At 28.8% G+C, this 72089-nt stretch overlaps 1 protein-coding gene and 1 non-coding gene across 2 annotated transcripts; both read right to left on the reverse strand.

The window, feature by feature from the left end:
- Positions 1 to 6610: 6610 nt before the first annotated feature.
- Positions 6611 to 6763, reverse strand: LOC142330778 (U12 minor spliceosomal RNA). The gene has a single exon (XR_012757835.1). It is a non-coding gene; the product is annotated as a U12 minor spliceosomal RNA (small nuclear RNA).
- A 15113-nt stretch (positions 6764 to 21876) lies between these two features.
- Positions 21877 to 54271, reverse strand: LOC142330073 (uncharacterized). The gene is made up of 12 exons (XM_075375122.1): positions 53853 to 54271; positions 52554 to 52667; positions 48179 to 48802; positions 41069 to 41177; positions 37869 to 37982; positions 35960 to 36106; positions 35112 to 35335; positions 33973 to 34181; positions 31674 to 31857; positions 27333 to 27538; positions 24986 to 25390; positions 21877 to 21999 (listed from the first exon to the last, which is right to left on the reverse strand). Exons 1-12 carry the CDS (start codon positions 53916 to 53918, stop codon positions 21975 to 21977), a joined length of 2427 nt encoding a protein of 808 aa, XP_075231237.1. The 5' UTR covers positions 53919 to 54271; the 3' UTR covers positions 21877 to 21974.
- Positions 54272 to 72089: the final 17818 nt, after the last annotated feature.

A 72089-nucleotide genomic window follows, 5' to 3' on the forward strand; every position in this document is an offset into this window, starting at 1 on the left:
TTTTTTTAATATTTCATAACTGAGTTAAAAATAAAAAAATAAATAAAAAATAATTATTCTTTAAAATTAACTTTTATTACGTCGAGTTTATAATTCTATCAGTTTTATAGCAGTCTGTACAAAGAGCTGCTCTAGTATAGTATATATGATTTTATGCTACATTTACTTTTTGTTTTTCACAATATTTTATACGATAACGACCCAAAAACAACACACAGCAAAATAATATAAGAAGTATGAGCATGATTTAAATATAATTTAAATTTTGTTCAAATATTATAACTGTTTGACGATTATTTTTGGTTTTAAATAAATAAAGAGTAATTGGTGTTAAAAATTAGAATTTATTTCTTTTGTTCTGTAAAAAGTTAAAATTAAAAATAAGTGCACTCTGATAAAAAAATATAAAGTAAATAAAGGCCAAAATGGAAAAATAAAATACGTGTGTTGAATTATGTAGATTTTAATTAAAGTGATGAATGCTGCTAATTATATATTTAAACCATTTGATTGTTGATTTAAAAAAATATGATGTAGACACCAGATGAATTCCTTGTTCGCCTATTAAATACATATATACATTATTTTTAAATGAAAAGTACAAAAAATTTTATTTTATTAATAACTCCTGATATTTTTCGTATTTTTTAAATTATTATTATTGAATTATTATTTATTGTTTTTGTTTTGCAATCGGAGGTTAATAATTATTAATAAATCAATTTATCTAAATTAAAAAAAAGTTAAAAAAAAGGAGATGTCTGATTCGAACCGATGTGCCCTTGTAAGAACCAAATATTTCATTAATTAAAATTTAATTTGGCTATAACTCTGTAACCGATGAAAATAAGTACCACTTATGATATATCTTGAAAATCTCTCAATGAGGACTTATTACTGTAGTTAAGAAAAAGTCCAAGATATAATTTTTTTGAATTTTGGGCTTTTTTGGACCCTTTTAGTCCAGTCGATTGCAATCAAAAGGGGAGATCCACAACTAGATGTTACAACAGTCCTAAATCCAAAATTTCAACATCCTATGTCTAATGGTTTTTGAGATATGCGAGCGAGATACATACGTACAGACGTCACGCCCAAAGTAGTCAAAATGGATTCAGGAATGGTTAAAATGGATATTTCCGCTGAAATCTGAAAACCGAAATTTTTCGCGATCACAATACTTCCATTACTTCGTACAAGGAAATAATACGATATTTTTCTCATCTCCGCTAAGGGTAATATTCTCTTAAACACATAGTAGATGGATTAATGTCACTACAGTTTTATGGCTCGGACGTCAAACAATGCGTAATTACTACATTCAATAGTACAAATATCAAACTTTTTTATTGAGTTTTGTTTTAAGTGCTATCATATTTTAATGTGTAATGTATCGCACAAGTAATTTGTTCTTGGATAATAATAAATTATTATTTTACTTTTTTTATTATACTATTCATCTCTTCATAAACTTTATATCCTACTGATAAACAGTTATAACAACTGTTATGATAAAAATGTTTATTACTCATTATTTAGGATGTATTTATAAATTTATTTTTGCTGCAATTTTATTGATCACAATAAACAACATTTATACTACAAATATAAACAATAAATTAGCTTAAGAATTAATATAGTATTTTATATATATATAATATTTTCCATCAGTTACCATTCGTTAACTCGGAATTGGTTAAGATGCCACATATTATCTCGGCTTTTGCGAGATAATTGATATACAGTGATTTACGAAAAGTGTAAAAAATAAACTTTCAGGACCTGTTCTAATGGTGTAAAAAAAGACGTTCATACAATTTAGCTACAAAAAAGAAAAGCTTCGCTAGTGAGCGTCGACTGGCGAAAGATTTATTCCTGATTTCTGAGCCTTCGGTAAAATTAAGCCAACCTGTAATACTTGGGACACAAACTAAGAGGTAAATTTAGTGGTTTTGTATGAAATCTGACCTGAAAAATTAAAACTGCTATATTTTTATTAAACAGAACTGTATTTTTAGTAGTTTTTGGGAAATTTATGTTAAATAACAAAAGATTGGAGTCGAAAGCTCACAATATTATGTTTAACGTTCATTCATTCATTCATTCATAGTGTTGTGCAATTAGGACAGATCCTGTCACGGCGGCAGTTACTTTTATTCGGATTTGAATACTAGATCGTGGATACCGGTGTTCTTTGGTGGTTGGGTTTCAATTAACCACACATCTCAAAAATGGTCTACTTGAGACTGTACAAGACTACATTTCCATTACATTCACATATCATCCTCTGAAGTAATACCCTGACGGTGATTCCCGGAGGCTAAACAGAAAAAAAAGTTCCTATCACGGCTGCTGCTCTCTACCTTGTTCTGTCCTTTACTAATCTCTATGTTTCAGCATATTTTCCTTTTTCCATAATCCCATCCATCATTTGAAATCTCTTCCTTCCTTTTCTTTTTTTCCATTCACTAAGCCTTTTATCGCAATAATTCTGTGTTATGTTTGGTGTAAAATAACTTTATTAACGGGTAATAAACACGTTAAAAGTTTTAACAATACTTGTAGACAATTAGATTCTGAGTAAAATGGTATGGTATGAATAAAGTTCATAGAAACGGTAGATTTTATTCAAATATATAAACGTAATAATTCTGAAATTTATTAAAAAAAAACATCAAAATGTGGTAGATTTTAAATAGGTATTAAATGGAAAAAATTTCAATGTTGTAAAATAAAAAAATTAAATATTTTAGAAAAATAACAAATATATACAAACAATTAAATAAGTTGCTGAAAATGTCCCCGCCGTAGTGGATCGACGAACTTATCAAAATCTGCCACATTTCTATAAGTTTTACGTTTAATAAACTTAGAAATTCTTACCTTTGTATTTTTATTTATCCTTTTTTTTAACCACACCAGGTCAACCGGTAACCGCCTAAACGATGTTGCCTCGGTTGACCTAATGTGATGCGGCGATGAGTATAAAAATCCATTGTTTTTTTTCCCTTTTTTTTTTATATATCATTTTTTTTTACGGTACATTATTTTGTTTATTTGGTTTTTTCCAATTTTCTAACCACTACCCGTCAGCATTATCCATCATTGGACACTCTCCCATCGGGGTCCCTTCTGGTTCATTGAAGCATTAGACCTCAGCTTCTGGATGCCGTAATACCCCTCCCCGGGAGGTTACCTTTCCATTCCTTATCACTAGTCAGGGTCCGAGTATGTCCTCATGCATTCCCCCTCCCGACCCTCGCGCGACCACCCCCCATACTTCGAGGGTCCTTCATACCTCATCAGAGTGCCCCGACCTAGCCACTCTTGCGTGTGACCAGGCCATCCTCCGTAAAAAGGCTACCTCCCTGGCCCTTCACGATTCCGCGCTTCGTCCCCACTGGCTACATTATTACGTTTGTATTAAGTTTCTGTGAACTTTACTCATACCATTTTACACAGAATCAAATTCTCTATAAGTTTAATTTAAAAATTTTATTTGTTTATTATCCATTCAACAAACTTATTTTACGGAAAACATAAAATAGTTTGTTTTTCGCCCCAATATTTTGGTTTTTTATCCCACATATCTCAAAAACTATAAAAAATAAAAAGTTCTGGGACTTTTTTTTTTTCGATTTTTCAAGTCAGATTTTTCAAAACCTCTAAATTTACCCCTTCATTTGGATCCCAAGAATTACAGGTTGGCTTAATTTTACTGAAGGCGGAGAAATCAGGACAAAATCTTTCACCAGCCGACACTCAAAGCGTTTCACCTATGTTTATACCGCTTATGAAATCCAGGTGAAATTTTTCGCTGGACGAGACTCGATAACAAAACTTTTCAGACATATGTTTTTATATGAACGTTTTTCCTTATTTCAAGCTCTAGAATTAATTCCCAAATTATTTCCCTTTCCTCCAATATCAATCTGTGTATATAAATATAATTTTTTTTATAACTATGATACATATTTATTATTGTATTTGTTTCGAAAAAAATTATACTGCCGTGAAAAATTAATTTGGGGGTCGATAAAAACTGTTAAAATCCTATCCCGTTAAATTATTTTATTATTTGAAAATAATTAATTTAAGAACTTATTTGTTAAACACTTTGAAATTAAGTGGAATATATAGTGATCAGTAAATGTACAGTGGAAAATTCAGCGAAATATATTAACAGAATTATACTAACAAATTTTTTTCTGATTAACAAGATAAGAAGTTTCGAGTATTTTTGTAATTATAAAAAAAAAATATTGAGTATGACTAATTGAAGTATTGAATTATTAATTGTTATGAATTATTAGAATATTAATGTAGTTATGCAATGAAGATTTTTTAACAATTCTGGAACCTTTCACAAATTCTTAAAAGCCGATATTTGTTGAATATAAAATGATAATTCTCATTATTGATTACTGCCAAGATTGTAGAATCCTAGGCAATAGTTATTTTCCACCACTAGAATTTTATTTTTTAAATTAGCTACTAGTCTTGGGTTCAAAAAAATTCTCGTAAAGTTTTTTTTTGAAATTTTGTCCCATGCACTTCATTTTACCGGCTTAATTACATGCAAAAATGATGCTTCAGGTTGCATTTATCTACATTACTTAGTTTTTATAATTAAAAAGGTTTTATTAAGTTAAATTGCAATATTATACAACAAAATAATCTTTTATCATTATGCGTTATTATATTTTATATACATTTATAATGGACTTTATTTACGTAACCTTCACGCAGCGTTAATAATTCTCGACAATAGTTACAAAACACAATAAACTATAGATCATGTATTGTGTTGTACAATTCCATTGTTTTATTATTATACTTTTTCTAGCAATGGCTGACCTACCAGCATCTGCTGTTTTAATTCATAACCGAATTAACATTTTGGAAATGGAATTAGCACGCAAAAAAAAACAATTAGATTATCAATTCTTTTTCTATCTCGCTCACAAATGCCCTCTATCTAGTTACCATGCCATGATAAAACAATGATTAAACAATCCCGTAGAGATACATATAATGCTGAATAAATATAACTGAATGAATATCTGAACACCTGTTTGTAGATTAATATTATAGCCTAGAAATACCTCTGGAATACTGTAATACAAATAAATCTCGTATTTAATATATGAATATCCCAGCCAATGATAACCTAACAGTTCTAATTTTTAATCGTGCTTATACAACGTTTCATAATTTTATTTTATTTCAATCCCTGATTTTAATGTAATAATTTAAATAAATTGAATTTGCACAACCATCAACGTAACAGTTGAAGGAAACCGACAGGAGTCTCAAATAACCCTTGAAAACTACGTAGATATTCATAAGAATAAAAAAAAAAAATCGTTTCAGGCTTATAAAGGAAAATGAGAAAAACGTGTAACGGGTAGTGTATCTGTTGCCTTCTTCAATGACCCGAACTCATTTGCATTTAAACATTCTAATCTTATCGAAATGCATAATTATCTTAATTCTATTCAATACAGGTTCATATTGCACATTGGACACCATTACTCTCACAGAAAACAAATGATGAGTGGTGCTTCCTCTCCTCAGATCGTTTGCATGTCTCATTTACATAAAGAAATAAAATTAATGAATCCCTTTATTGCATAAAAATTGATACATATCAGAATGGTGTACCAAATGAATGACCCATTAAAAAGAATGCTAAAACCGTTTATAAATAGAAAACTGAAAATGGGGATACATATTTATTTCGATTCGATTAATCAAAATTCTCTAAAAATATACTATGCAATAAAGAAATAATTTCTTTAATTATATACTGTACTATTTATTAAAAATGTACCTCAATTGTAATGACACTGGTCACTTGCAAAAACAAATTGTGCATCCTTCAAGAATACAGGTCTCAAGACACGCAAAAGTGAGTGAAAGGTATGTATGTATTTTGATTTTTTAACGGTCTTCTAAAAAAAGCCGGTGCCTTTTTCTTTTAAAATCGTTTATATAAAGAAGTGTAATTTACAAAACTGAGATCACTGATACTTATATGAAAATAATTCTTTCCATCGTTTGTTGAAGATTGATAAGTATTTGGAAGAAAATAAACAATTGTAAAATATATTATCAATCGTTAAAATTAAACAAGTTCATGGAAAAAACCCCCTACAGAAATCCTTTATTGGCCAGTTCCAGCCTTCTTTTTTATGGAATAATTAATGAGAGTTTTACATTGCCTCCCTTCACCGAGATTAATGTTATGTTGCATATCGTCATAACCACCATCCCAGCGATGTGGATTTTTTTACACAAGTCATGTTCAACTTAATACAGGAATGTTAAGCACAACGATCATAATTTTGTCAAGAACGCAAACTGAATCATCTCGGCGTAATATTATTTTAAGCTGTGGCTTAAATATAACGTTGAGTGGAATACATGTGAAACCAACAAGTTTATGGTTTTGTTTTCGCATATACAAAAATCAAGACAATAAGCATCCAATGTTACTTATTTAACCTACACAACTCAAATTATCACGTAGTAAGACAATTAAAAGTTACAAAAAAAGTTCAGATTATTTATCAAATAGTCTAACCTAACATTCGCACAGACAATTACCGAGGCAGATCGCTACACCAGGACTGTCCGTAAAAGTAGACGGGCTGTCCACGGGACGACCTATACCTCTTCAAAAAATTTTAGTGCTAAATTAGCTTCATGAGCCAAGCGTCACCAAAGCTCTATATTTTCCTTACTCATTAGTTTAAGGCACGAATTGTAGGAGACTACAGTAAAAAGTATGTTTTAAATACATATTAACATATTTAACGAGAAGAATATAAGAAAAACGTTTATAAAAGTCATATTACAAAATAAAAATAAATAAAATTAGGCATTAAAGTTACATAAATATTTAGTAAATATATCTAATTCTAATCTACAAAAAATTAAAAACAAACAAGTTTCAAATAGAAAAAACAAATTAATAATATGGGTACATACAATTAACACAATCTGTCGGATTTATACTAAATTACCCATCCTCCATACTCACAGCGCTAACTGAAGTATGTTGCCTAAGCATTCTTTTGATAGAATCGTTTTAAAAACATTTTCGTTTTTTACCTCCTTGTACGAAGTACTGTGATCGTGAAATTAATCCGATGTAAATAATCCAGTGCTGCAACATCGTTTTAATATGTACCCATACCCATGTACTCTCCCTCAAACTGCTATGAAACAAATTTTATACAAATGCTCTTGTAATAATAAATAAAATCATAAAAAAATGAATACAACTTCAATTTCCTAAAAGTTACCCGTATAAAAAATGAACATAAATATTGTTTAGAAACTTCACAGCCAAATAATTATACAGGCGTATCAAAAAAAGGTTAATCATTTTCTGTAGTTTTATTTTTATATAATGACACTGTAGAGGATGATTTTTTTTTTTAACAAAAATAAATAATAAAATCCATAACTTACTTGATAAATATATTGTAAATTTCAGAATAATGTTAATAGCAGGTTACACAAAATACCAAATACGACACCAGTGATCCGCAAAGTTCAAAGATAATATAATATATCGTGAAAAAAACAATCCTAAAGGATTGGTCCCTATTGTTACGTTCTAAAAAGTAACAAAAAAATAAATAAACCTGGTTATAAACAATTAAGCAACAGGTAACATAAAATTTTTATTAAATTACTAAATTTAAACAACTTCATCTTTAGAACTACTATTTCCTTACAGTTTCTTTTACAAATATGTTGTGGATTTTCTTTTTTGATTTTATTCACTATTCATCTGACTCACTATTCCTTGTTACTATTAGACACTTGTCCTTTTCACTATTCATTATTTTCATCCAACTTGGATTTGATTGACCTAATCCGTTAGGTGCATTGTTGCAAGGTGAGTTGTCGCAATTCTGCTTGTTTAAGTAGTGGTTCATGGATGCAATTCAGTTAACTGAGATTGGAAGATATTTATTTCCTGCCCGCATGAAGCAGGGAATATACTAGTTTTAAGTTTTTTATGTCTTAAGTCATTTGACTGGTTTGATGCAGCTCTCCAAGATTCCTTATCTAGTGCTAGTCGTTTCATTTCGGTATATCCCCTACATCCTACATCCCTAACAATTTGTTTTACATATTCCAAACGTTGCCTGCCTGCACAATTTTTCCCATCTACCTGTCCCTTCAATATCAAAGCAACTATTCCAGGATGCCTTAAGATGTGGCTTATGTATGTCTTCTATTTAGCTATAATTTTCTAAATGCTCCATTCTTCATCAATTTACTGCAATACATCTTTATTTGTCACTTTATTCACCCACCTGTTTTTTAACATTCTCCTATAACACCACATACCAAAAGTTTCTAATTTTTTCTTCTCAGGTACTCTGATCATCCAAGTTTCCCTTCCATATAAACTACACTCCAAACACATACTTTCAAAAATGTTTTCTGATGTTTAAATTAATTTTTGATGTAAGGAAATTTTATTTCTGACTGAAAGCTTGTTTTGCTTGTACTATTCAGTATTTTATATCGCTCCTGCTTCTTCCTTCTTTAGTAATTCTACTTTCCAAATAACAAAATTCTTCTATCTCCATAGTCTTTTCTAGTCCTATTTTATATTCAATGGTCTATCTACTTTATTTCTACTACATGAAATGTAGTAACTTTTTTTTAGTTTATATAGAACTTTGGTTTTGTTCTTGTTTATTATCATTTAGTAATTCTTGCGAAGGACTTCATCCATGCCATTCATTGATTCTTCTAAATCATCTTTACTCCCGGCTAGAATTACTATACATCAGCAAATCGTAACATCTTTATTTTTTCACCTTGCACTGTTATTCTGGATCTAAATTGTCTAATCATTAACAGATAGTTCTATGTAAAAATTTAAAAGTAACTGGGATAGGGAACATCCTTGTTGGATTCCCTTTTTTATTACTACTTCTTTCTTATGCTCTTTGATTATTACTATTGCAGTTTGGTTCCTGTAAATGTTAGCAGTTGTTCTTCTATCTCTGTACTTGAACCCTAAACTTTTTAAATGTTGAACATTTTATTCCAGTTTACGTTATGAAATGCCTTTTCTAAATCTATAAATGCCATGTATGTATGTTTTTTTTTTAATCTTCCTTCTACTATTAATCTGAGCACTAAAATTGCTTCCATTGTCCCAATACTTTTCCTGAAACCAAATTGGTCTTCTCCTAACACTTCTTCCAGTCCTCTCAATTCTTGTGAACAGAATTCTAGTTAAAATTTTTTATGCATGAGTAGTTAAGCTAATTGTATTCTTCACATTTTTCTGCTCCTGCTTTCTTTGGTATCATGACAATAACATTCTTTCTGAAGTTTGACAAGACTTTCCCTTTTTCGTAAATATTACACACCAGTTTGTATAATCTATCGTTTCCTCACCTGCACTGTGCAGTAATTATGCAGGTATCCCGTCTATCCCAGGAGCCTTTCTGCCATTCAAATTCTTTAATGCTCTATTAAATTCAGATCTCAATATTGTATCCTTTTTATCCTCTTCGACTTCCTCTATAACACCAGTTTCTAATTAATTTCCTCCGTGTAACTGTTCAATATATTCAACCCACCTTTTCTTTTGTATTATAAATCGATTCACCATCTTTATTTAATACATTATTAGATTTTAACTTATGTACCACAAAATTCTTAATTTTCCTGTATGCTTCGTTTATTTTACTAATGATCATTTCTCTTTCCACTTCTGAACATTTTTCTTCAATCCACTTTGCTTTCAGTAATTTTCACTTCCTGTTTATAGTATTTATTGATTGTCAATAGTTCCTTTTACTATCTTCATCACTAGCATTCTTATAATTTCAACTTTCATCCATCAGCTGCAATATATCCTTTGATATCCAAGGTTTTCTAATAGTTTTTTTTGTTCCACCTAAGTTTGCTTCTGCTGATTTAAGAATTTCCTTTTTAACAATCCCCAATACCTCTAGAATGTTTTCTACCTTATCTTTTTTACTTAGACCTCATGTAATGTCCTCCTCAAAGATCCTTTTTATCTTCTCTTCCTCAAGCTTCTCTAAATATCACTACACTAATTCATCTGAAACTTTATCTTTAGGTTTTTAAACCCCAATCTATATTTCATTATCACTAAATTATGGTTGCGATCAGTGTCTGCTCCTGGATATGCTTTGCAGTCGATGAGTTGATTTCTAAATCTTTGATTAACCATGATATAATCTATCTGATATTGATTATATATATGATATCTATATCATCTATCATGATATAATCTATCTTGTAGATCACCCGACTTATGAAGAAATTGGTACAAGTAGTACCAATACTGCTGGAAAAATTTTATAAGGACAGTATGTGCGGACACACTTACCTGCTATTATTACTGTGTTACTCTATAACCCATTAATAGTAGGTAAGAATGGTATGAATATAGAAATAAATTAATCTATTTTTTCAAAGTGAAAATACAATATGGAGACAGTTGCTGAATTAGCAGAGAAGAGAAAGAATGTTTTGTACATACAATCCCCGATTGAACAAAAGATGCATTACCAGGTATTGTAAAGGAATGTATTACACCTGGGGCAACATAATTTCAGATTTTAGTGGAGTTTTAATGACATACTTAATCTGTAAGGTTACAGTTTTACACATCAAACTGTTTCTCACTTTGTTAACTTTCAAGATCCAATTACCAGGGTGCATACAACCACAATAAAGAGCTTATGGACAGCTGTGAAAAGACAGAATCACAAGGACGACATCTACACTAGATGAATTCTAATGTTTATACGAATTCATGTGTTGCCAATGTAACATCAAGGATCAGTTTCATAAAATTTTGCAGGATATCACCTTGTTTTGATCCCCACAATAGTGAACATAAGAAAGACTGATATTTTACTAATATAGTGGCAATTAATAAATGTGTCCTCTTTTGCAAAAAGACCCAATTTATTTTTTGTATATTTGTTTGTTGTATATTTTGCACTTAGTATACTAATTGTACATTATAAGATTTGTAATTTTCATGTTTGTAGTAAGTATTTTTATTAATTATGTTTTTGTATTAGTATGAATTTGGGAAAAAATAAATTAGTGTTTTTTACTTCCTTGTATGAAGTAAAGGAACTATTGTGATCGTGAAAAATTTCAGATTTCTATGGAAATATACATTTTGACCATCCCTGAACCCATTTTGACTAGTTTTGGCATGACATTTATATGTACATATGTATATATGTACATACGTCTCTCGCATAACTCAAAAACAATTAGCCAAATTAAGTTCAAATTTAGGATTTAGGACTGTTGTAACATCTAGTTGTGCACGTCCCCTTTTGATTGCAATCAATTGAACCAAAAGTGTCCAAAAAAGCCTTGGACTTTTTCTTAACTGCAATAAGCCCTCATTGAGAGCTTTTCAATGATAAATCATAATTTATACTTATTTTCTCTGGTTCCAGAGTTATAGCCAAATAAAATTTTAATTAATGAAGTATTTGGATCTATAAGGCACATTGGTTCAAATCAGACTTCATCTACTTTTTTATTTTCTTAACTTTTATTTTAATTTATTTTTTAACATTTTTTTTTTTTTTTTTTAATTAATATACTGATTTATTAATAATTATTAACCCGTGATTGTAAAAAGAATTTTACAATAAATAATTATTTTCAATAATAATAAAAAAATATGAAAAAAAATCAAAAGTTATTAGTGAAATAAAATTTTATATACGTTTAAAAATGTGTATATGTAATTTAATAAAAATTATTGCATATCTGTACATATAATAGAGTTGGTGAAACATCTGATTATTTAATATTAATCATATTATATTAGAATACAATTATTATTATTATTTTAGAAGCGTATTGATTTTGGATTTTCTGGTTTAATTTTTCTGGAATTTATGTCTAATTTTATCTACATTTAAGTTAACTACAGCGTGACTGAAAAATAGACCCTCACAAGAACAACATATACATTGAGGCATCCATGCTCGATCTTTAATAAATTATTGCAAAAAATTCTTATTATATTCTTACACCTTTTAGCTCATTACTACTCTGATATTGTTGGGCAATATTCTTCCTAAGTCAGAGTTGATTATCTTTCATTTATTTGTATTTTGATGTCAATTATTTAATCGTTCTTTGGCTTGATATAATTCTTCTGATCTTAATTTGTATACATGTTCTCTAGTTTTCAAATTTCTTTCTCTTTATATTCATCATCCTCTCTTAATCTTTTTATTCTTTCCTTAGTCTTCTTCTCTCTTTGAGTAAGTTCTATTGCAGTACTCGTTCGATGCACTTCATCATCCTATTTAATTCTTCATTAATATATACGCAAAATTATGTTAAAAGTTAATTATTTACAATTAATATATATCAATTGTAATAATGTTCATTTTATAAATAAAGTTCATGTTTGATTTATTAATAATTATTAACCTCTGATTGTAAAACAAAGTTATGATAAATTAGAATTCAATAAGTTACTAATTAAATAAGATTTTTTGTGCATTTCATTTTTAAAAAAATGTGTATATGTAATATAATATATGCAAGGAAGTCATGCGGTGTCCATATCAGATTTTTTTTTACAAAAATTATACAAATATCTTTTATAATATTATAGTTTTGATATCAAAATACTATTGTGATGTCATAAATTGTCAATGTATAAGTCTACCCCAAAATTTTAACCCATACTTCAATTCAAAATGACTGCCATAAAGTTTAGGAGGGCAAATTTCAGGTGATAAAACATCTTTTTGCGGAGAACTGTTTTTAACTTACTTTATATGTGGTTTCCAGGATATGTTTCCATTAATAACTATACACAAGTATTTTATTTTATGGAAGTACACTTAAAAATAATATACAACCATAATGATTTGACACAAATACACTCTGCTCCCATATGCTAGTATTAAATTCACAAAGCTATAGTGGATTATTATTGTAGAATAACAGTGCGGAACTGTTAAAAACCAGTCATACATGAATTAACGTTATTCATGTGTACAGTATGTATGTTTTTAGGGAATATGCTGATTACTCCTACTTTTGTCAACTGAATAAACAGTAGTATGCGCTACTTTTTTATTCTAACTCAGGAATGGGAAATTCAATTTCGATTGGATTTCCTCCTCAATTCATTTTCATCATATGCATATGTCTATTTAACCAAATAAATGTACCAAAAATAATTTTAACAAACTGTATTTTACCTGTTGTTTCTAAGAAACATCTTATAAAAAACCGTTAATCTACTGCTAAATTGTTTAAGAATTTAGGATGGTATTTGGATAAATTCTTTTCTTGTAAACTACAGGCCTATGCCCAGTTATCTATAATACTTTTATTTACACTGAGAAATGAACTTTGTAACATGAAAAAAAATTCCAAATATGACCAGGACTCAAATCCAGACAATTTGAATGAAATGGTCTAATAACATTAATGTATCTCTGCCACTGATGTTATTATATTAAAATAAAACTGTAAATTAACTAAGTTCTCATTTATCTTGTTAAATAATAAATTTATGTAAAAACTCTACAACGCGTATCATCCGTTTCATCAATAAGATGTAACACCATTTTCAGTAAAAATAAGTCATTTTTAATTTTAGTATGTTAATAGAAACCAAAATTTTTTGCCAGTTTTGAAAGTTTTTGTACAACCAAATTAATATTTTTTTTTTTGTCTAGTGTGAATGTAAATATTTGAAAATGGACAATGAGAAAAGCCAAAGTAAGAGTGAAATTATTATTTTTTTCTTCTCTTTATTTGGGTTTGTTTTCAGAAAATAAAAAATATTTTGTATATTATAATAATGATAATTACAACAAAATAAAAAAAAAATACATAGCAGCCATAAATTGAAAAATAGATATAAAATGAATATTTCAGCTATATTGGTAGCAGCCAGTTTCTTGATAACAAATAATTTTCAATTTGCTAATTAACAATTTTTCTTCTATATGTTTTTTAAAGTTAAAATGCTATTTTATGATCGACTCCTCATCTTTTAATTTTTATAAAAATAATGCTTTTAAATAGTTTAAAAAATTAAACTTTGAATGTTCACATATTTAATTTAATTTGGCAGCTAAGTTATTTACCAAATTGTATATGCATAAATATTTCGAACTATGAATCAACTTATATTGAACTACAATGATTTTCTTACATTGTATACATTACAAAATTTCTTTTTAATAGCATGTGCTACTTTTGTTTAGTATATGTCTGTATATGACAATTTGATTTTAATAAATAAATTTTACAGGCAGATAAGACGACAGCTACTGTTTAAAAAAAGTATTAAAACCTGTTATTTTGGTTTAGCCTATAAAGCAAGATTCATTTTTCTGTTTTGTTTTGTCTATTGTGAACATTCATATACTATCCTATCTTTTGTCTGTTCCAGCTACTGTATTACAAATGGGTTAAAGTAACAGAAAGAAGAAATCATTCTTACACAAAAAACTGTTGTGCTACACGGTTTCATAAATTTCTGGTAGGTAATATTGAAAAAATGAAAATAATTATAGGAAAACTAAAGTAATTACAGTAAAGAGCAAAGAGAATTTAGAGGTAAGAACAGAAAAAGTAAAAAAATAATAGATATTTAGCAACTATGGTGACAGAGGAGAAGAGTGAAATGGAAATAAAATGAAAGGATAGCTATGACAAAAGAAATTTTCTAAGCAAGAAAAGGAAATTGCTAGTAGTAAAACCCAAAGTTACAGAAAAGGTTAATTCAGTCACAGTGGTCTAATTTTTCCAACTAGAAAAAATAATAATAAAATCTCTACAGTCATAAATGTCAACTGGCAATTAACTTTATGAAAAATGTAATGTTAATTATCATGTATCACCACTACTAGAAAAAAAATCATGCTGTTGTTTTTTGGAGGTTTTGGTATTGGTGAAATAACAGAAAAATTTATTTTTAAAGGTTTTCACAGGTGATGAGATGTATTTATAATATGACATGGAAACCAAAGTACAATCATTACAAAGGTAGGAAATTATCCCTCATCCAAGAAACAGTACAGAAGCCAATCTGGCATCAAGAATATGTTTACTGCCTTTGCATTCCTGCTGTTGATTACAATGAAGAATTATTTAACAGTAAAATAATTAAGAGGCATGGAACACAACAGTTCATGGATGTTCACCTGTTAACAATGCAATTTCTTACAATCAGTTTTGGCAAAATAGGCTAAAACTGACATTCCATAATCCTCTTATCTCAGAAACTTGCCTCTGAAGATTTTTAGTTTTTACAAAATTAAAATCAGTTTTGAAACTGCTATTTTAAAACAATCTGAGATTAAAGAAAGTTTGTCATAGTGCCCACATTCTATAATACAGAATACCAGCAAGTATATCACAGTGAAAACAATGTAGGTGAATTACTTTGATGAAAATATGCTAGCATAAGGTGTAAATTACCAATTTTTTTTTTTAAAGGCTTTGTTTGTTTGTAAAAAGCTCTATTAGAGGGTAAAAACTATACATAAATTTAAAGTTCAGAATATTTTTAAAACAACTGGTTGCTTTTATATTTAATTTAAATGTTTGTACTGGATAAGAGAATAATTAACTACAGTAAATAATAATACATTACCTAAAAATTATATATCATACAGCTTAAAAATGTTATAAAATGTAGTTATGAAACAAAATTAGTATATGACTTTTCATATACTGTACAGTAGTGCATATATTGCTTGCTTATTTAAGGAGCTGTCATGATTTTTTAAAATCATTATTGCTAAAGTTTCTTGTTGGAGCAGATTTTTAAAAATTTTGCTGAAAAACTAAAATTTACAAAGGTTCAATCTAACAAACCTTACAAGTTTGATCTGGTGATTTTATTTTTCTAATTTTCTTTTGGTTTTTCTTGATCCTTCCTGATAAATATTGAAATAGTTTTTTTTTCTTGTAGGGTCAATTTGTCTGACATGTTCAGTATATGATCAAAAACATTTTATGTGATCAGTAAAAATATATAAAATATTGTATATAATCAGAACACTGAGAGCAAAAACATCCCTGTCTTCCTCATTCAACATGAGAACTGTGTAATCTGGTGTGACCTATCACAGTAATGTTAACTCCATTCAAGTCAGAACCAGTACCACAATAACATTACATATGTTTAAGATTGCTTATTTTTATCAATTATTATTTATGGCACGAGTTAAAAAGTCTGATATGTAAATAAGTTTTTTCTTAATATTATTTTTTATATTTAATTTTTTTTGCTCTTTTTAAATTTATTTTTAGTTACACTTGCACCAGAGGTTGGTAAGAGTACTAGAAGAGAATGCAGGAAAGGAACAGTCAAAAGAGATTCTTAGGAGATTCTTAAAGAAAAAAAAATAAAATGGAAGACAGAAGATTAATTATAGAACTATACACGAGTAAATTAGCAGAAATAAAAATAAAAATATGACTGTGGTGGATTTAAATACATTAAAAGAAAGAGAACAAATAAATACAGGAGGATGAAAAATAACATGCATAAGGTTTTGGTGATTATAAAGTAATTCTAGCATACAAGCATTTCAGAGATTTTTAACAACACTGGATGAAAGAATATAGGAAAACTTAAGTAATTACAGTAAAGAGCAAAGAGGATTTAGAGGTAAGAACAAGTGCAGGAAGAATAGAAAAAGTAAAAAAATGACAAATATTTAACGACTATGGTGACAGAGAAGAGTGAAATGGAAATAAAACGAAAGGATAGCAATGACAAAGGAAGTTTTCAAGCAAGAAAAGGAAATTGCTCGGTAGTAAAACCCAAAGTTACAGAAAAGGTTAACCAAATGCTATGTATGTACTGTTTTGTTGTATGGAAATGAAGCATCATTGATGACGATGAGGGATGACTGGTTGAAGATTTTTGAAACATGCATCTGGAGAAGGATGGAGAAAGTAAGATGGACAGATAAAATGAAGCAATAAACATGATTAAAGAAGAAAGAGCACTTATGCAAGTACACTAAAGAATTGGAAACTGGTTAGGGGAATGGAATCTTGACAATTGGATTGAAAGGTTGAGAAGAATAAGAAAGAAAGTTGAATTTAATAGATGAAGTGAAAATTGGAACTACAAGTAATGAAGTAGAAGGCTTGGGTCAGAATGGATAGAGGCAGCAATCATGGTATTTGTTAATATAAGGAGAAGGGATGATGGTGTGCCATAGTTATTAAACGGTTCATAAATACAGATATAAATCATATTTCATAGTTCACAGTTCATATTATCATAACATTCACAATATTAAGCTAGTTCCTACTGTAAACAGAATGAACATGTCACTTGTAATGTTTAATTGGCCAAAATATGCTGCTGAGCAGTAGTATATTTGACTCAGGGATAAATGTAATGGAAACCACTTCATTTTTTCTAATCTGAACAGTTTTCCTCATGTGCTTGGTTGTGCCTTTTTTAGACGAGACTTATTTCTAATGTTAGATTGCCTAAGACAGCAAGTTACGGCAATAATGAATCGGTAAAACTGGGTCATTGGCAAGAAATAATAGGAGGCCTAATTTTACCTGATAAGACACTTCAGCCATTAGGATGTCATGCAGTGATCACAATGCCTGAGTCAGCCCATAGGCTGAAAACCTACTGACACAAGATTGCACTGGTTTTCTAAGTCTTAGGATCCTCAACATGGAAAATGCAGTAGGGTCACACCTGCAATCACAGAACCAATACTGGGGGTAAGAATCAAGGAAAATGTAAGAGGGTTGGTAAGGAGGAAAAATGATCTATTCATATGACAAAAGAAGACAGTAATTACAGGTGACTATTATGTAGTAATGCTACATTCTTCAATTGTATCAAGTTTGTTTTTTGTTTAAATTATGGCTAGTAAATGTAAAAATTCTTTCAATAAAGAAAATTATTTAATGATTAGAAGAGATAAATTAACCAAGTTTATTTTTACTGTAATTTTAATCTGGCATCTACAGTAAGAACAATATGGAGGAACGGAGAAAAATTACTGAAAACACACCACGAGAGAAACAGTAATTGCAAAAAAGATACAAGATACAATTGCAAAAAAGTAATAGCAAGTACAAGAATACAGTAGTTTGGGCAGCAGGTTGTAATTTCTAGTGAAACCACTGAAGTAGTTTTTCAGAGGTTTCAGCAACAACAAATTCACATTTTCTGATAGTGGCTCAATTTTGAAAACTTAGTGGAATTCTTTGCTAAAATCTGGGTACAGAAACTTTTAAAGGTTTCGATAGCTAGCTGCACAGATTTAAACCAGTTCATGGTTGGGAAAATTAATAATAAATCAAAACATGCTGAAATTAATGATACTAGTCTTGACTTGAAGACGTGTGGCCTAGAATACATAAAATTTATAAGAAGAAAATACATTTTTTATGCTGATTTTGTTAGGATATTTTTTTTTAAATGTTGCTAGTATAAGACACTATTGTTTGAAGGTATATGCAGTAAGTGGAAAAATGCCAAAAGTAAGAGAACTGCTCTAGCTTTTACCCATATTACTGGAACAGATATGGTAGTTAGTAATGATACAGACATATAAAATACCTGCAAGTTTTAAAAACGTTAAATTGCTATGTGTAAAACTGAAACAATAAATCTACGTGGAATATTAGTTTTTTGAAGAAAAAGTACGAGAACGGGATACTGAACCAAAAAGAAAAGTTCTTTTACTGGTAGATAAGTGTGGCTTACATACAGATATTAAAGAACACAAATTAAACTCTATAAATGTACTGCAACTGATGGAACAAAATGTTAAAAATCTTACAAGCCATTAGATATTTCTTTGTCTCATTGAAGAAACAGAAAACAGTAACATTAACACTTTACCATGCTACCAATATTCTTCAAAAGGCTTGGGGCTTGATTACAGTTTCTGAAGCTGATGGAAGTGACGACTTACCACTCGGTGAATAGATTAAACATTTTAATGTGCTGAGTACTTCCTAGTACATTTACCTGATATTGATAAATGTCAGACCTATGGCAGGATAGTTACAACTGAATTTAATGTAATGTCGTTGAAAGCATCCTTATCTTCAGTAACAAATGTAGCCAAGAAGATAAAGAAATTACAAACTTCCAAACAAGCTTTGGATACTATTAGGTTTATTTTGATGTATTTTAGATGCCACTATATTGATTTCTGTTTGCAACAGCAGGTACTGAGTATAGAAAATATGATAAGTCGAGGATTATTACAGATTGAAATGTAAACAGTAAAAAATTACAAAGCGACTTCATCTCATTAAAAAAAAATATTGTTTTTTAGAAGTACATTAAATAAGTAAGGAAACTTAAAATAAAGCTGTGATTTTTTAAAAAAAATTACTTTTCTCATAAAAAATATTATAAATCTTAATTAAAATTAATTATAAAATAAAAATTAACCTTACCAACAATTTATATTATATAACTAGTGCTATTGATCATTTGATCAACCTTACAAAAAATTTTTAATTTTTTTGTAATTTATAACATAAAGCTATTTTAAAATATTAAAAGCATATTAAAACAACTGAGACACTCTTACTCAACTAATGTAATTATTTTTATACATGACGACCAGTTATGCTTTTAATATTTTTAATTTATGTTTTAAATTATGAAAAAAATTTTCTCCTTGGGATGGTTGAATGACCAAAAGTGGTAGGGATAAAATACAAATTGTTGGTAAGGTTGATTTTTATAACTAATTTTATATTCCAACGGTGCCTCATTTGAAAATTTAACTGAGTAAAATGTTTTTTTTTAACCAAGAGCCATCCAGAAAGTAACATAGATTTTGCTACTGTCTGCGGTGAAGGAATGTGGGTAGCAGTTCCATCTTTGAAGTCATGCCAGCCTGATTCACTATGAATCGAGCTGTGCTACGTTAAGGACTGTTGATTTTGTACATATTATCTTGTTAATTGTTTAAAATGTGTGCTGCTATAGAAACTCCTGCCAGTTGTAAAAAAGAAATCATTTATTATATCTCTTTTGGAAAAAATTTACTTAAGATTTCATGTAGTCTTTTGCATGAAGTTGTGACAAAAAGTTGGGTTAAGTTATGTTACAGGTTGGGTTGGCATAACTTTTGCACTAGATGAATATCAAAATTTCTTTCAAAACACAAATTACAGTGTATGCCATCTGCTTTGACTTTTCTTGAGGTATTTGTCATGAAAGTTAAACCCTGTTTGATTAGATAATAACAGATGAAACCAGAGTCTTGTACATGAATGTTGAAACAAAATAATGTATGAAATGGGGTCACACACTCTAAAAAAAATTGCAAAAATGATGGAATAGTGTACCAGCTAGAAAACTGATGGCTACTGTTTTCTGTGACAGAAATGTATTTTGAGACCTTAAAAAAGATACAGAATGCAATATAAAACAAAGCAGCATGTTGACTTCTGAGATTTTCTTCATACATGCATGTTCACATATGGCTCACTGTACTTTTGGGAGGGTTTGGATGGGAGAGTTTTTGAACATCCTGCATAGAACCCAGATCTGGCACTGAGCAATTACCATTTGTTCCATCACATGTAAAACTGGCTGGTAATTAAGCGCTTTGATGGTGATGAGGAACTCCAGAAAGGTATCACAAAATGGCTGAAAAACTAGGAGGCAGGATATTTTAATGAAGGAATACAAAAAATCATCCACAGATATGATGTGTTAATTTATTTGGCAACTACAAAGAAAAGTAGTTTAAGGATCTATTTTCAAATTGTATGTAGATCTTTACAGCAGCTATTATTTTTTTATACCAAAACCTGAGTTACTTTCTAAAGTATTTTTAAATTATACAGGATCTAGTATTCAATATATGTTTGAAAAATGGTTCTCTGCAAATACCCTGGAGTAGTTCACAGTCCTACATTCTTTGACATATACTTATTTTAATTAAGTCTAATTGTATTTATTTTTGACATAGTATTTTAGCAGTAAGCAACAGCATGTAATTTGTAAAAAAGACATTTTATTTTTAAACTGCAACATATTGTAACTACTCTAATTAAATTTGTCTATAAAAGAGAAATATTGTGGTCTAATTGGGTTTGTTACCGAGAATTTACAATATAAACATCAATGGAGAAGTTCAGAAAGTAGTTAAAGAATCAATATACGACCTTTTGGTAATTACCTAGCATTTAAACTCTGTTTCCTGTGCATGATTGCAAGCTGACAACATTTAGGAGCCACACATTAAAACAATTAATTCAATAAAATTGTAAGACAAAGAAAAAGATTAATGTATGGGACAATTGTTTCTTTTTAAATTAAATATAAAAAAACACCTTACAATTAGTAGAAGTTTGTACTTTCTACAAAGATTGCCCCATGAGCAAATTTTATCTTAAGTTATTATACATGAATTATTAAAAAGTGAAGCAAATCTACCTTATCAGCAAATTAATTTTGACTTCTTGAGATCTTTCAGTCCTTAGGCCATAGTCAGTATGAGTATACTGATAACTAGCAATCAGCTCATGACTGCTTAATCTTTTAATTCTTTAACTTTATTTTATAATAATATTTTAATCCCGTGATGATGGTCTAAGGACTAAAAGATCTCGAGAAGTCAAAATTAATTTGCTGATAAGGTGGATTTACAATTTTTAATAATTTATTAATATATCAGTGGTAACCTTGAGAAAATGATTATTAAAATGAATTAATCATATATCAAATCAGCAAAACCTCCCCAAATGGAAAACTAACAGAGAGAGGGTAAATTAAAGAATTCAAGTGTAAAAATACAGTGCAAAGTAAAATAAATAACATTAAAATAAAGAAATGTTTTATTACAAATAACAGTTCTTTTAGAATATTGCATAATCACTTACACTGCTTTCAGGAACATGCATTATTTGATAATGAATTATTTAAATAGTAAATTTATCAATCTGTAAATAACAAATTAACATAATATAAGTAATATTTAGATTTAATCTTATGTTTCATATACATTTATTTTGTACTGATTAAGTGTGATAAAAAATATAATGAATGTTCAAACAAAAAAATGGATAATGGTAAAAAACTTATTAACATTAGTCCTGCTCGAAGTATTCTCCACTTGAACAAACTTATCCCATCCTTTTTGCAGTAGAAGACTTGTTTTAGAAGTTGTCTTTAGTCACACTGCAATGACTGCTTCAATCTCCTCAATCAATTCAAAATGTATCCCTTTGTTGATAATCTTGATTTTGGGAAAGGGCCAAAAGTGCACAGCACCAGGTAGGTAAATAAGGTAGATGAAAGTGCATTATAATGTTTTCATTTGACAGAAATTGCAATGTTATAAGTGATGTGTAACACAGATCATTGTCATGGTGGGTGGATGAAACCTTTAACATTTACACATTTCTCAGATTGTTTTTAATGCTAATTTTATTTTAAGTATTCTAATAAACCCTTATAATATTTATATTTAAACATAGTACTCCTGGGTACAAACTTGCATCATACAATTTGATTAAGATTAGAAAAGGCAATCAACATGACCTTGATGTTAGATCCTAATAGGTTTTACATGATCATAGTTGTTTTCATGATATCTGACACATGTGAAGTGGCACAATCTTGCAACTCCATGAGACCAACAATAATGTTATTTTAAAAAGCACTGAACACATTTTGGACTTGCCAAATTATTTTGGACTTTTGGACATTTTGGACTTGATTGTTCAAATTATTGAAATGTTTTTAATGGAAACATAAGGTTTAGATCCACAGAAATTTCTCTAACAGTCAATTGCCTGTTTGATTAAATTATTTTGTTAACTATTTCAATATTTTCTTGGGTTTTTGATGTTGAAGTACATCCTTCCTCGTCTGTAACCAGAGTTTAAGTAATCCTTCCTCGTCTGCAACCAGTTCACAATCACTATGAAATCGCTTGAATCACTTGTAAATAGGCTTCATCATCACAATAAACTAATTTTATTATTTTATGCATTTCTTTATCACTGGGTTTTAGGAGTTTGAGAAAAGTTTCTTGTTAATGTTTTTTTCGCGATTCATGATTTGATATACTTTTAAAGCATACCTTCTTTCAACTCTCATTCAAACAATCTGACAGTACCAAAAAGTTGAAAACTTGTCACGCATTGTTACTAAGGTCTGATGTCTTACTTGTCATATTGAAGCTTTATAATCTTTACTGTTGGGTGGTGCTCAGCAGCAATAGTCATGGTATTTTGATTATAACTCATATTTATATAACAACATTAAACCTGTTCACTGCCTTGTATGTATAATGGATATTGAATAATATTTCTGAAATGCCATTAACAAATAGGTAAACCACTGTAACTCAAAATTTAGTTGCTTTGTGCCGCAACAATGGTTTGTATAATCCCTTCTATAAAATTATTTGGAATAAAAATATAATTTTTTTTCACTCCATTTAAATACATGATTCAGAAAAATATACTTCTATTCCAATCCAAAAAATAAATATTAATTTAATTTAAAATTGAAGTTACTTTACTTTTGTGATTGAAATTCATGACATGAATTAAATATTGTAAACCCTACAGGAAAAATTAAATGTACAAAAAAATAATTATTATTCAATGTTAAAAAATTTCAGTTCGCACAATCAAAAATATAAATTATATTAACATTTTATAATTATAATTATTATTATTATACCTTCATATATTTTTAAATTCTTCTTTTTTTTAATAAGATATATACTGAAAAGTAGTACTAGAAATTAACAATTACTTTACTAACAATTTTTTTTTTGGCAACCATATAGTGAGAAGTCAATCTTACTTTTCATAATAAAAGAGTTGGTAAAAACTGAACTTTAATTAGAATAATGAAGGAGTATCTTTCATATCAACTATAATGAGTTCCGTTCAAATAATCTACATGAAGTTTTCATAATTATTACTATAATCATGATTTCAATTAATTACTTATATAAATAAAAATAAATGATTACTATAATTAAAAATAACAAAAGATCTCTAGCAAACAAAACAAGAAATTATTTCAAATAAATTTAATCCAGAGGGGTTTTTTTGAGGGGGGGTAAAACACACTTTTGCATTATCATCGTCCTGGTCAAAATAACAAAAAGGCTCCTTCTTGGATACTAAAATATAGTTAAAAATATGATGAAAACTAAGACAATAGGAATAAAATTGAAATAGTAAAAGAAATGTAACAATTAGGATTATATATGTAACACGAATAACTAAATAATATCAAAATTTATGGCGGGTTAAATCTTACGAAGTATTTTGATTCTTCTTAAAAGTAACAATACCTGCTCCAGTACATTCTTATCATTTCCTAGGATGCAATGAATGTTTCTCGGTAATTTGAATTTGCGATGTAAGGTTGCATAACATATGCAGTCCACAAGGATGTGGTCCACAGTCAAGTGGCAGTCACATCATATGCACACTGGTGTGTTTTCTGCTGATATCAGGTATCCATGAGTAACACTGGTAGGTCCTAATTGCTATCAGCACATGACCACTTCCTCTCGGCAAACTTTCCTGCATGAAGAGTCTCCCGGTAACACCATATCTCTGAAGTGCCAGAGTTTATTATCCACTCTAGCAGTCCAGTCATCTTGCCACCTTCTTTGAAGTGTATGTTTAATGGAATTAGAGATCAGCAGAAACTCACTTGTGTTCTAATTATTTAACTAAGCGATCGTATTATGAATTTTGGTGACGAAAGAATGTCTAGAATACAAATCTTCTAACACTTGGAGTGCTCTACATGAATCACACTACAGATAAGGATCCAAAGATAAGGTTTAAGAAATTTATAATATGTAAGAAGTTAAAAGTGAGGTTCTTAGGTAAAACAAATGCAAAATTTTATATGCGAGTGTAAAAAAACAATACTTGAAAAATACATCACTGAATGGTACTTGAAGACTGGAACTGTTCAAAAGTGTTTGAACCTAATGCAAAAGAAGTTGATGCAACAACATCTGATAAACAGGTATTAGTTTGCGGAAGTGGTGGTTGTGGCTGTAATGCCACAGATTGCTGATCTTGCGGTTGATGTTGAGGTACAAAATGTAATACATGATATGTATGAGGTGTAGTTAATGTATCTTCATTGGTAATTGAATCAAACAATGACTGCATTGCAACATCATTAGTATGAACTCTTCTCATATGTTCTCGCCAATATTTTTTATTTTTAAAATTACGACCACATGTTGTACACTTAAAAGGACGATCAGTGGAATGCGTTCGTAAATGATCTTCATAATGACATTTTCTAACAAACCTTTTTCCACAAGTAGAACAGTCATATCTAGAAAAAAAATAAAAGAAGCAAATGGCCATTAATATTATGTAATTAATAATTTTTCATACTAAAGCAAACAAAATCTCTGTCTATCTCTCTCTCTCTCTGGAATAATATACTACTGTCAAACAAAAGAATAGAGGAATACTATTATACAAAATTTTATTGCTAAAATGAACTTCATGTTATTTTCTATATTTTATGCATATTAGTTCCATAAATTTAGAAATATAAAATACTTTTGAATAGAAATTTATTTTAAAATTTACTTTAAAAATAATTTTATATTTAGATAAATTTATATTAACAGTACATTCTTGTGCCAAATACCATAGCACATAAAAATACTAGAATAATCCAGTACTAAAGAAAAAAACAATTCCTTTAAAATTACTCCACTCTAAATGTTTGCAGCTGTACAGTTCTTAGTATATACAACACTCATGCTAAAACCTTTTTCTGTTTTCCAATATGGATAACTCTGTTATATATGCATACAATCATTTTTTTGTGAAAAAAATGAAATAAGTCACATTTGCATTAGGCTTGCAAATGAATTTGCATCATACTTGATTTGCGTGAATTTTCTAGTTTAACATATAACGTATAAAATTATGTTCTTCAGTTTGCACTGTAACAGTATCTCCCATGTAGAATGTGTTCTGCCTCCCACAGTTCAGTGTTTTAAAAAGTTGAAACATGCATAAATGTTACTTACACTTGGAGTAATGTTTGATATAATAATTTTTTTTCTTGGTAAGTACAAATAGGTTCAACTAACAATTTAGAAAAGTTGAATATTTAATACATTTAAATTTTGAAAAAAATATCTGTTAATTATGAATTATTGTACTATAATAAAAATGCATCTAATTTACTGTAACCACGAATAAAAGTTATTTTACTAGTTCTATGAGTATCTTTATCTCTGAAAAAGTAAATATCAGTAAATCAAGGTGTTATCTGAATATACAATCACAATTCACACATTGACTGAAATTTATAACTTTCTTCTTCAAATTGTAATGCAAGTAGTCAAATTTCAAATTTCACATCACATCCTAAGTGAAAAAAACTTGTTTGTTGAACTTTTTATCAATCTTTGAAAGCAAAGATTTCCTACATAATTAAAGAATTAGTAATTAAAACTCAAGTTTTACAGTTTGTACAATTTTTATTTTATTTATTTATTTTTTTGGTTTGATGAATTAACTCACTACATAAGTATGAAGCTTGTGCATGGGAAAATGAAAATGGTAATTTTCCAGCGTGTGAAAAATGCCATGACTTACCAAAATTCAAACCCAGAACCTCCGGGTGATAGACTGAGACAAGTGTGGTAGCGTCTCAGACTTTCTTATATTTTTGTCCACATAAGTATTAAAAGAAAGAGCTAAAAATAAAGAATACCACTATACCCTTGTTCAGCTCCTTGATTAATTAAAATTTCTCATGATTAGTTCATGACATTTGCATTTTTAATCTTTAAAAAAATTGATGGGATGGAAAGGACAGCCCGCCACCTGTACACACACACAACAGACAGAGAGAGAGAGAGAGAGGGAGAGAGACTCTATATATATATATATATATATACACATAAAATTTGCCAAACCATGTTAAGGTCAACTCTATTACATTAAATGTCTTTTCCAAATATACAAAGTTCATACAAACTGAACATTAGATTATAATCCTACCTCTTCTTAACAGGAAGTAGAAATAAATACATTACCACTTTAATATAAATACAATTTTTTTCAATGATAGTGCTTCCATTACCAGTTTATTATCTAAACATAACTGTTTTATTACTTAAATGAGCTCTAAAAAATTAAGACCACTGAAAAAGTAACCATGAATTATATAATATACACTGTAATACATACTAATAATAATAATTACTATTTTTTATATTTATAAAATATAAAAAAAAATTAATATTTACTGATAGTTTCCATCGTGTAGTTGAAGATGGTACATTAAACCATTCCTACTCTTGAACCCTTTCGTACATTTAGAACAAGATGCATTGGCAACAGCAGGTGCAGTTGATCGATCATTACTTATAGAAGAATGTAATAATGTATGTTTTTTGAATGAATCCTTTCGATGAAAGCTCTTGCTACAAATATTACAAGTAAATCGAGGTTCCTGTTTTGATAAAAATAAAAACAACAATAAAATCATCAATATATATCAACATAAATTTAAAAGATACCACCTCTTCCTATTAAAATTAAACATATGTTCTAATTATGCAAGCAGCCGATGCACACTAAATCGTTAACGCTTATGTTTCTAAACTTTCCAAATACATTAATAACTGATTTTTTAAAGTTTTATTGATAATTTAAAAGTATTCTTTGACATTGTTACCTTTACTTTTCTTTTACTTTACCTATTTATTATTCTGAATTGTGGTACTTTAGTTAACTTCTATATGATGATAGGTATTGACACCAAATTTAATTTAATTTTTAGTCAATAAGTAAAAACATGCCTAACTACTCGTAGGTCAAGTGTATGAATGAACATGAAAGAAATCATAAAAGTGATCAATTCAAAATTTAAATTTTGGGTCTAAATTTTAAGTCTTTAAATTTTTTTAAATAAAAAAAAAACACCAAAAAAGCACTTAAAAAACTGAAAAAAAGAATTTTTAATATTTCTTTAAATTTTGACTTTAAGAAGTCAAAATTAAAAACAAATAAACGACTTGATAACCCTTAATTTGGTACCAGTTCTTTCAGTAGAAATCAAATGAAGACTTGAAAATGTATAATTTTTATTATTATTATTATTTAAAAAAGGTTTGGTTAAGCTTTAAAAAAACTTTTTTCCATCTGAAAAAATAGCTGCTTGCAAGAACATAAAGGTGAGAATACCTTTATCTTTATTTTTCATGTGAAAATTTTCTTCTAAAGTTAGCAAGAATTGACTTCCTCCTAATAATATAAAATTGAAATCAGTTTAATTAGGATGGAATGTAGGAAAAAAACATTTGCATGGATTCATGTTGCAAATTGATTTAATTTAGAATCTCATTTTAATTTACTGAAGTTAAGAATATTGAAAACCTAAGTTAGATTTCTTCATGATTAGCAAGTCAATTCTAAGCAAAATGGTAAATCCCCCCCCCCCCCCAATGATGAATGTGGTTTAATTAAAAAAGGACATTTTTTCATCCGCATTATTATATTAACTAATTCAAAATTATTGAACAACTACTAGTTTTGTAAAACAGTGTAATTAAGTAAAAAATGCACAATATTATAAGCTACTTCCTATAAAAGGCCAAGGCAACCATTGGACTGGAGTGCCGAAGAAGAGGATGAGGAATCAGGAATTTTTATTAAGGGTGATGCAGGGAACAAATCTGATGAAGATGATAAAAAAGAGAGAAAAATTTTAGTAAGTGAACACTGTATAGGATTTGCATTACAATGAATGCTAACATACACAGAATTAGAAGAAAAAAGAACGAAGATTTGAAATGCTAACGCATCAAGAAAGGTTGACTTAATCAAAAGCTGAAAGTACCTTTTATACTAAAGAAAGAGAAATGAAGAATAATCTTCAATGATACCTGTCGCCAATGTAAATATGAAGATTTGACATGGAAAAGACAATTTATTTGATGTGTAAAATATTTAAAAAGTATGCAAATATATAGTTCTGTGTAAACTGGGACATGCAGGCAACTGCAGCCCTTGATTCTTGAGTAACAAGCACAGGCTTGTTACAACTCTGGATTGCTAGGCCTGAACTGTTAATTGAACTCAACAACGGAATAGTAGATAGACAGACAGTATCAAAATATAACCAAGAGTATAATAAAGTGACTTGTGGGTGACCCATATGTCATGTCACCCTGTCAGGGAGAATAAGATTAATGGTGTTAAGACAGCTTTTTTTTAAGTTCTAGGATCTGATTCTTATGTAGTGTGTAAAATTTAATTAAAAAGTATTTATCTTATATTTACAATGAAATATAATAATTCAAATTTTCAATTATTCAAAATCTAATTTCAACCAAGAATTTAAGGATAGTCTGCATATTGTGTTAAAGAATAGCATTTTGGAAAAGGAATTACTGTAAGGTTATTGTTTATGGTATATGACTACTACCTTAGTCAAATGCAATCAAACATGAGAAATCCATACAACTTACCATTATTATTATTATTATGCCTGTACACTGCAGGAAGATTTTAGTCTTGGTAGAAATTACAGATTTTTAATTAAGAGCTCTGTAATCAGTTGGTGTTATTTTATCACACCAACAGATAAAATAACATTTCCTAACTTGATAAAATACCTAGAATGATTTGATAAAATAACTAATATATGGGGGTGGTGAAAAGTTCCAAGCCTGATGGCATTAGTATGTCTAATTTCTTGATGGCATCATCACATGATTCCATTCTTCATAAATTACTGTAGGCATTTCAAGTCACTGCATCACTTAGCATAGTATTTACAGTCTATCAAAGTGGAGAATTAGGGTGTTCTTTGGAAAAAATGGAATAACTGGTAATTCATGCAGTGATTAAATAGTTTTTTCTAAAAGGCTTAAATGCAAAGGAAATTAAAGAAGAACTTGATACAACATTGGGAGACTTTTCTTCATCAATACAACAGTTAAACGCTGGGTCAACACGCACTAGTGATGAAGCACGCGTGGACACCCTTCTGAAATGACTACACCAGAAATTATGGAAAAATTTTATAAAACTGTTGTGGCAGATTGATAAGTGACAGTGAATGAGGTAGCAGAATCTGTAGGGATGTCAACAGAGCATGTGCACAATATCTTACAAGAACATTTGGGCATGAACAAGTTATGCACTAGATGGGTGCTGTGTGTGCTCATGCCAGCCAAAAACAGTGCTGAAAAAACATTTTAAGCGTTTGTCTTAAGCTCTTTCAGTGCAATCCAGAGAAATTTTCAGATAGCTTTATGAGAGCTGATGATATTTGGGTTCATCACTACACTCCCAAGAAAAAAAAAGCAGTCAAAAAAAATGGGTTAAGAAAGGTCAACCTGCTCCAAAAAAAGTGAAAATGACATTATCCTTTAACAAAGTTATGGCAACTGTTTGTTGGGATGCATATGTAATAGTTTTCATTGATTATCTTAAAAAGGGTAAAACAATAAATGGTGAATACTATGCGAACCTACTGCAGCATCTCAGCAATGAAATTTCAGAAAAATGACCATATTTGGGGGAAAAAAGTGCTTTTCTGTGAAGACAATGTTTGCAGTTCACACGTCAGTCATCGCAATGGCAAAAATCAATGAATTATGGTTTGAATTGCACCAACACCCTCCTAATTTACCTGATCTGGATCCCAGAGACTATCATTTGTTTCCTAACCTAAAAAGGAGGGAAGAGATTTTCAACCAATAAAGTTATTGCTGCCGTAGATTGTTATTTTAAGGAGTTGGATAAATCGACATACCGAACTGGCATAAGCAATCTTGTGGAACACTGGGCTAAGTGTATAGATCTTATTGGTGACTATATTGAAAAATAAATCAAACTGTACCCAGAAAAATGTTGCTTTCTTATCCAGGCCTAGAACTTTTCCCCCTGCCCTCGTAAAGAAATCGACTCAACATGAATTTATTTGGGCAGTTTGAGTGATTTTATTTTAGCTAATTCATTAGATCCTTTGAATTTATTCCATCTTGTCTGTCAATTACAGGGGGTAACTCTTGTCTGTTAACTCAGTTTATTTACATTTATGAATTTTATTTGCTTCAACAATTTCTTTTAGTTTTAAGTTCTTAAGCTGTTCTGGTAAGCATCTCAGGGGTGCTATGTTTAAATACCACTTATTGTTAGTCTGTTACTTGTGTTTTTATTTCAAATGTTGTTTAGTATTAAGTTTTCCTTCTGACTTTTAAAGAAACGATATTAAAAATTAATATGACATAATAAGTGACAGCTGAATCCATTGAAGAGAGCTCTTTAAGTGAAAAATGGAGATAAAATTTGGTCAGATGTAGCTAGAAGAGTTATATTTAGTGAAATTAATCACACTAAATCTATTTCTTTTAATTTATTGTTAATATAATATTTTCAATATATAGCAAATTCCAATAAATTATTACTTTTCTGAGTTGGATTTTGATGGCTGCATGTATAGGTACTCAAACACCAGTAATTTAAAGTTATCAATAAATAAAATCTTTCTGTCAGTTCCTTCAAATCTAAATTGACAAACTCCATTGTACAATGAATGAATAATATAAACTTATAATAATAACAATTAAATATACCTGAGAATGAGTGCGAATGTGAAAATTCAATTTAGATTTTAATGTGAAACGTTTTGAACAAATATGACAAACATGAGGTCTTAATTGTAGTGGTGTTAAACCGGCAGTATGTTTCTGCCTTTCATGATGCAATAGTGAAGCTTTTTCTGTGAACTCTTTGCCACATGTTGGACAATTGAATTTTCTGAAATATAAAAAAGTATACAATTTTTAATCCGTAAACATATGTATGTGTGTATATATATATATATCTCCTCAAAAACATGGGCAAAAAAAAAATTAATCATAATAAACTACACAAAACTCTCATGACCTCTCTCGTATATAGAGGTGTATCATGAAGTTCTCCTAAGGTGTATCAATGAAGTTGTCCTAAAAATTTCAATATGACTTCATTTCAACAGGGTATCTGAAATCCGAGTGAAATCTGTCACTAGCTGTAACTCATAAGTGAAACATTGTAGGACATATGAACTTTTTCCATTATTTTCACAAGAAGAATAAGGTGTGAAAGTCTCGAGAGAACCTCATGATACACTCTGTATGTACATTGGTAACATCATATTACCTTACTTTAATTCAGTACATAGTCTAATAAATAAACAATGAGATATCAAGGAATGAAATGGATCAATCATTACCTATACTAAAAAAAAAATCCCTCCTCCATCAATAAACTAGCAGCAACATCTAGCAATGCTTAGATTGATCTTTACAAGATTTCTTTTGGTATGACTTGAGACTAGATGTCACATTCTATTGATATCATAAGTGCAAGAATATACTCTTTTAGTTGCAGGAGGAAAAAATTGAAGTAATTTTGCAAACACATTTGTTTTAGAAAAAAAATTCCTGATCAATCATGAAGAGTGAACCAACTGCCAGCAGCTGTATTTGAATGGATACAATGAATCTTCTTTCATAAGCATTGCAGAACATTCACATAAAAATGTCTAACAAGAGAAAATCTTGTTCAATAATTCCTCTGCTGTAATAGAAATCCACAATACTTTTGGTAATCTTAATGATTTTAATTCAGTAGCTTCAATGTCAAATTGTAGAACCAGAGTGAAAACAAATTTCATCCTGTGCCATAAACAAATTTAAGGAAAGGTTTATTTCTACATAATTCTCTTTCTTGCATATTGCACTTGTCATATTTTTGATCAACTAACTAGTATATGATAAACTAGGAAGGATCATTTTAAATTTAAATATTTTTATTTTATGTGTGTGTATATATATATATATATATATGTACTAGGTAGTTTATATTAAAATTTTATATACAATGTTTCATTTTGATCGCCCTAGGCGATTTTGTAGTAAACTATACGCACAATACAAAAAATAGACCTAAACAAAAGTTACTCAAGGTCATATAGTTAACCATCATTGAGTGTTATATGAGTACTGGATTCTTTGCGCAGATATTTACAGTCACTGGTTTCTAAGTTGTAAGAAGTTGTCTGGTACTGTCTTGAATCAGCAAATTGTGTTAATTGGATACGTATGCGATTAACTTCTAAACCAAATTTATGGCCATATGACCTTCAAAAAAGTTTAAGGTCATATGTGTGACCACATATTCCAATGGAAAATGTTTTGCTCTTTACATTGGTGTGGTCAAAAACAGGTCATTCCATTTGAAAAAAAAAATAGTGTTAACCTTGAAATAAGGTCAAGGTAAAATCCAAGGTCACCATGAGGTGTTCCCCTCCAATCTGAGTAACTTTAGTTTAAGTCATTTTTTTTTATTGCGCACAGTTTATGAGAATATTGCCTGGGGTGATTAAAATGAAATGCTCTGTATAAATAAAATTTTCAATAAAAGTAAATAAATGAAAGTTGTTTCCATCACCAAAGAAACAGTACACAAAAGCCACAATTTCTTTTAGATATGAGTAGGTTTCATTTATTCTTTAATCAAAAACAAAAAATCAATAAAAACAATTAATAAACAAGAAAAATATCTACGGTGATATTAATTTTATATAACTCACAATGTTGGACATCTTCAATTTCAGTTTTATTATAAATAAAAATATAAAAATTAGTCAAGCCAAACTAATAATATTTTGTAATAATATATTCGCTAAAATGGCTGAAAAAAACTCTAAATATTTAGTTGTATGACAAATAAAGTTGGATGTATATTAGTAAAAATAATACACCAATTACAAGAAAAAAATGTCTCCAACAGAATTTATGAGCAATTCCATTACAAATAAATATTGTAAGGTAAATACCTAGGAAACAACTAAGACAAAGTAAAATGAATTGATATCAATAAACAAACCTGGAACTTTCACTATGATGACGTTTATTATGTTTAGAGAGCTGATTACGAGTTGCAAACGATTTAACTGGGCGATTACAGTCAGGAACATTACAATGATACCAAGTAGTAAGAGGATTATGCTTAGTTTTTGTGTGCCGCGTCAATGCTCTCTGTGATTTAAAAGTTAAATCACACTGAGGACAGGTAAACTGTGATACTTCAATCACCTGAAAAAAGATTTACATAAATAACTTATTTTAATTTTATTTTCAGCACGTTATTCTCAAACACATTATTTTCAGAGAGTGTAAGGTGCCAATTAAAGCTTAAATACCTCAGATGTTTTATCTAGTCATCTTTTGTCATTGATAAGCTAAAAATACATAGATTTCTCTATTGATTGGAATGTATACCTAAAATGTTTATTACTTTTAAGGAGAGTCTGAACTGTCACTATTGAAACCTAGGACTCGCCCTAGGCCTAGGTAATTTACTTCAAAGGGGAAGGAGAGCACTACAATAAATCAACAACAAAAGCCTTATTTTATATTCAAAGATTAATGACGATTTTTTTTTAATATTAGACAGGGACTTACCGATAGTGAAATGTATAATTTATGCTGGTATACTAAGCTGATTACATGAAAAGAAGATTCAGCTGGTTTCATGAAAAATACCTGTTATCTTTAATGGGTATATATCCATTAAATGAAATCCAGACTTTAGAAATTGGCACCTGTTCCATATTCAACACCTTTCCAAAGACAGCAAACCTAACTTTCCTTGGTCTATCTTGAAATACCAGATCAAGAATACTGTAGTTGATATATAAATGTATGCAAGTTTATATTATTAAAAGCTCATTTGAACAGGCATGTTTAACTGATTTAGAGAGGGAATCATATTATATGATCAAGTCATTTTAAGGTTTAGTTTGATCCATGATCCTCTGTAACGTTTTCTGTACATGAATGTATGGCCTTTCTAGGAAACTAAAATCAACAAAATTGTCTAGAGGCTTATGTTAATAAGCCTTATGTTAATTTACATATAAATATGAGTTTTTATAAATATGATATAAATAATCTCTCTTACTCTAAGACCATATTTATGAAGTGGTAGCATTTATATTTTAAAAAAAAATTTAATTTAAATACCTGCGTTCGAGAATTTTCAGAAACTGGGTCTAAACAACAAGGTGCAGCCTCAGTAGCAATATTATGAGATTTATAATGTGCATTTAAGTATTGTCTAGCAGAGAACTGTTTTCCACATAATGAACAAGAATACTGCAGTTCAGCATGTTTCTTTTTATGAAAATTTAATTTTGATTTTGTAGTAAAACGTTTAGAACAAATATTACAAGAATGTGGGTAGTTACCTGAAAAAGAAAAAAAGTAAAAATTAAGTTTTTTAAACTTACTTAAGAAAAAAAAACTAAAACCTCTATACTTTTAAGGAAAAGTGGTAAACAGAGAAGAATGAAAAATAATACCACACAGACAGTAAAAAAAGTATTTCTATTGTATGCAATTCATAGTAATATCAAAAAGCAATGAAAAATGCTGCATAGCTTGCTTGTAATTCATTAGAACCACACAGCATAAAGTAAAATTCTGAACAATATTGTCATGGGCAATATCCAAGACAAACATACTTGTACATAATACAAATGATTATCTCAGCAATAAAAAATATATTGATTTTTCAAAGGCAAAAAAACAGATGAAGGTAATTAAAAAAGTTAAGATATGAATGGACTAATCTCAAAAAGAAAACAATAACTACACACTAAGACAACTACTATCATTAACTAATAAAAAACTGAGAATTATGTAACTTGAAAAAAAAACCAAAACTGCAAGAATTTTGTCTTAGTTTCAACAATTATTTTAACACTAACAGAATTTGCAACAGTGAAACAACAGAGCAGAAAATCATATTCAAAGCCAAAACAATTTTTTTTCATAAATAATAAATTTCAAGAAAATTTTAAAACACTCACGTGTATGAGTTAATACATGTGTATCACAGGTTATCTTCTGTGTAAAACTTTTCCCACAAATGTAACAGGAGAATGGTTTGATACCTCTATGTCCAGCTAAATGAGTATCTAATGCTGATTTACGAACAAATAGTTTACCACATTCAGCTGAAAAATTAGATTTTACATTGTACATTACATAATATTTTAAGTAACACTTTATTACAAACTAAAGAAAAATAAAAAAATGTTAGTTAAAATAAAAAGTGATGTTAATTTTTTAACAAAAAGAAAATGAAAACACTTTTTTTATAAATTAATTTAGTAAAAATAAAAAAACATGATGGATTTTCATCAAGTAAAATAAAAAAATAAGTATCCAGAGATTAGTTAATTTTTTAGAAAAGTTTTAATATCAATCCATTTAAAATACATAGAAATATGTTATTTAGCTTCACTGTCATACTTCTATACAGATGAGTCCTATTAAAACTTTATAGAGTTGACAGAAAAGATAAAAAAAGTCAAAGAAACGTGCTAAGCCAAAAATATAACAAGTATCTGATTACTAGTATAAGCGAGAGTTGAACATGGAGGATACTTGTCACAGGCTGACCTTGAACACTACAATAAATCTGCCAAAGTGTCCTTCTGGTTTATTTGAGGAAGATTTAGTAGTGTCTTAAAACTGATGCAGTACCTCTTGTCACATCAGAGGATATTCAGCAATAAACTTGCATCAGACCTGGTCAGAACTTTGCAAAAAACTTACTTAACATTAAGGACAGAATTATGAATCCACAATGATGCCACAGTCTTAAAGAACCCAAAAATCAAAACTATCTTGATATTATATCTAAAGATAAATACTATTTATTTGGTTTTATTCAGTTCAATTCATTAATAGGATGTATCAGGCATGAGACAGATCTCATGTGTTTCAATTGTACCAAATTTGCATGAAAAAAACATTTTTTTTTTATCTGACGAATAAAAAAAACAGTGTCTTGTAGTTCACTTGAGCTTCTTCAGTGGATTAAAAACAACAAGCACTTAATAAAAATTATCATAATTGGTGTGAATTTATGGGTATAATCTTGAAACTAAAATCAAGTCTCCATACTAGAAGAGCCTAAAATCCACAAAAAAAAAAAAATGCTAGAGATGTCAAGATGATGTTGGCAGTGGGTTTCTTGGTCAAAGAGATTTGTGCATCATGAATATGATTTCAGGAAAGACAATCAACAAAGAAATATTACTGTCAAGTTTTGTAGTGTTTGAGAAGTGCAGCACAAAAACAACATTTGAATGGCAAACTTTGTTTAGCCACTACAACTTGTACAGGAATTTCTTGCTAATTGTAACATTCTACAAATTTAACTACACTATTCAACAGAACTACTTCCCTGTTAATTTTCCTCTTTTCAAGAATAAAATGACATTTAAAAGAAAACAGATTTCAGAATTCTTCAGAGATAAATCGGAATGAGATGCTATTTCCAAAAAAAAATATTTCATTTTATATGATGCATTGCTATTTCTAAAGATGATGTCAAAAAATGCTTGAGCATTGCAAACAGCGCTTGTGATGTTGGTGACATTGTAGGCGACTTGTAATGCTTGAATATTTTTTCTAAAAAAATATATAAAATCCAGATACCTTTTTAAAAATACAAATAAAAATTAAATTTGATTAAAAAATTATAAGATAATATAAAAACATTAAAATTCAAAGACCTTAATAAAGATAATTTTTTATACATAGCACAGATACCTGCACAATAAAACTGTTTCTCTAGTCCTGAAGTTCTGATTATTCTGAAATACTGAACTTTAATAATACAATAAATCATCAAAGGATATTAAGAACAATGGTAGTAATACTACTGAAAAAATTAATATGTTAATAAAAAAAGTGATTAATACTTACGACATGAATGGGCTGATTCAGTATTTAGATTATGTTGCCTTGTTAAATGGGCAGCTAGATTACAACTCATTGTAAATAATTTGCCACAGTGTTCACAACAAAAAGGTTTAACACCTGTAATTAAATTTTACAAACAATAGTGAAAAATAACTAAAATCGATTTAAAGAATTTAATGTTCAGTAAACACTTTTCATCTGACTGATACATAGCTACTTCAGCCTCTAACCAATCTCCTACAGTGATAACACATTTGTGGACTGTCTGGTAAAACTATAAACATACTGTCTTTTAGACAAATATGCTTTATAGAAAAGGTTTTCAATCCTTTCTTATAAGACAAAAGAGGCCAAAATTTACATGGCACACATCAAAATTTTATTTTGATTTAAAGAAGCTTGTTTTATATTTTAAAATATTACCACTGCTGATAATGTTCATTTACTTAAACAGGTGGATTAAAATACCAAAATAATATTCTCGTGGTGTCTCTGTAAGTGTGAAAATTCCTTTTTCGCAATCAACCACAATTACATTAATCCAGTATTTTTAGATAGGAGTTACATTGTGCGATCATTTTTTAAAATCAATAATTTCTCTGGGTTTTATAGAAATAACATCCAGATAGAATATTTCTTTTAACAGATAACAAATAAAATATAAACCTGAGCAAATTTAAATTCACATCAGTAATTTTAAAATAATGTTTTTTATTCTTCAATCAAACACAAATGACTTGTCCACTAATATTAATAATCTGTTTCATTTAGGATCTAAATACACACATTTTTAAATATTGCAATAGTCTGTTTTTCATTCATTTCAACAAAGTTGAATTTTAATATGAATGCTTTATCAGTACTGTTTAATGAATCTTCTTCATTCACTGTTTGTTTTTAAGAAATTCATTTTTTGAAGTGAAGATATCAATTAATGGGCTAATTTTTTAATTCAGCGATTATAATTAAAGATTTTGCATCTTGAAGATTATTTATGAAATATAACTTTTAATTCATTTTTCTACTCAAAAACTCTTGAATGAAATTATTTCTCTAGATAATTAAAACACAACTTTTTGTGGAAAATAAAGAATGATATTATGATCCAATTATATCCTACATACAGTAGAAAAAAATCTAGATCCAGATGTTTAGCTTTAAATTTACAGATGAAATTAAGAATGAATTGTAACTTAATGGGTAACATTTTAGCAGCAAGATGTTCTTTTATGAATAAAATAAATTATGTACAATTTATTATTTGATTTATAACTCAAACTGGATGTAAAATCTTTAAATTTTCCAAACATTGAATTTGTACCAACTTTAAAGTTATATAATTTTTCCAAAGTGCAATGTGCAATTTATAGCAAAACAATTCATGACAATTCACCACGATAATGCATCTGCTCACACTTCACTGCTTTTTTATGAATTTTTGGCCAAAAACTACACCATTATGATGTCTCATCCTCCATATTCACTAGACATGACCTTTGGCTTCTTCCTATTCCCCAAGTTGAAAAGAACCATGAAAAACATTTTGCCAATACTGAAGAGGTAAAGACAGAATGGCTGAAGGAGCTAAACACCATACCAGAAATTGTGTTCCAGAGGTGCTTTGAAGATTGTAAAAAGTATTGGTACAAATGTATTAAACCTGAAAAGGAGTACTTTGAAGGTGACAAAATCAATACCATCAATAAAAAAGATTTTTTGAAAAAAATAAAATTTTGCGTATTTTTTTATCAAACCTTGTAAACTATATTTCTATTAAATAAATCACCTAGCACAGAATATTGAGATTAGACATAACTTACCTTACTTTTCCATGAAAGTACTTTCATGGGATCCCGCATCCTCAAGTAATGACTGAAATAATTCTGTTACTGCATAATAAAAATTTAAAAATTGAAATCCTACAATAATGAAAATTACATATTAATTTAAACAATTGATGCTCTGTAACAGTTTTTGTAAGATCATCTGCTTCAAATAATTATTATGTGATTTTTCACTATATTATTTTTTTTTTAATTTTTATGATGCAATAATAGATTTATTTCCATCATGACTGAGGATGCAAAATCCTGCAAAAATACTTTCATGAAAAATTAAGGTAAGATATGTCTCATCTCAATATTCTGTGATTGGGAGGTTTATTTAATTAATTTAAATATATTTTAGCAGTACAGAGGAATAGTATGAATTTTAAAAAGATTAGTTTCAGTAAAATTATATTTCATTAGAATTTTACAATGAAATGTGAATTTCCTCAATTTACATTTTAAAATTAAGAACAAATTTTCAATCCCACATGAATTCTTAAGTAGTTAAAAAAATCTGATATAGAATTACCTGACGATACTGAAGATGGCAACATTAAAATAAATCAAAAGACTGTACAGATGGAACATTAAGAAATCCCTAGAGAGGAAACCTACTATTACAAAGACAAAATGAAAAGTTGACTAAGCAGATTCTGGCGTTAATGAAATTAACAAAGAACAAATTTTAGGAGCAATTAAAACACCTATTATCAGTTCAAATAGGCAAAACTCTATCAAAAGAAGTGTTTTGAAAAATAAAAAAAAAATATTCAAGAATAGCATTAAGTGGATTTAAAAGTGAAAGCTTAAACAAATTAGAAGATTAAAAATGAAACTTACTGTATGAGCTTCTCATAATTCATTCAACATGAAATTATGAAGGCTACATTTTTTACACTTGGCTCCAGTGATGTGGAATTATTTTAGAAAGTATCATTATAAATGAAAATAAAGTTATTAGAAAAGAGGAACGTAATATAATTTCAAACCTTTAAAATAAAAGAAATTGAAAAACAGTGAAGATATAAAGTATTAGAAAAAGAAGTGACTGAAATATTAAATGAAATTCAGATGGACAAGACTGCTTACATTTTGAACATCATTATATATATTTTTTTAAAAGCCGATTGTTAACTTATAAAACAATCTGTTTACTAATATAAATATAGTTATTTTTAAATAGTACCCTGGATATTATTTTGTTTGTAGATGCTATTCATGAAAATCAATAGGTTGCATGAGAAGTTTATAGTTTTTAAATCTACAGGCATAGAAAATTATTGGTTTTATTATTTTTTTTAAGGATTAATGGTGAATCAAGATACTAGATCATGATTGACAATTGAATTAAAAATGAAACATATAAAAACTTACCACTGTGTATTACACTGTGAGATACCAAACTTGATTTACATGATAATGTTTTATTACATATATTACAAGTAAAACCTTGTTTATCATTAGATTTACTTCTTCCAACATCCTATAAAAAATAAATAAATTGATAAAATAACCACAAGCAATATAAAAAAATATAAATCCAAAAATTTAATGACCTACAGGAACCAGTAAATGTTACCATTACATAACATTTCATAATTGGAAGTAACATCTTGGAAAATTTAAAAAACGTTGAAATATGAATAAAATTCAAATGGTTGAATTTACAACAAATACAGTCTGATCACTTTATGCTAGGTACAGTTTTTTTTTATAAATAGGGAATTGTAGTTTATTTATAGATATTTTTAACTACAGAGAACCATAAATAAATATTATAAAATGCAAAATGGAGACGATCTCATAAGATTATCAAATTCAATCTTTTTATCGTAACATATATGTAAAATACCCAGCCTTAACAATCTGAAACCTAAGACATTAAATGCTGTTGTATTCTTTTAATCTACTTACTATAAAACATATACTCATTAGATCAATCTTCACTTCATTTGGAATTATTCACATTTTTTTCAATGCTATGCAAAATCTTTGAAATCACAAAAACAAAATGAGCCTCACATTTATATTTAAGTTGAAATAAAATAATCATTTATGTTGTCTGCAAAGTCATTAATGCTTATGAGACTATTACTACTATCTATACTTTTTATATAAATAAAAACAACATTTATTAGTGATTTTATTATTATATTAGTTATGAATGAACACTGTTCTTAGTCTAACATGAGGAATTAATACAGCAACAACAAAACCGATTTGTGAGCATTTCTTAAAGATTCTGACTAGGCAATTTTTTTACAAGAACAAACTAATAATTTGAATATAAAAATCCACTATGAAAATTTGAATGATCCAATTTTTTATTTAAATTCAGAAAGTGAAATTGATGAGGATAAAGATGATACTGACTTCTGACGAATGTCAGGTATGGATCAATAACCCAACTCCCGTAGGGGAAGACACCCATTATTTCAGTAATAATGCACACCATGAGAAATGTTGATCGCAATGATGAAATTTAGACCTAGTTCCCTTAGTGATTTCAACATGATAAAACTCTAAACGTTTAACTAATTCCCACTCAGCTCCATTGCAGAGTTCCACGTGATTTACTTCATCAAATAATAAACTACCATCGTCAAGATGGTGCTACCCCCTCGCAAAAACGGCGCTACACATCTCAGCTGCATGGACTACCATACTCTCAGTAGTGCAGTCGCTGTCCCACCGACAGCAATTCTGCTACTTTACTTACAAACATACTTCAAACTAACAGAGGCTTGATGCCAATGCGCTCACTTTTGGCCAATCAACTGACCAGGCAGACCCTAACCACATGGGGTACTACTCTACCCCCTCAGCTGATCTGTACAGTGTGAGGAAACTGGGGAAGCCAGCCACTATCATCCATTCTCTGCGAGTCTTTCAACTGACCCGTAGATCCAGAAAGAAATTTACTCTCTAAAAGCTCCCTAACAACTTTGGTACGTTCTGCCTCGTACTGAAGACAGACGTAAAGAAGTTGGTCCAGAGTATCATTGACCCAGTCCAAGCAAAGGCCCAAATCAACCAAACCAAACCTAGCCAAACTTTTCCTAAAGGCACCATGTCCTGAGAGAAATTATGTTATATACTGATTGGGGGAAACCCACCTAAACACTTGCAAACCTCTAACATCTGGGAATATACCACGCGTATATCATCCAGTAGAAGATTCATTCCACTTAACTTGCCAAGATTCTAAATCTTGGTCTTCAATCTCTTGCATATGCCCAGGAGTAAGACGGCACTCCTTCTTAGAAATATAATGCTGGCTATGTTTCGTAGCTAGGATATTTTGTGCCAGCGATTACAGAGACTGTGTCTCTTGCAAGACAGTTCTGTAGCCCCCAACAATAGCTAACAGAAGATGCTAGGCTCATCCTATAACACTGAAATTGCATAAGATGATCCCAGAAGGGCACAGCATACAGCATTATGGCCACACAGACACCTTTGTAAAGAATCTGCATGGTACAGAAATTTAACCCCCAATCAGGATTGGATGATCCTACAAACACCAAAAAAAGCATCAATAGCCTTCCTTGTGACAAACTGAAGGTGCCCCTTGAATTGAAGTTTCTTCTTTACGGTAATACCTAAAGGGAATGCCGCCCATCACGACTCACGGGTGACGAGTCATGGCTAAACGTCCTTTCAGAAACATCATAGTGGTTTTCTCTGCATTGAAAATCAAATTATGTTGAAGAATTTACAACCTTAGTATCTTACATGCCTGGGTCGCTCTTAATTCTTTATCTCATTCCAAGTCTCCGTCGATCAGCCGCAATCCGATGTTGGCATAAGCAATGATGCGACACCACTGGGCAACCTTAACCGCATCAGTCAAATTCAACTATCCAGACGAGGCGATCTAGAACACTGTCCTGTGGACAACCTTTTGGCAGGGACTTCCCTACTTTTGTCCTTTGTCACAAAGGATGATAATGCTGTTGCTGAAATAGCTTGAGAGAGTATCTCATTTTGCGTGCAACCACACTGCTGTAACTGAAACAATGCAGAGGGCCACCACAAGTTACTGAAGGCCCTGGATATGTCCAAAAAGACACAGAGTATATATTTGCACTCACTGGCCGAAGCTACATCTAGCACCCTATGAATAGCATCCTCTGTGCCCTTGCCAGGGTGTGAAAACCATACTGGCCATCCATTAGGAAACAATTAGAGTCAATCTACTATTAATGCAGAGGTACAGGATCTTCTCGAAAACGTTACCTACAACAGGCAAGAGCATCAGAGGCTGGCAAGAAGAACTTACAGTGGGGTCCTTGTCACCACCTTTGAAGAGCAGTTTCAACTCACCATGTTTCCAACAAGCTGGGAAATAACCAGTGAAAAGCATTCTATTAAAAATCCTACTAAGGGGCCAAGAATCATAATGCAAATAAAGAGTTTCACCATGATACAATTATATCCGTGGGCTTTATCCCCAGCCAGGCTTCAGATCACTTGATGGACCTTTAACTCAGTAATCTCAGAAGACTGACCTCAGAGTGAAAACCTGTGACTTCCCTTCGAACACATTGATGATATGAGGTTTCACCAACCTCAGCATATCTTTACAACTCCATCCTTGGTTGAGAGAGCTGACAGAAGAGAATGTCTTTTTTCTTCTTAGCCCACGAAATCTGAAAACGACACCCCATGGGTCCTTATTTCCCTGCTCTTGTAAAAAAGAGTGCCAGGAATCATGGTTAGAAGACCTAACCTTATGAAAATACTCGGTCCTTCTCCAACAATAGTCTGCAAGCAGAGGTGCATGTGGCTCTCCAGAGCAGGCCCACAATCTGTTTCATCGCTCAAGTCCCGAGTCCACCAACCAGCAACTCTCCCTTGACCCATACCTTGGGGAATGGAATGGAATGGTTAGCAGCTTTACCTACTGCAGAAAAAAAACCCTCTGCCAGATTCTAACAGGAGTTTGTCCAAACTTCAAGCAAAAGCGCAAAGCCTGGCCGCAAGAATATTAGAAAACTTGGGCCAATCTGTTCGCCTGTGCAAGAGACACCCCTGCTGAACGATAGAAAGGAAGTGAAAGACAGTTAAACTTTTCACTGGTCATTTCGAGATAATCAGCCTGTAACAGTATCACAATTTGTTTACTTTTCATAATTACTTCATTTTTAAGGACTTTTTAATTTCTTTTTTATTAAGTAATTAAATATTTGTATTTTATGATGATATAATAATGTATAGGTAATCTACCTAAAAAGTACATAAAATTCAAAATTAATTTGTTTAATACCTCTAAGGCTCCAGGATACTAGGACCAAAGTTGGACAATTGACTATAATTCAAAGTGTTCGAATATTTAGTAATGATTATACCTTTTTGTCTACATTCTTGTACAGGTCAATTTTCATATGCAATTAAATTCATCTCTCATTCTAAAAAAATATAAGGCAGCTATAATTGGACGTTAGCTTGCAGTAGTGATTATGAGTAAATACTGGGTGGCCCAAGATAAACCAAAATGGGCACTGGAGAGGAGAAACCAAAAGTGTTAGTGTATCTGATTTAGCAAACAGCAATAACTTTTTGAAAGCCATGCGAGCTGTGACACATAATGACCTTGAGTGGCAAAAGAGGAAAAGCAAAGGAGGGGGAACATGACCTGTATCTGTGAAAGAAATGCAGTTGTGAGATAAAGCCAATCATCAGTACACAAGCACTCATGCGCGTGCACGCACACATATGAATATGTATATTTTGTTGTCAAAGAATATTACATACAGGGTAGAATATTACATACAGGTGGGTATTGAAGCATCAATACCCACCTGTGAAAAGACCCAAGGCGCAGAAAGAAGATATTTGCCAGCACATCCTAAAAAACGTGAACCCAAAACCATACAAGATCAATGGCTTTATAAAAGTTAAAGCTCATACACCACGATAAACATGTATGGTATAAAACATGGCTACTGCAGGAAATTGAATGTGATTTACTCAATCCAAACTTCTACTTCATAACGGATGAGGCGTGGTTCCACCTCAATGGCTACATTAATTTGTAAAATTCTTGATAATGGTCTGTCGAAAACCCATGATAAATATTTGGGCTACCACTGCATGATGTAAATATTGGAGTGTAATAACACTGTGATGAGGACGAGAATCATTGGATCTATTTTCTTCAGACACAGTGAATTCAGCGTGTTACTTTGCTGACGTCTTCCATCCCTTCATACAGCAACTGACTCCAGACAATGTTTTGTGAATTAATGTTTTTGTGAACAACCTTTTGCTGGTAAAAAGCTGTGAAAACTGACTCAGTTCAGTTTTCATAGCTGACAGGACTGTCTTGATGGAACTATGGCCGCTAAGGTTCCCTGATTTATCTAGTTGTGAATTTTATTTGTGGGGCAACTTGAAGGGCAAGGTTTATCAGAAAAATCCATGAACTCTTGACACACTGCAACAGAATATACGCAATGCAATCACAAACAAACATTCAACAGGACAAGTAACAAGTTGCACTTAATGCGATTCATCGAGTCAAACTGTGCTTGGACCATAGCAGTCAACAACTCTAGCAGTACCTGTAGTGACGGAAGAACCCATGTACATAGGTTTTTGTCTTTCACTTACTTGTATAATTACATCACCTTACAGTTCATGTGTTCTTTGCTTGCTTTGGGTTTGATTTATCTTGGGCCACCTTGTATTTTAAATATATGCATTATAAAGAAACTGAACAATATTCAGGATTTTAACCAAGTACGGCAAGTCTTAAGTAACTTTTCAATAGTTAAACATAGGAAAATGGAATTTAGCAAATTCTCCTACCTTTTAAATAATCAACTTTACATCATGAGACTACCAAACTATAAACACCTAAGGAGGGCATCTCAGAACTTTTAAATAAAAATGGGAAGATCATTTTAAAGAGAACTGAAAAATAGAAATTTTGATGTTAAAGACTTTGTTTCGGCTTTGGCAACTCTAACCAAAATGGTGACCCATTTAGTTTCACAGCTAGCATCAAAAGTGGTTTACAGTAACTTTAAATAACTGCTTAAGAGTGAATCATTAAAAAATAAAATTTAGCAATGTATCTACCTCAACACAATCCATTTTTTGATATGATCACTACTTGGGAGTGTACTTATCATTTAATGCAAATTAAAATTTTTGTTTTTCAATAGCCTTTAAGGTGCATTTGCTGAATTTAATTTTACTATGTATTAACACTGAAAAGTTATTTAAAGGTTGCCATACTTTAATAATATATGTATATGTATAAAATTTTACTGAAATTAATATTTTAAAATCATATTATTCCTCAGTACTGTTAAATTACACTTTAATTTCTATTCATATAAACCACCGAGTACAGAATATTGAGACAAGATGTATCTTACCTTAATTTTAACATGAAAGTAATTTTGCAGGATCCTGCTTCCTGTCATGATTGAAATATTTAATTAAATGCTTATTAAAAATTAAAAACACTAGAATAATGAAAATTCCATATTAATTTATTATATGAGTGCTGCTATCTGTTGCAGTTTTTATAAGACTGTCCCCCTCAAGCATTATATAACATTTATGAAATTAAAATTCTCTTTGTATTTATACATGTAATATTTTTCTAATATATTTAATTTTATCTAATCTTCATTAATTTCTAACATTTCTAAATTTGTCCCAAATAGAGCATTTATTGTTTATTAAATGGTCTGCCATATTAGATAAACCAATATTTTTTTTTTATATTTTCTATAATACTCAAGAAATCTTAAGTTAAAAGATTATTTGTTTTTCCTATAAAAATGGATATAATACTACTTTAATTAATAATATTTAAAAAAGAAGCAATTATCAAAACACAATAACTACCTTACAACCAATAAATAATCTCAAAAAAGTAAAAACACATACATAAAGAAATATATAAATACACTAATACCATTGAAAACCTTACTAAAACTTAAAATAAAGAAATATTTAAACCAGCATACAAACCTAATAGCCACAATAAAATATTTAAAAAACAAAAATAATAAAATAAACAAGCTGTGTGGAATTTATAAAATTAAATGTATTGATTGCGATGGTATTTACATAAGTATTTTATATATGTATAAGAATATATATATATATATATATTTATTTTATTTGCCCTGACACAAGAAAAAATGATCATAAATTTTTTAATTTTATTACATTTGTCATTAAAATTTATTTAAAAATATATTAAAAATTAAATTTAAATTAATTTATTTCATGGAATACCCATGAATGCTTAATCCTTGTGATTTACATACATTCTGTTCCTGTAACAGCAAAACAGCACAAGTAATCATATCAAATTCATCGAATACAGTGGACAACTTTGTTCTACCTTGACAGTAAATATGTTATGACTAATATCAATGCGACTATTTCTAAGGGTGAAATCTTAAGTAATAAAACTTTTGCATACAATTACATATTCATAATTTGAGATTAACTTACATTTTCTTTAGTATTATCACTTGCAATTTTCTGTGGTTCACTCCAGCTATTACTACTAGTACTGTTATTACTGTTTGTATTACTGTTACAATCAGTCTTACAATTTCCATTATCAATATTATCTTGATTAATGACATCTAATGAACGGAACGTTATATCTTCAGAATTTAATGGATCATCTTCATCTTCATGATGTGAAGTTTCCTGTACAAGACTCTCAATAGCTGATGATATTAACTGACTACCAGGAGTTAAATCACTCCCATGATGATCAATATATTGATTATCTGGTATTTTATTGCTTGAATTAATATTAAAATCTGTATGTGTAACAAGCGATGAAGTATTATCTGGGATTAAATTACTACTAAATGTAATACCATCCAGTTCATTATGATTTGCAATTAAGTGATTACTATCAACATGAATTTGATCACCATTACCAATTATATTTTCATTTGTAACAAGTATATCAGTACTAGTTGCAGCTTTTGCACAATTAATTGAAGTTTGAAGACTAGGGTAACTTTCAGAATTTGAAAGTTTGTTATTTAATGCAGCAGCATACTCATGCGTTTTTGCTAATAATTTACTTCTTTCATCGTACAGTCTCTCCAAAATTATCTGTAAATTAAAAGCAGTAGTATAGTTCTATATATATAAAGTAAGCATCACAAAAGAAAAAGGTTGTTCTTAAACTGTTACATTTTATGAACTACTCGATGGTAAAAATTTAATTTTTACTATACTAACAGGAGTACCTGTATTCATTTGATTAGCGGTAACATACTATAATCATTCATTGACATGGTAAATATTATTCTCAGAAAAACATTTAAGGCCAAACAGATACTAATATATTTTTCAAAACTTATTAAGTAGAGGAAGAATCATTTCACAATCATTATATATGGGGATCCTACCCATAAACATTCCATAATAAAAAATAAAATATTTCAGCAATGGTTTATAACTAACTTCCCATGTCCATTTTATTAAAACTGGTATTACTGGTATGGGATAAGAGAAAAAATCAACTGTCTTGGAAAAGTCAGGTAATGGGTTTGTTTGGAACAGGGGCTTTTTTTAACAGCAAGACGTAAAAAAAAAAATGCTCAAGGAAATAAGTAAACAAAAGCTTAATTTTATATTGTGTAAATTTTAAAAATTATTTTCACAAAAATTGATTTTTTATGCTCGTGGTAAAGATCCCAACAAATTTTCATAATTGAAGCGATATTGTACAACTAATTAAAAAAAAAACAGATTTGAATATCTGTGTTTTAAGTTCTTTTAACAGAGGGATAATAAAAGGGCATGATTACTGGGGAAGGTCAGAAGCACAAACCTGATGTCTTAGTTTTAATGCTTTGAAAGGAAGAACACATTTTGAAAAGAAATTTTAAATACTTTACTTCAATTTGAAGAGTGTGGAATAGAGGAACATGGATTATCAGGAGCTAAGATAAATAATTATTATATCCTTCTAGTAGCAGGAATTAAGTTAATATTGCATTGAAGAAGATTAAAGGCAGAAGAAATGTAATCTAGAAAAAATAATTGGAAAGAACTTTTGTGTGAAAGAAATAAAGAGAAAGAAAGAGAGAGAGAATGATTGATTTATTATCTGGCAAGATTGAGACCATACTGTACCCTCCTCCATCTAACCAGTTTAAATACTGTGCATTTCAAAGTTAATTATCAGGGTTTTAAAGCTACATAATACTTCTCAAGTTTCATATACATTGATTAAACATACATTAAATGAAAGAGAATCTCTAACAGTTTTAGCTGTGTGCAAGCTAACAAATGTTTCCTATATCTTTCGCTTGAAAGCGCTAGTAGCAAAATTGGCAATCCCTAAACAGGAATACGGCTCTTTCCTCAACTGCAATACGAACCACAGAACCTTATTTGGCAACAAGACAGTGCGCCTCCTCACTGGCATAATGCTATATATAATTGATATAATGAAATTCTCCTCAACTGCTGCATTGGTTGCTGGGAACCAAATGGCAGGGCTTGTGTGCTGTGCCTCCATGTTCACCCTATCTGACCCCATGCAATTTTTTTCTTTGGAAATTTATAAAGTATCATGTGTATGTGTCACCATTACCAGCTGATCTACCTAACTTGAGAAACAGGCTTGAATCAACTGTCGCATCAATTACTCCAGACTTGCTGATTAAAGTATTGGATGAACTCTTCTATTGGCTGGATATGTGTCATGTGATGAATGGGGGACAGTTTGAACACTTACAGTTAAACGTGTTTTGAGTTGTTCTTTCATTTCATGCATAACTTATCAATTTAAGTAAACCTTAATAAATATTACATAACTTTAAAATTCATTCATTTTGAAACACACTAGATATTCATTTTGATATATTAACAAAACATAATACATAACTGTTATTAGTTAACTTAAAAATATAATGAAATTACTTAGTCTAAATCTAACAAATATTATATGCAAAAATAAAAATCACTCAAAAATACATCTGTTATCAACTTACCTTAAAAATAAACAATTGATGAATAAAGTTATTTAAGTCTAAACTAAGTTCAAATACATACAAACATAAAAAAGGCTTAGTGTGGATAAATTCTCAATTTTAATTCAATTTCTATTTCAATTCTAAATTAAATTTTCAACCTCAAATCTAATAGAGACCCTTAAAAACAAAAACCCAAAATTATAATATATTAACCTTACAAATATACTTATTATGTAAAATTAATAATTTACAAGCCAAACTCAAATATTATAATATACAAAGAAGAAAATTTCTCAAAAATAGTCTATAAATAAAATCAATCCGTATCAAGGTCATTTCAATATTACAAAAATATCCCGCAATAATTTGTTTACTAGATACTTTACAAGATTACAATACACTGCAATTACTAAATTAATGCCCATAACGTCATATTTTTATATTTAACATTTATCATATCTTTTTATTAATAATTCCTTATAGAAAACTTTAAATCTTTTAACTTCACCAATCTTTAAACTATCAGTCTGCTTTACAATTTCATTTATTAGTCTCACAGAGTAAACATGAAAAGACTTATTATAAATACTCATTCGATGACGGGGAACTTGCAATAAGTAAACAAGTGCTTGTGTACTCAATACAAATACCTAAACTTTTTACAATTTACAAATAAATATGAAGGCTGCTCATTAAATATAATATTAAAAGCCAAAACAGCTACACAATTATCACGATTTTCGTTTATCTTTAACCAAACAATAGATTTATAATACGGTACTATGAGATTCAAAAGGCAAACTATGAATATATGTACAGGAATTCTGCAACTCTGCAAATCCTAAGTTTGTACACTTCCTACACTGATATATGCAACGATACATAATCAGAGAGAAAATAAAAGGCTATTTACTAATTTCTTCTCTAACAGGCATCAAGACATGATCAACTTAGAAATTTATATAATCCCTGATTACTTGAGTAATGTGTCTCCCAGTATAGGCCTTCAGCGATGTGCAAACCCAAATTTCTAATTATTTTTTCCAAGAGTTTATTATTAATTAATAAAGAAACTGAATCGTAGTCAAACTTGTTCAATAATTTACTGCAACCTAAAAACATATATTTACACTTATCAATAATAAGATCTAAACAATGATCAGAGCACCATCTAAAAAAATTATTTAGTTCTTCATTAATTATATTTATAGTGATTTATAATTGTTCAAAAATACATACAACTTACATATATTTGTAAGTTATCAGCAAACAAACATTAACCTTGCCTAGAAAACATTGTTGTAACTCAATCAAAACAAAAATAGTAATTTCTTGTCTGTCCATGGCACTTCTCACACCATCAAGGACTCTGATTAAGGCTATCTGAGTATTATGAAGTTTCCTATATCCTGACTGAAAAATAAACAGCATATTGCTTAACTATCTTAAAGTGATGAAATTACTTTGTTCTTAAGAATATAGTAACTGTGTTTTTTAACATCATTTTTAAATAAATATTTAAAGGTAAAAAAGATAGTAAATACTAGCCCCTAATTTGAGATTTTATTAAGTAAATACTTAATAAAAATATAATCAATATGAAATAACTAAGTAAAATGTAAATAGGTAAAAATTAATAAAAATAAAGAAAATAACTAAATTAAAAATTATAAGAAATATTGTTTTTGTTTTTAACTACAAAATTAATACATAAGAAATTTAGAAATAATGGCTTTGCTAACAAAAGTTAAGATCAGGTTAGGGAAAAACCACAAAGCACTCTTCTTCCTGTGTATGAAAAATATGGCTTGTGAATTCAAACTATGGCAAAACAAAAATACAAAGTATTCTTATAAAACAACATACTGTCAATATACCTTTAACTCTTCCAGCAAAGCGATAAATCCTTGTAAATATTTTTCCAAATTTGGATTAAAATTAACATTTGTATAACTGAAATTATATGCTTCCACTGCACCTACATTCTGGAACTGAAATAAAAAACAATTTTCAACAATAAAAGGAAGTAAAAGTATCGAAGATATTTACAGTCCATTGAAAAAACAAAAATTTTCATAAATAGCAAGGCATAAAATAACCTAATAAGAGTATATAAACAGAAACACAACACAATGTTAATATATCATGCACACTAACAAATTCATAGGCATATTCTTTACCACTAAATATGAATACGTAAATTCTTAAATTTCTTGAAACATAAAATCGCAAAATATGATCACACACACATTTAAAACAAAGCCTATTTACAAATGACCATATTCTTACAAAATTCTTTTAATTATTGCAAAAAACACTAATTCTCAATATTCAGAACCAGGTATTTACAAACTGAGTCAAATTAATAAAAATTATAATAACTACTGTCTGTCATAATTCAGTAGGACTAAACTTCTAACCTGGTTATAATAGTAATGCTGTTTTCTCTCTACTACTAATTTCCCAAATAATCTTTACATCATCAGACAGTAAATATTTTACATTTTTGAATGTTTTTAATAATTACATATATTTTTTTTTGTTTCTATGATTTATTTAATGGTTTTCAGATTCATTTTTTGTCTTATAACTTTTTTAATTTCTTGTAACTAACAATGCTTTACTTTTCCGTAGATATATTGCATCCCTTAATTTCAAACTTCTTCAACAAAACCAAATCATTAACTATAAAATTTATACCTAAGTAATTAAGAAATAATGGCCTTGCTAACACAAGTCAAGAACAAAGGTTAGGGAAAAACAGCACAAAGCACTCTTCTACCTGTGTATGAAAAATATGGCTTGTGAATTCAAACACAAAGAAAGAAAATATGGTAAAACAAAAATAGTTTGGCTATAGATAGATAGTTTGGCTATATTTTTTTTTCTCCAAAAACTACAAAGGTACAAAGTAAAATTCAACACAACATCATATATGAAAATAAAATTAATGACGCCTACAATGGCAAATTGACACGCTACAATTGTAATTAATATGGTAATAAAATCATGGAAAAGTTTGATATTCCTTGTACTACACTCCATTAATTTTTACATAGGTCATGGCTACACATTTACTATGCAGGATATTACTAATTAATACCTTACTTAACCATTATGCAAAAAATACACAAATGATTTAATGGTAAACGTTTACAATGCAGCACAATACTTACAAAACATAAAGCTTTACTAAAGATGTGAAGAACGTCCAGTGTACAGGATGAAAATACTTTTGACATTTTTAAAAACCTGAGAACAATTGACAGTAAATAACATCAAAATTTCAATAACAATATTTATTATTATTCCAATTAATCATAAATGTCCAACTTTTTATCACAGCAGCAAATAACACAACATTTCTCAAAAAACTTTATAACGGGATAACCTTAACTCTTATCTGGTTAGTGCGTTGTTTCAAAATAAGATATCATTTCAAGTAATTCTTGGAAATTAGATTACTAACAAAGATAAATATTTAATCTAAGTAAACGAAACATAAATGTGTTTAAAATATTCCATTAAAAATATAAATTTCAGTAAATAATAAGCAGTTTAACAATAACTAAAATGTTTATGTTTCACAAGTTGTTTAAAGTACTTACGCACTGGTTACTCAATTTCGTATTCGTTCGTGTAGGCTAGATCATCTGTTACTACTAAATCAAGATTGGTAATCACAGCGAAGAAAAAAAATGTTTAACGAAAAGTTTCCTGGGACATGTGAATTAGGTAAACAGTAACTTATTTAAACGTTTCGAAAGGTTTGTAAAAATTAGAAGCAGAAGTATGTTTCATTAATTCTAATGTAAGTGTTTTTTGTTTTTGTTTTTAAAGTTACAATTTAACACTTTGCATATGAGATAGCAATTGTGAGGCATATTAACATTTTTTTTAGGCGGGGTAAATGTTTTAAATAGGTTCTGAATAAAAATTTTAAATTGTTATAGTTTTACCGAATAGAAATTACAGTATGAAATAAATGGTTTTAAATCTATTTTCATCGCATCGCTTTAATTACAGTGAAATACCAATAATTGCGTAAATAAATCACATAGCCATAATAAATTTTGTAATCCATACAAGTTATTACAACAGTAATTGTAAATTATCCAAAATACTTGTTAATTTTCCTAAAGTTTCTGTATGAAAATTTCTCAAGAGAGTGAGCATCCCTTTTTACTATTTTCTTTTGTTCTTGCATTGAGCCCAATTTTTCAAGTGTTTTGGAGAAGTCATGATGAATACAAAAATTAGTGAATTCTACATTATTTTCATTTAAGAGCTAAGGAATGTTCTTCCTTGTAACAGCAAGAAATACTGGAGGATACAATTGTAATTATTTAACATGATTTTAATTGTTTTAATTTATTGTTGTCAACAACTTATTTAATTATACAAAGTGAATATTTCATTTTGTAAATATTAGTTTTTTATTCAATACTTATTAATATCACATAATGATTGATAACATTTGAGGCAACTTATATTACATTATAGCAGCTTGTCTTACTCTGAACAAATGTAATTACTTTTTGCCATTCTGTCACTAAAACCTGAAGTCCATTGTAAATATAGAATAATGCGTAGAGTTTTGTTACTCCTGCAATGTTTTACTAAAATATCAATAAATATTTTTACATGTATCAGTCATTCTTAACTATAAATTTATTTTAGCATATCCAGATTTTGAAAAAAAAAATGAAAGTGATTGGAATTGTAGTGTCTACTTTTTAGAAACATATATTAAGAACAAAGGTTTACTGATCATTTACTGTTTTTACTCAACATAAAAATAAAATATATTTTATAATAAAAAATAGTTTATAATTAAAATATATATTTTATTCAATACTTTTAGACTGAATAATTTTCTATTTTTGTTCGTCACCAATATCTCCCTTTTTTTGTTATTAGTTACATTTTAATTGTAGGCAAAAATGAAACTGCATCTCTTACAACCTGATCATTCTGCAACACCTGAAATGTCTGAGAAAGTAGCATACTATACGAGTATAATAAATCACGTGAGATGAAGTAGGTATTAAATGCTACTATCAAAGCCATATTTATTGAACTAGATATTATATATCTTTAAAATTAAATGTGTTGGGCACAATTAATTCTATTAATGCTAATAATATAAATAAATAAAAAATGCAAAAAAAATTATTTATTCATTAGTTTTCACTCTTTTAATTATTTGCTATCTGTTGCAATTTTCCACCAGACTCTGATCTTCGTTATTGTCTTTATTTCTATACTTGATTTGTTCCAAATATCTTTCATAAATTGCATTATATACTTCAGCCTTGTTTCCCCATCAAATTCCTTTCTTCTATCTCTCTCTAATGTTGCATAGTTTATACTCTATTCACCAATCCTTTCATGGTTGAATTATCTAGTGATTAGTCTATGAAAACATTATATTTTTTCTTTATCTGTTTTCTTGCTCTAGGATGTTTTGAGTTAAGCCACTCACAAAGTTTTCTCAAACACTATTTCAAGTACATTTTCCAATTTCTTCATTGATTGAATGAATCTCCATTTTTTACAATTATTTACTTATTCTAATAACAATTTCATTCTATTCTTACACTTTCAACAGTATTTGCTCCTCTTTCATCCCAAACCATCATTACTTTGTTTTAGCCTCAACACAGAAAAAAAATTGTAACTTGTAAATCATGTGTAACAATCTTAACTACAGAAGCCCCTGAATAATCCGTACCCTGGATAATCCAAACTCAAAACGAGAAAATGAAAAAAAATTAATTTTACATTTGGTATTTTCCAAATCTACAAGAAGACATAAGTTTGCTGAGTGTTTATCATGTCCCTCCCTATGTTGATTTTTTGACTAGATATTGATTGTTGTAAACTCTTGTATATGATTCATGTTTATTTATAGTATGTTATAGTACCAAATTACTTCCTTCCTAGAATTTGTTACACATTCTATACCGTAGCAGAGGAAAATGTTTATCTTGTTCCAATGTGATTTCAGTAACTGATGTGGATGTTTCTTTTTATTTTCTGTAAATCAGTTTGATGTGTGATTGCTATTCATATGGTTGAGGGTTTTGTTTTAATAAAATTTAAAATTTTTATTGAAATTGCATGACTTACTTTACTTTAACTAAAATAAATCATACAAATGTAAGTACGAAGTTAACAAGTTTTATACTGTACTTTTTAATTAAATTTTAAAATGGCTTCAAAAAGAAAGCATGTAACTTTATCACTTTCAGGTAAGTGTAATATTCTTCAACGTCTTGAAACTAAACTGACAGTTGAATTTAACATTGGTAAATCAACTTTTAGTGATATAAAAGAAATAAAGAAAAACTTCTGTCATACTCGTCATCACCTGAATTGGGGCCTAGCAAATGGCAAACACTGAAATTTGGTGACTTGACGGCAGTAGATGAGTCCATGTACTTATAGTTTTTACAGGAAAAATCACATCATACTTCAATCTCTGAAAAAATTATAAAATTTAAGGCAAAATTTCTTCAAAAACTGAACTTTGCCCAGACAAGGAATTTAAACTAGCACTGGCTGGTAGGAAGGATTTAAAAAACATTTAGGATATGCTGTCTATCAATTAAGGAGAAAAACTTTCTTCTGATCCTAGTGTTGTGCCATTTCAAAATAAACTTCTCACTGGCCTCCGTGGTGCATTGAGCTGAAGCTTCTGCTCCAGGTTGAAAAATATCAAAAGAGCATATTATATTCATGCCTTTTACCAAAATTTCTGTTAATCATAAATTACAGCTTTTAGTAGTAGGTAAAGTTAAAAATTCAAGGGCATTTAAAGATTTTTTATCATTAAATATAGAAAATACCTTCTTCTCAAAGTCATTTCTCAAAATGATGACATGGTAGCGTGCTTAAAAAAATTAATCTGAAAATATTGTGATTTCTCTTGCTGATGCTTGGGATTCCATTGACAGGGCTTTAATTCAGGCATCATGGAAAAAACTTTTACCTTCTATAATAAAAGACAATGAAAATGTAGACATTTTCATTGTTTATTAACTAAACAAATAGAAAGCATAGTAGAAAAAGTCAAAATAGAAATCATGGTGGAAAAGTGACTAGAACTGTTAACCCTGAACCAGACAAAAAAGATATGATGGATTAACATAGATGCGAATGAATGTTTCCAACTTAAATCCAATGATGTCATTATTGAAGCAATATGACTAGGGCATTACTGTACGTAGCCATTCTTGTGCCCTGTGTAAGAATTTGCATTTAGGCCTTAATTAATTAGGTTTGGGAGAATAAACAAATACATTACAATAGATTTTTAATAAGATTTTTGTAATAAGATTTATTGTGATTTATTACAATTGCACTTTTCTGGCTTTCATTTCAGCAAATTCATTAATTACAATATCATAATTAAACATTTTAATGATATTGTATTCTATTGACATAATAGAAAGATTGGATCATCATTTTTGTCTGATATTTGATCTTAAATAATTTTTTATTTCTACTTTCTAAACTTCTCTCGCACGAAGCATAGAAACAGGAAGAGTTAGAAATATTTGAAGAGCGACATTGATATTTTGGTTAGACTCAATTAAACCAAAATCATGAAGAGCCTGTAGATATTAATTGGAGATGCAGTTTCTATATTTTGTATAAAAGTTGTTACTTCAAACTTAAAACTTCTAATTTCACATGTGCTGTATTTTTTAAATCTTTGCTGTATTTAAAAGCAAGATCTGCGATTTTTTTTTAAAACAGCAACACTCATGTATTGTAAAGATGAGCCATAGAGAAAGCAAAAATCATTACAGTTAGTTTACATTTTTTGATAACATCAATCTATTTGAGACAATAAGAGTAACAAGTATACTGTAAATTTGTTTCTTTAAATAATTCTTCAGGTTCAACTTACTTTCTTCATCTGGTATTTCATATATTTCCATTATCTTAATTCTTCTCTTTCATTTATTAAGAAATCCCTTCTCTACTCCAATTTCTTCAGCCAAATTTTGTACTTCCTGGAAATTTTGTTTAAAACCTGCATCTTGAAGCCCTTGTAATGTACTACATAATTCAGCAATTAATTTTGTTCTACAATCTATTGACAAATCTTTCTGTTGTAATGCTTTATTTTTTTGATCGATGATTTGCAGAATTTTATTCCATCTAGAAAGATGATAAATCTATAATTAATTTGCAAAAATCAAACTTTTGCATTTGTTACAGCTTCCAGATTTGAAAAATCATTTATAGTTCTTCCATTACTTCAGCTAATTGTAAATACAGCGTCTTTATTGTACTGGCCCTTGATGACAACCTTGTATCAAAAAAAACTTTAGGTGATAATTTTAGGCACTTCATTAAAATGCCCCAATGTGTTGTTGAGGACGAGAAAAAATTAAATTATCTCTCCACAGAACCAAAAAAAAGTAATAATTTCTGGAGTTATAGATGCTGCATGGACACCAGCTAAGTTTAAATTATATGTTGCACTGGATTCAAATATTGCTAAATTATTAATTTCCAAAATATGTGCACTTACTTCCTTATAATTGCCATATTGGCACTGTTGTCAAATCCTGCAATCTTGAATATCCAATTTATCAACTTCTAGTTTATTTAAAATTTCATTCAATAAACCTTCTCCCATTTTTTCATGTGACTGAATAAAGTTGTTGAAACTTTCTTCAATCATTACAGTCAATATGGATATTCTTATCATCTGACTCATTTGCTCTTTTCTTGAAACATCAGGGGTGCAGTCAAGTAAAATGGTGTAGTACTTTGCTTTCTTAATTCTGCATATGATATAGTTTTTCTAGTTTTGTCCCCAACTAATTTTATTATTTCATTTTGAATAGTGGTTGAGAAATAAGAAATTGAACATATTAAATACCTATTATCTAATTAATTATCCTTATGTTTTTTTTTAATGTTTTTCAATATGTTCCTTTGAAGTAGTATTATAATAGCTAGCAAATTCAATCAAATTTTATAAAATTCTACAATTTGAATCTCCAGGAATTTCATTTGAACCTCTAAGAGTAATATTATTTTTGTCACAGAATAGAATAACGTCCAATATTATTTTCAATATTTCACGTGTTATCATTTTTTTCCTTGTCAATTAAATTAACTACATAATCATCAATTGCATTTCCTGATTTTATATTCTTTTCCATTTCACATATGAATTTTGATGGTCTGGAGAATTTTTGTGTTGGGGAATAACCAGATGAAGGTGCCTACAATCATGAAATCCTTTTTGTAGGTTTGAAAGATTATGGGATTTGTGTCCAAAAAGCGTGCAAGGAAAGCAAAATACTACATTTTAATTAATGGAATATAAAATCCATTTTCTTTTAACAGTTTCTCCATTAATTTGTTTAACGTAAAACCAGTCCTTTGTAAATTTTCACCCTGAACCTTCTGCTTTAACGTGTTAAAGCTAATGTTGTCGCATTGATCTGAACCATGTGTGAAAAGGAAATATATTAATTTATCTGTAATAGCAGGCCAAGAATGGGGATTGTTGTAATTTTGCAGTATTTCTTCTAGAACAGTAGAGCACATACTTTATAAGGTATTATCGATTTGTGAGACAGTAATTTGTACAGGCTCGTCCTCTTTTGAATTATTATGGGGCAACTGTAGTAAAATATCTGTCTAGTGCAGCAGTAGATTTTTCTTCTTGCAGGGGTAGATGTCAAATGTAGTGTTGTATCATTACCTTGTGAAGTTGTGTTAGATTTGACCTCTTCTGCAGTTCCTCTGTTCTCTGTTGTTTCTGTCTTAGCCATTTAACAAATTGTTGCGACATTGACTTGCATTCTTCTAATTTTTGTCTCCTTATATTTCTCTTTTGTGCACCAGACAATTGCTTGGATATTTTTAAACTAGAACTAAACAAAAATATTATTTTTAACATGATGCCTGTTCAAGTATAAAACTGTTATAAGATACTGTTATAGATACTGACTATTATTTATAAAGTGAATACAAGTGCGTCACAAAATATCATATTCTTGGATGCCCACATATCCCATATTCCCATGCTTTTTCCAATCAGACATTTTACGGAAAATAATAAAAACCAAAAAATTTGTTGCATATGAAATTAATTATTAAAATTTTAGTATAAAACTCAAATGGTACTTTAAAAAAGACTAAATGAAATAATCTACAAGTACATAAAAACTTAACATGGCAAATTACTTCACTATACAAATACAAAAGTATAAAATTATCCACAGAAATAACAAAAATCCAACATAGTAAAATTGATAGGGTTATCCAAACATGTTTGTCATGTGTCTGTTAATGAAATCCATAAATATTGCAGTCAAATAATATTAGTCTATAATTATTATTTGCACTCTTACCTGTTTTCACAAACACTTACATGTGAAAACACAAGTATAACAACTACGTTGCTGTATACAAACTGTAACCTAACATAAGTTAGGCAAGTAAGCACATTGAAAACATGCCAGTTCTGCCATTCATTTGAATGTTCATATTGGTGAGCAGAGATATCTAGGGTCTAAGTAATGCAAAATCTAATCGCCAAACTGTGTAGTAGAAAGGTGGAAAAATTTAAAGTTTAAAAATATAATTTCTTGTAAACAGTGTTTTGGTGCTCCCTTCCAAATAGGCCTTGTGTGGATGCACCTGCCTAGTTATGGCACTGGACAAGGGTTAGATGAAAATGCTGAAAATGATGATGACAAAATTGAAGTAGGAGCGAAGAGCATAAAGTATAAAGAAGCAGTAAAATATTTTAACACTTGTATTCAGTGGGCAACAGAGAACAAATTCCACCATATAAACTATTTTTGTTAGCTCAAATGTGAAAAGATACAGTGGAAAAATCGCTTCAATGAAAACTTCAATGGAACAGAAAAAAATTACCAACTTTTTAAAGAAATAATAGTAAAATCTATTTTTAAATTTTACAGTAATAAAAATATTGTTTGTATTCTAAGAAAAAGAGTTTTAGAACTAATTTTTTGACTTCCAAAGTTCACCTCAATACCTTACCCTGTATCTTTAAGTTGAACCCTTGGTAATCCAAATTTTTCATAATCTGAACAGCCACGAGTTTTTATTAGTTCAGACTATCCAGGGGCTTCTGTATTCTGTATATAATGCAGTAGAAATAATTTTTATTAACATCAGTGTCAAATTCTGTTTCGGGGCAATTAGTAGCGAAGTCATTCATACAGAAAGTTCTGAATTTGAATCCATGTTAGGGTAGGTATTTTTCATACACTAAAAAGTTTTGTAATATGTTCTCATGCACAAGCTTCAAACTTAAATGGTGGATTAATATTCTAAAAAAAATTTAAAACAATAGCTTTTGGAAATGTAAAACAAAAATAATTTAAAAAGAAAGATTGAAAGTGAAGTAAAGAAACAAATGACTTATAATAAATATAAAAAAAACAGAGAAATTAGCCCAATACTGACTGGAAACTAGTCAGTTAGCCCTTAAAAGTGTTTTGGTGAAAGATTACTACCACAAGAACTTTAAACAGTTATTCCCACCTCTTAATTTTCCCAATGGAGGGAGTGTAAATAATTATTATTTTCATATTATATTCTACTTCCTCATTTTCTACTGAAGATGTGTTTTCACAATCTAAATGACCATGTAGTATTAAAGTTATTTTTTTAAGCTGCCTGATTTTTTTTGTTTTATTAAAACTTTTAATGCTTAATAAAATAAATGTGGGTACTTAACGGATTAACACCACCGCAGCTACAGCTTTATTTAAAAACAAAGTAGTCAATCGGATTTCGGTAGAAAATGAACAGTCTCTTTATTAATTTTAATAAATTGTTATTTATATTTATTTATTTTATAAATATAATTTAATAACCAAACTTAACCTACGCTTGCTTCGTTCACTAACCTTGACTAATTAACACCGTATTTTTTGAGTATTTATTTAATAAATTCAGTAATTATTGCAATTATTTATTATTTAAATAATCAAAACACTCCCGTTAATTAGTCAAGGTTAGTGAGCGAAGCGAGCGTAGGTTAACTTTGGTTAAATTATATTTATAAAATAAATAATTATTAAAATTAATAAAGAGACTGTTTTGAATCTATGTTAAACTCTATATCGGCCCATTTTCCACCGAAATTTGTTGACTACTTTGTTTTTAATATGTAAGTACCTAAATGTGCAACAAATTCAATCAATTTTTTCTTGAATTATGAGTCACAAAACCTTCAATCAAACATACTTCTTTTTTTTTGTAATTAAATATTTCTTTACATTTAATGTTACAATTTATGACAGGATTTAAGAAATTTAAATTTTTTTAAATTTATTTTATGCTGTAAAACAAACCAATTAAAATTATTTCAGTTAAGAATACATTTGATCAGTAAATGTGGCTGATAAATTGATCAGTACATAAATAGTTAGATAGGTATAAGTTCAGCAGTTAACTCCATTAACAGTAGATGATCTGCGTTATTTTTATTTCAGAACATGAATCCTATTATAATAAAAAAAATATACTTTTAGTAACAAAATTTATCAGATGTAATACAAAAATTAAAATGCACCATAGGTTTCAAAAACCTGATGGAAGTGAAAATTATTCACCAGATTACAAAACAAATCCTTATCAATATAAATACTTAACAGATAATAATGGTTATATGTTTAGAAAAAAATTTGATGTGAATTTAAACAAGACTGAAAATTCAACAAACATTATAACTGATAATTCAGATGATTTAAATAAAATACCGAGTAATGATTCAAAATTGATATCAAGCTCTGAAAATGATAACAGTCTTGATGTAGTATTAAATTTTGAGTTATGTAAGAAAGGATCAAGGCAAAACAACTGTATCGAAACATATTTTACAGAAAACGATTTATATGAACGTAAATTATTTTATGAAAAGAGAAACAAAATTACAAAAACCAATAAGTCATCAACAAATTCTAATGTAATGGTCAGAGAAAATTTATGTAATAAAATTTCAAAATCTGGCAACTTACTAAAAAAGAAAAAAAATTTATATCAACCTTCAGATACAGAAACTAAGCTTCAACAATTGTTTAGATCTACCGGTACTGATTTTACAGCTATCAATCATGAAGACATATTTTGTGATTTAGACAAATATTGCAAACGAAAAGTAAGTAGTAAACAAATTATAAGTAGTCAAGAGAAATTTTCATTTAGATCACCACATTATTCAGATTTTTATTGTCTCAATCCAGTACAAATAGAAAAAGAGTTTAAAAATGAACATACAAGGATAAGTTTTTCTACACTAAGTAGGTCCAGAAGTTATACTTCTTATAAGAGTAGTAGCAGTAGTAGGGAGACACGATTTATAAAAAAAAAAAATTCTCGAAGTGTATTGCATGATTTATCAAGAAGTAATAGTTACATGATAAATGATTTTATACCACACAAACATAAGTTATTTCATTCAAAAATTGATAAACAAAATCTTAGTAGTAATAACAAATTAAACTTGGAGTCACGCTCTAGCTCATCCAATAAGTACGGTACACAAACTTCATACAATATTCATGAACATTTACAAAAATATAATTATAATAGAATTAATGTAAAATCAAATATTGATTTTGATGATGATATTAATGAAAATAATGATAAAAGGCTGAAAAATTATAAACTCTATAAAACAAACTACAATAATATCAATAATAATGAATGTAATAATCTACTTCAAGGAGAAAATTCAATTCTGCAACCAATTTCTGTCTCAAATCCAAACACTAGATATGTGAATAAAACAGACAGAGCCTATTGTAAAAGTTCGTTCAAAAAATTATACTATAATAAAACTTCAAAAAAAAATTTACATGAAAAAAGTATTTACTTAAATAAATATAAAAGAAATAGTTTTCAAAAAGTATATAATATAACTCTTACAGACAATGATTTACTGGGTAGTAATGAAATTGTTATATCAAGTGGTAAAAGTAAGATATTAAGTAAAGAAAATTCTCGAAACTCTGCATATTTCAAATGTAGTAATAATGAAGAGTTTTCTAATTTTAATAACATTAATTTATATTCTGGCCATAATTTGCTAAAACCTCCTTTAAGACATTACAATAAAGCACAATTTAATGAATACTGTGAGAGTAATGCCAGTAATGTGGATCATTTAGTAAAAATAAACTGTAAAACAAAAGATCCTCTCTATACAAAGAAAAAATTTACCTTTGAAAAACATAAATCACAAGGTAAATTTAATTTCAATTTTAACAACAGTTATAATAAACATGACACAACTGAAAAGAATAATGAATTATTGGATACTGAAAATGATAATAAAATTATGCTGAAATTATCAATACCTAATATTTATCTAATTGAAGATACAAGCTCTAAAAATATAAAAGATGATGTTAAATATTTAAAAACAGATAGATCAAAAGTTACATTAGAAAGGACATTTATAAACAATCAAAATATATCATTAAAGCAACTGACATTAAGTAATGAAATTAAAAATTTTAGACATGAAAAATCTAAAAATTTAAGATCTTTTATTAATAAAAATGATCCTAGTAGAATCATAAGTTTAGAAGTTATATTTCCACCAAAATCTAAACGTGATAATTTAAACATTAATAAAGTATCATTTGATAATTTTTCATCATCACAAAATACAAGTAAATTGAGATTTACTCAATCAGAAGAGACATGTAAAAGTGTAAGAGATTTAATTAATAATAATAACAATAAAACTGACAATAAAGATGATTTAGGTAGTATGAAAAATAATGTAAAATTTTCTAAAAGTTCTATATGTTTTAATTCTACTAAAGAAAACCAAAAGTTTTATGAACAGTTTGTGAAAGGTCAACCATTTAAAGAGGAAGTTGAAAAAATTATAGCAAAATATTTAAAAGAACATCTATTGTTTAGCAGTATAAAAAATGATAAATATGATGTCCTTGTATTTCCAAAGGATGGTAGAGAACCGTTTAAATTAAATAACAAATCAGAAAAGACCGGTAAATGTAAACTGATATCTTGCTGCACAAAAAAAGAACATAGAAAAAGAAAAATATACTCATATACAGTACAAAAAAAATTCTGCAGTTGTAAATCATTAAGGAAGAAAAAATCAAACAAAATTAATTATCATTTAAAATTTAAAAATGGCAACAAGAAAGCTGACAATCACAAATCTGTAAATGAAACAAAAAATTTCAAAATTAGAAATAATATACGAAAAGTACAATCTGTACCTTTAATGAAAAGAAGTTGCCTAAAACATTATAAATCAAATATAACAGATAATGTGACAAGTAAGAAATCAAAATTTTTGTTTGATTTAAAAGACTCTGATAAAGAGAAAGAAAAAGTTAATTTAGAATGTATGAATGATAAAATAAAAAGTGATAAAAAATGGAGACTGCAAAAATTAAAGGAACAAAATTACAAAAATGAAAATTCTGAAATATTTCTTGAATTAGATAAATTTAAAAAACTCTTAACAAAAGTTGAAAAGAAGCAAGAGTCCATATTTCATATACTAAATAATGATCCTTGTGGACTGCTATTTCAGTTATCTGAATCTGAATAACATTTTTTTAAACAATTTTTTTTGTCAGTGTGTTTTTGTGTTTGTTATTGTAAAAGTATTATTCTTCTGTTGTTAAAAAAAATTGTTTATGTATCAATGAAACACCGAAATGTTTTTAATTTCATGATGATAAATTTGTTTTTTTTATATGTATATATATATATTTATAATAATATATATACTCTAATATTAATATTTTTACTAACTTACAGAATTGTATTAACTAACAATAATGCACATATTTTTTGTATTCATATATTATTTGTTTCATTTATTTTTGTACATAATAGAGTTGGTTTGAAAAAAATATTTTTTTGACAAATGACTAATTTCTAAATATATATATATAATAGGGTTATCTATAGGGTATCTAATAGAGGTTTCCTAATTCAGGAAAACAAAAGTACTAACATTACTTGACAAAAGAGAAATAGCAATATTAGTCTGCAAAGTTGGCTATAAAAGCAACTGAAAGTATTATGATCTATTAAAGCATTAAAACATTTGTTTTAAAAAATTTTTAAATGTTTGTTTTTGTTGTTAAGGTTAATTTTTATCTTTATTTTCAATATAATTCTAATTTTCAGCAAGCTTTTACTGTTAATTAATAGAGAGTATTTCTCTTTTTTATTACTACATTTGAATGTTTTGTTTAATTTGAAAATTAAATTAAAAACTACTTAATATTTTTGGAGGTCTATATTTACCAAATAAAAAATAAGAAAATATTTTTATATATTTATTTGAAGCAGATGTAAAAATCCTATGTAATAATAGCTGCACATTAGTTTTCAGTACGATCTAAAAATCAGGTTGTATTACAGAGTCTGTAGCAAATGGCAAGTACATCTAAAAAGAAATTGTATAAATCCTAATTTTCTTTTTCCAGACCATGTGGGCCTGTTACCCATTTCTATATGAATCCATTGTTAAAGTATGTTCAGTATTATAAACTGCCAAATATAAAATTTGTAAAGTGATAAATGTTCATTTTGCTTGTTGAGACCAAATAGACCCGATTTGAGCTCTGAGTCCATTCTTTTAAATTTTTCTTTCAGTTAAGTATCTATTAATCAAAATCACTGAATATTGGCTTAAGTTCTTGTATAATAATGATAAGAGAATGGAAGTACTTATTCTGGCCATACTTTTAACTTGTCTATAACAATTTAATATACAGTATTTCTGTAGTATTAGGTGTCTAGTTTGAAAAACTGAAATGTGGCATCATTTAGTAAAACAATACATAAAATTATTTTTTATTAAATATATTAACCATTTATTTAGTAAATAATTTATTTGTAGGACCAGCAAACTTGTAGATAACTACAGTAATTGTAGAGTGGTGGTGCCATCAGCCTAACACAGGGCATCTTCAGTCATACATACTCATGATTAAAGTTAAAATAAGTTAAATTACATAATAAAATAATAGGAGCTTATAGCATTCATCTCATTTTAAAATTAAATCTTTTGGAAGGCATTAAATTCCTTCTATTGTAGATGGCTCTACTATTCTATCTTCTTTTATTTTGGTTCCAATTTCAAACAGTTCATGGCCATCAAACACTTTGTGATGATTCGTAAGATTGTGGTTGTCTAGTCTTTATGTCTGGACATGTAACATTTTGCCCATTGAATATCACCTGTTGTATTGTTATTATATTTTATATTTGACATATAATGCTCTCAAGGAAAAAAATTAAATATTGCATTTCTTGAATCAATGTTTATTACAATCCTAGTCATTACACTTAATTTTAAATGTTCCATTATTACCATATTTATCTTTTTTGTAAAAGTTTAACAGGATTTACAGGTTTGTTTGTTATTTTTTACTGATTTTTATTAAATATATTGAATACCCTTTCAGTATTATTATAAAATTTAAAAATATATTGATAACTATTGTTTTTATTCTATTTTTCTGAGGGCCTGAAGATGGTCGTATTGTATTTTTTCTGTATTTGTTGAATTCAAATTGAATTGATTTTAAGTTTCATTGTTTTTAAGTTTAACCTTTATTAAACTCTATGGAACTGATTGAATCTTTGCAAAGTCAAACGTTTTCCTTGGCAGTATAATATTTTTCATTGAATTGATTAATGAAATCTGATAACAGTAGAATTTTATGGTCCATACAACCTTTCAAAGTTAAGTAGCAGCACCTTCTTCACATGGGTTCACGCCACTGAAGTTTATTTTGTATATCCTGAATTATTGGGTTATCAGTTTGTATTTTGTTAATATTGTGGTGCACGATATGTGTTTTGTAATGTTACTGAAAAAAAGCTGGAACTAGAAAACTGGAAAAAAGCTACAAAAGATACTTTGGAAGAACAATTTACAGTATTTTTAAATTCAAACATTTTAAATTTAATAAATATAATTTAAAATTATTTTGAAAATGGATAAAAAGCTAATCAATTTTGTCTACTCAATGTATCCTAGCTGTCTAAAAGTCATAGATGAACTCCATATTGTAAAATAAAAAATAACTAAACTTAAAATACATGAAAGTATAATAAAAACAACAAAAAAACTTTTTTAAAAAACAATAAATTTTTTGTTATTACATCATAGCTTTTAGGACAAAAACAAAGTAAAACAAATTATAACCATACAGAACATACTTTTTAAACAATTATAAAGGCCTGGAAAAAATAAACTGAACCATTCCAACTAGACAAAATACTGAATGGAAATAACAGAAGAGCGAGTAACTCTTAGCATTGAGTACAAGGATCACATAATTGTAATCCATAGTAGAATAGAGTTATCATTTACAATTACTTTACTGAAACAAACAAAACAATATTAACAAAAATTTAGGGTGTATGTAAATAAGATGGAAACTGTCTCTTTTATAACTGCTAACCTTTAAAGCCTTGCAGTTCCACAACAGCTGGGTCATTTCTGGAAGTAGCTTCTGGGAAATAAAAGGATGTGAAGTAAAGATAGAGTGATGATAACTAAAATTGTATGAATAATTAGTTGGGTAAATGGTGGCCATATTTAATGAATGCATTAAACATAAATGTTTATTAACAACACAAGTTAGGATATTCACAACCATAATTCATAAATATGCTTAACAGATTTGAACATTATGTTTTTACTAAAATGAGAATATAATGTTGGTGTATAAGATATTATTAATGTTTACTAAAAAAATTATATTAATATTTAAAATATTAACAAGACTATTTTTATCAGTGTTTAACATTTTCCATCTTTTCGTAGATCAATAATTTTCTGTTGTGGTGGAGATAGGAAAGTTTATCCAGTAAAAACAAACCAATTATTTTTTTATTTATTCTTAACATATTATTACTTTGGTAAGTATACTTTATAGTTATTTATGCCAAGGATTAAAATGCTTCTTACAAGTGCTATTTGTGGTTTTGGTTAGTATTGTTAACTCTTATTATCTGAATTTGGTGATTTAATAATTGTTGGAATACATTTATTAATGTTAGATTCAGAGCAGTAGTATACAGTGAATGATAAATTAATATACACTTTGTATGTGAATTGAATAAACTCTTTCTCTCTCTCTCTCTCTCACTCTATCTATCTATCTATCTATCTATCTCTGCGTTTTTGTGTGTAATTTCTCTCTTCTCTTCTTTAATGAGATGAATATATAGTGACTGAGATTAGTCAATACCTCAAGTTCACCAAAATGAAGGTTACATTCAGTCCTACAAGTAGTACTGTTACTATCTTTACTTCAGGGACTGGCTGTATAATGTACATCATTACTCTCGGAGAAAATAACTGAATACTCAATGAGAGTTTATTACAAAAACATGTAATGTTAATATTCTAAACGAATTGACATAGTCTAAAATTTAATATCCTTTTGAATCATATTTCTAACATACGCTTTACCAGCTCAAAAAACTGCACAGTTTTACTATAAGTTAACTAACCTTTGATGTGCCCTAATGCGGGAAATGCTAGTGAATATTAGGTTTAAAGCCTTCAATCCTCAGGACTCGAGCTAACTTTGCTCGAATTCATTAATGTATTTGCTCATAATACACTCCCAAATAAAAATAACCATTCAGTTCAAAATCTACCTTACATGCTCACGACTCCTTCATACAACTGATCTAAATAAAGCCAGACTTTTCCAAATAACTTTCTTCTCAACATTAAACTATATCCTCTTGGCCGAAAGCAACTTTGCCATGATTAATAACCTCATACTACTACTACAAAAAAAATCAACCTCAAAAACTGACTACATCTCGTGAGATCTCAAGATGGTTGTGTAAAATTTATTTTCCAGGCTGTTATAGTATACAAACAGAGAGGGATCTGTTGCTATTTATTTTGTTTTATATCTGAATTATGGTTTAATTCACAACTGTAAAAATTGATGTGCTAGCTACATTTATTTGTACATTTTGAGAAACATTTTTAAAGATATTATGGTGGTAGGAAGTAATTATGGGAGTTTTGAAGATGGTTGGATTAAAAGACAATTTTGTAATTTATTACAAAAAACTTGTAAAAATTTGTAATTTATAGTAAATCAGAAGTAATATTAATAATAGCAATGTAAAACAACATACAATATTTAAAAAACATATTGTGTTCATTTCTCTTATGATGTTTTGTTTTAATTTTTTTTAAATTATTTCTCTCTAAATAGTTTTTATTTTGTGATATATTTTAATCTTTATTAGAGTATTAGGGTTCAGCCTACCTGAACCCACTGATTAGTTCACTGGTGGGTTCACCAGTGCCTGAACATGTGATCTTCCTTCCACTCTTGATGTTACACACAATTCCAGTGTCTTAACAGTAATTATGTATCAGATAGCCAGTCAGGAGGATTCACTCCCTGGACCCTTGACTGTTTCATATCCTCATGTTTGTAAGAACATTACATATTTTATAGATATTCATTAAAGAAAAAAAATATTAGTGATTTTACTTAATTATATTTCTGTTGCATGGTGACAAAATTAAAATGTGAGCACATTTTTATTCAGACAAACCAATGCACCATGCTTTTTTATTGGGTGAGATACTTCATTCTTATGTTTTTTACATTTATCTCGACAAATGAAACTGTTGTACTGCTCCTGTTGCTGCACGGCATAATGCTTTTCTAGAATATGTTACTCTCAAAAAAAAGAAGCAAAATACAAAAAAAACTCGAAACTATAGTGAAAAACTACCTTTTTGACTATTCAGTGATTCAGTGTCCCTGGAAACAATGTTTGTGAACATTTATTTGATGCTGTCTAAACCATTTACAAGCAGTCACTTAAAAACAGCAATTTTGTTTTTTACTTTCAATTGTTATAGTTCAGATCATATAAAATAAACATTTAATTATTGAAATATAAATTAGTAAGATTAAACCTTATTGTGAGAGTTATTGTCCTAAAGCAATATTCTTTAGAAGTTGTCACCAGGATAGCTGAGTGTTGAGTTGTTAAATATTGTTCTGATGTTTGCATTAAATTTTGAAGGATCTTTGTGGTCCATGATAATATGATTGAGTATCAAATAAAATGTATTTGTAGGTGTAGAATATTTTTTATGATTGTATATTTTGAGATATGGTATTTTATTATTCCAGTTAGGCTGAAAGCAAGATTATACTCTTATTTTGGCTATCTTCCCCAGCTCCAATTAATCATCTCTGAGAAAGAGACACCAATTTAACAATAACAACTAAAATAGAGCAGTAACAGATGAAAAGTGACTTGTAATCTTACAGTATAATAAAATACCTGTCTTAACTACTGATCAGTAGTGTGCTTTAAAAAGTGAAGAA

Source organism: Lycorma delicatula, chromosome 9, assembly GCF_047948215.1.
Source record: "Lycorma delicatula isolate Av1 chromosome 9, ASM4794821v1, whole genome shotgun sequence".
In the NCBI taxonomy this organism is placed as follows: domain Eukaryota; kingdom Metazoa; phylum Arthropoda; class Insecta; order Hemiptera; family Fulgoridae; genus Lycorma; species Lycorma delicatula.

Coding starts and splice junctions, on each gene's coding strand:
- LOC142330073 (XM_075375122.1), bottom strand. CDS start 53,918: ATGTCAAAAGTATTTTCATCCTGTACACTGGACGTTCTTCACATCTTT. Junction 37,983..41,068: donor TCACAGTGTAATACACAGTG/GTAAGTTTTTAT, acceptor ATTTAATTACAG/GTGTTAAACCTTTTTGTTGT. Junction 22,000..24,985: donor CAGTCTTCAAGTACCATTCA/GTGATGTATTTT, acceptor TGTTATTTACAG/ATTGATAAATTTACTATTTA.